This window comes from Heloderma suspectum, chromosome 1 (genome assembly GCF_057233095.1).
Source record: "Heloderma suspectum isolate Gila_16-S chromosome 1, 16-S_ref, whole genome shotgun sequence".
NCBI classification, from domain to species: Eukaryota; Metazoa; Chordata; class Lepidosauria; order Squamata; family Helodermatidae; genus Heloderma; species Heloderma suspectum.
This window is the reverse complement of record NC_139458.1, coordinates 13,083,145-13,155,233: the sequence shown is the minus strand read 5'-3', so window position 1 is coordinate 13,155,233 and position 72,089 is coordinate 13,083,145. Positions and strand designations below refer to the sequence as shown.

The following is a 72,089-nucleotide window of genomic DNA, read 5'->3' as shown; positions in this document are numbered from 1 at the left end:
TAATATAGTAAAAACTATATTGTCGTCCAGCTTTCTTTCCCCCTTTTATATGTGCATTTATCTGAAGAATGGTTTTGCAGTTCTCCAAACCTATCTCCCCCACCCTCAACAAAGATGCTCCAGAAATCAATTCAATTGTAGCATGTCTCAGCCTAAAAAGTGATGTATTGGAATAGAGACTGGCTTGCTGCAGAAATCCACCTCACTTGTAAAATATTATGTAGAGAGGTGCCACTCCGAACCTCAGCGTACTTCAGCATACTTACTTGGAGTAAAATTCCACTTTCTAAATATCCATCTGACCTGCTGATATCAATGTAACCTGACTCTAAATTGTAAAAAGTAAATTGATACCAATGTGATATCAGTTTGTAACTCATTTCATAGAATCATAGAATAGTAAGGTTGGAATGGGCCTACAAGACCATCGAGTCCAACCCCCTGTTCAATGCAGGAAATTTCTCCTTCTTGGGTTTAGGATAGGGATTTATGAAAGGGGCTCACATTTTAAAACTTCCTTCCCATTTAGTGCGAAATTCAAGCCACTAAAATTAAGGAAGCCTTACAATTCGAAGTCTTGTTGTGCAGTGGATTGAGAAGGTGAGATTAGTGGGGCAACAGTCCAAAGTAAATGTGTCTTAAGGATAGCCTGAGATCCTAAGCATATTGTCCTACATAATCCTCAAACCATTATGGTGAAGCAAAACCCCCAGCGTTTTCAGGGGAGGACATTCCACAAACTCCTTCAGGTTTGCATGTTTTCCTGGAAATTCAGGTGCATTGAACTAACTTTTAAAAAATTTAAACATTAAGCATGCCCTTATAGCATAATGGATCCCGAAAATTAATTTTTGCCTTAGTCCCTCCTTTTGCCTGTGTTTGCTGACCTTATATTCTTATCTTCTGTGTATATAAATCTGCCAATTTGAGGTTAACATTGCATGCATCTGATAAAGTGAACAGTGTCCACTTTATCAGTGTCCAGTGTCTCATGAACAGTGTTCATGAAAGCTAATGCCAGAATAAACTAGTTAGTCTCAAGACTCTTGAGTTGTTTTTATTCTTATTTTAATTCCTGTTAAAGACAATTGCCAAACCAAAAACGGACTGAACCCAGTGAATATTATGGGTGTTGGGGACGGGTTTATAATTCATCCTGCCCATTTGGAACTGGAGAGGGTCATTGGAACAGGACTTCAAACTGCGCTACTTCGCTTTGAGACATGGGAGCCGGGCGGAAGGAGCTGAGGGAAATAAAAATAAAACCGGTGCTTGCAAAGGGGGAAAGAACAGGTGCAGCTCGACCCTCCTCTTAAGTGTCCTTAGGACCGCAGCCTTACTTCCAGGTAACCGTGTTTAGGATTGCAGCCGTGCAGCTCCATCCTAAGGATGCCTACTCTGAAATGGGTCCCACAGAAACCAGGGACGTGCGCCCGTTATGGCAGCCTGAAGAAACCGTAGCTAGAATGGAGCACTTTGAGCTCGCCAGATGCCTTGCCAGCCGGATCGATCTTCGCGTTTATACGCAACGCCAGTGTGTGTGTGTGGGGGGGTGCGTGTAAAGATGTGGGGTGTTCCTGTATATACACAGAGGCACGACTGCCCCATCGGAGCCTCCCCCCGCCCACGACACACTTCCCCGTCTCCGATCTGAGCTACCGACCTGTTCTTGGCGGCGGCGGCCCTGTCCCTTTGCCGCCGGTTTTTGAACCAGTTGCCCACTTGCGTGGGGGTGAGTCCCGTGGCCTGGGCCAGCTCGCGCTTTTTGCTGGGGTTGGGGTAAGGGTCCTGCAGGTACCACTCGCGGAGCAGGTGCCGCGTGCGCTCCTTGAAGCAGTGCGTCTTCTGCTCGCCGTCCCAGATGGTGCGGGGCAGCGGGAACTTCTTGCGCACGCGGTACTTGTCGACGGGGCCCAGGGGCCGGCCGCGCAGCTTCTCGGCCTCCTGGTAGTGCGCCTCGAGCCAGAGCGCCTGCAGCTTGGCGTGCGACTCCTTGGGGAACTTGTGGCTCTCCAGGATGTGGTAGAGCTCGCGGTAGTTGCCGCCGTGGAAGGCCACGATGGCGCGCGCGCGGAGCACCGACTCGTTGCGGTTGAGCGCCTCGCAAGCCGCCGGTGCCACCGGCAGCGACCACAGGAAGCGCCCCAGGCGCTCCACGTCGCCGCTCTCCTCCAGGGTCTCGCACACCCCGGCCACTTGCTGGGGGCTGAAGTTGAGGATGGGCAGCTGAAACATGGAGGCGGACGCGCGGGGCCAGGGCTGGCGGGCGGCCGGGCTGACTGGCTGAGGTGCCTCTTCGCTCGGTCTCGGGGTCGCCGCCGCCTCTCCCCTTAAGGTCGAGCTGTGGCGGGGCGCCTCTTCCCCGCGTCTCCGGCGAGCGCCCAGGAGCCTCGTCCCCCTAATGTCAGGCTACTCCGCTGAGGAGACTCCTTCCTTCCCTCCTGGACTCAGACACAGCGCGCGCGCTCCCTCCCTCTTTAGCCCTCGAGCTGAGGAGCAAAGCGCCTCTCTCTCTCCTCCTCCCCCCTCGCCCCCGCGCTTCAGGCGCTCGCTTGGGTACCCTTTCGCAGCAGCTGGAGCAGCCGCAGCCGCCGCCGCGCGCGCGCTGCGCTGAGGCGCTGGGAGAAAGAATGCGCCGCGCTCCGGCCGTTGCCTCAAGTTGGGGAGAGGGAGGGGGAATGTGTGTGAATGGAGGAGGGGAGGGGAGGGGAGGGGAGGGGAGGGGGGAGAGGAGGGGAAAGCCCCCCTCACTTCCACCCACTCACCCACCGTGTGTAGTCACAGCCCACCCTTCCAGCTTCTGATTTGCAGCGATTGGCCTCGCCAGATTGGCTGCCCCTCGGTTTCCATGGAAGGGCGCCTGCCCATCACTGTCAAGCCTGTGCCAATCAAAGCGCAAAGCCAGCCAGCCAGCGCAGCAGCCTCCGAGCGCGCTTGGCGAAGGAGGGTTTGTTTGTTTCTCCCTGACCTGCCCTCTCTTTTATTCAGCACCTTCCAGCGTTCGACAGCGCCCAGGCAGCGAGTGGCCCTTTGCAAGAAGGGAAGGCGGAGGCGAGACATAGTTGGGAGTCTTCGCCCTCTATTTGTGCTGTCCTCAGCGAGAGGGCGCAACAAGCAGCCGGAGATGGAGGCTGGGTGGTTTTTCTCGGGGGGGGGGGGGATGCCACGCCTCTCCTTCCGCCCCCCCCCTTTCTCGGACCATTCACCAAATATACTCCGGAATAAAATCAACTCATTCAGCACTTGAGAAAAACTAGGCCGGAAAAGTAACGCTCGGATAGGAATGGGAGGCACCATGTTTTTTCCCGAAAGGCCTATATGAGAAAATCTGTCATTTTAGTCCGTTTCACGCATCCTGGTGAGAGGTTTCCATTGGGGCCAGGTTCGAAAGAGGCGGCTGACTTCCTCCAAGTACATGTACCCAATCAGACGATTTGTCCATCTAGCCCAGTCGTGCTTATCCTGACTGGCAGCGGCTCTCCGGGGACCCAGGCGAAGAAAGATACTTCCCGTCACCAGCTACCTGATCCTTTTAAGTGGAGGTGCCAGGGGTTGAACCTGGAGGTTCTGCGCGCAAAAGCGGTCGCTCTGCCAATGAGCTGCGGCCCTCCCCAGCTTAGACAGCCCATCTACTTCAGTTACAAACTCGCATCCAGCCAGCTAACCTCTTCATCCAGCGTCCCACGGAAGAGCCGCTGCCCCGTGGAAGAATAAAATAAGTTCTTGCCGTGAAATCTTAAGATTTCTTTCCGGCCTAGAATCCTATTCATGCTCACTTGGGGCCAGTGTGGGCTGGTAGCTCCGATTTGGGTGGGGCTGTGAATTCACTCTAGGTTTAGTCAGAACCAGCCAGAGCTCTAAAGGAGGTATCCAAGGTTCTGAACCCTGCCCCTAAAATAGGTTCAGCACCTTAGCTCCTTTAGAGTTCTGGCTGATTCTGACTAAAACCCAGAGTGGATTAATAGCCCCACCGAAATCGAAGCTACCAGCCTCCACTGTTTGGGGAATAACCACAATTGAACCCCACGGGACTTGCTTCTGAGTAAACGTGCACGGGACTGGGCTTTGGAAGTGGGTCTGGGAGGTGATCGTTGAACTCTTGGAGGATTAGGCCAAGAGATGTTGAGGCTGCACTCAAGAACAGAAATCACACACACACACCCATCTAGTCTTGAGTAGTCTTAATCCAATAAAGAGGTCGTATTGTACATGAGTCGCGGAAGGCATCCCTGCAAGTCGATTCCAAAACTGCATGTTTACTCGGAGGTAAGTCCCACGGTTCAATGGGTGGTATTTGAGTGTGCATAAGGTAGAGTTTGCCCAGGCCACTGAAGTCAGCTTCTTTCAGCCTCTCTTAACCTGGCGCCCTCCAGACTATGGCCAAGTGCCATGCTAGTTGGGGATGATAGGAGTTTATAGATCAACCCATCTGGAAGGCACCAGGTTGAGGAAGGCTGTTATCACAACCAAATCTTCAGCATCATCCCACTTTTCATCCCAAACTACTGGCAGAATACGAGGAAACGACCGGTCCACTTCACACCCAGGGCCCGGCGAACGTCACTTCACCAATCGCCTCCTCCTTCACTCCCTCCTCCTTCATTTGCTTCTTTAATCCTCCCCCCTTCATTTTAAACCTCATTGTTTTCGCTTGAGCAGCCTTGAATAAACACCCAGGAAAGCCGTGGAAGAAGTGAGAAGTCATTTGTAGGTCAAGACAAGCAACTTAAAGGAATCTTTTACATTATTGATCAGGCCCCTATCATAATGTTTGACTCTCCCTTCCAATATATTCCGTCATTCTTCCTCTTTCTCTCCCCCCACCCGCTAAAAAATTACAACATCCTATGTGGTGCCTTGGAAATTATGCAAAACTTATTTTTCGTCCTCTACGAATTTATTCTTAAAATATTATTATTATTATTATTATTATTGCTTTGAGCAAACAGAATTAAAAAGTTATCTGGAAGGATGGAATCTACAATTTTATGGGGAGAGAGGAGGGAAAGGGAAAGAGCCCCAAGACCTGAGGTTTTTTCTATATGGTCGATTTTCTCCCCCGCCCCATTCCCTTCAGATTATTAGCAGCAGTTGCTGGAAAAGAGAGAGGGAGAGAGAAGATATTTGGAATTAAATTATAAGGTAATGGAAGACCTTTAAAAAAACAATTCAGTTTTTCTCAGCGTTGTCTTGCTTATTATCTCTCCCCCATCTTCCCGCAGAGGTAAAAAGAAATGCCATCCTAATCTGAGATTTTGGACTTCTTCTACTTGAAATAAAACTGAAGATCTTTTTGCCACACGCCGTATGAAGAGAAATAAGCCATATTTCAGTTTATCCAACACTCTTTCTCTGGAAAGGGAAAGAGAGAGAGAGAGGAAGGGAGAGGGAGAGAGACTTCCACTGCCTTTTCTTTAGTATCGCGCACACTGTGACTTTTTCTCGAAAAGATTTCGTAAATCAGACGGCGGATACATAGCGCAGATGGTTTGGAGGTGTCGGGTCAGATTAAGGCTCGCCTTGCTACGCGTCTAAGTTCATTCTGACGGAAAACCCTGATATTATTTTCACAGATCTACACAGTTCACTTGAAAAAAAAAAATCCCCGGAGCCATTTTCATCATTTATGCGAGGCTTACAGCTAGAGGGATAGAAAGCCTTTCAATATTGCTCATTTTCATAAAAACCGACAGGAGAGCAGGCGAGAAAGACAAGAAATCAAAGGCGGACCGGGTCGCAACGGGAAGGACTCCATTCCTTAAAATAGGATCAAGAGGCTCGTCCTCTTGAAGGCAGAACCTTGAATGTTATACAACTCTCCTCCGTGATCCAGTTAAGCCAGGCATATTTGGAATTATTTATTTACAGCGCAACCCTGTGCATGTTTACTCAGAAGTAAGTCCCGCTGTGTTCAAGAGGGCTTACTCTCAGGTAAGTGTCCATAGGGCCGTTGCAGCCTCATCACATTTACAGTCGCTTTTGCAGAACTCCAAGAGTTGGTTAATGACATCCAACCAATAACCCAATTCAGAATAGACAACAAATTTAAATCAATCAGATTCACAGCCCATTGTCGCCTCCAACAGGCTTAAAATACAAATATTTCCGGCCTATGGACAGGGATGTTTAGAACCCAACTCCATTAACAGCCGAGGGTATTTACTTTCAATTCCATTGGCTTGGAAAGGGTTAAATATTGGCGATTTTCACTAGGGGCAAAAAAAAGCAACAGCTGATGCCCTGAGAATATTAATGAAAACTAAAACTAAAAATATTGATTTTGAAACTGATTTCCTGACTAGAGGTTCCACCCACTGTGAAGGCTATAAGCTTATTACTCGACTCTACTTAGGAGTTGATTTCCATGACGGAGCTACTCTGGAGTAGTGGGGTGCGGGATTCCTCTTGATTCAGGTGGTGAAGTTTTTAAAGGTGAGATCCTAAATAATCCCAGCCCGAAAGGCACCTGCTTAGAATACCTAACTCCAGTGGAATTTAGAGCATTACTGGAATTTCAGGCTGCAATTTTATCCACTCTTACTAGCGAGTAAGAGCCAGTGAACTCAGTAGGGCTTTCTACGTAGTATACCTAGAACCCTGCTGGACATCCCATAGGAAACAATAAGGATCTTGAAAGTAAATGTGTTTAGGAATAAGACTAAAATGGACTTTTCCATGTGTGTGTGTTTTTTTTTTAAACACCATATGGGTACAATCCAGCACGAGTTAAGGACTTTAACAGTGTGATCCTATACCCAGTTACCTGGATAATTGAATTCAACGGGGCTCACTTCTGAGTATAGGTTTGTAGACGCCCTATCGATTTTTACGTGAGAATTAACCACATGGTTGCATGTCTCCTGTCAAAATAAACGAGTCTTTTAAAAATGCTTATCCTGAGCCGGAATGAAGCACTTTTGAGCGTCATTTATTTCAATGGGAGAAAGTTACGTCTACAATTAACTCTGCCATCGAAATCCATGAGATTTAAAAGTGATTTTAACCATGATGGATCGTTGTGGTCATGGTTTTCCTCGATGGGTCTGTTAAAACAGTCACAGATGTAATTAATTGACTAAAGACTTTTCAATGCCTGCCTGAATGTTAGTTCATTGTAAATTCGCCTGTTCCTTTAGCAAACAAGCACCTAATCCCTTTTCCACACAACGCTAACGCATGAAGCAGACGTTCGCCTCAGCAAAATGTGGGAACAGCCTGTTTTAGATGACTTTAAAAGGGGATTAGGCAATCCGTAGAGGAGAAGAATCCGGATTAGCCATTAGAGCGAAAAGAAACCTCCTGGTTTAGAGGCAGTATATCAGTGAATGCCACAACAATGAGGGAGAGCTACTGCCTTCAGACTACCTGCTGATGGACTTCCCGAAGGCATCCGGTTTGCTACTTTTTGGGAAATCAGAAGCTGAACTAGAAGGTCCCTTGGGTTTGATCCAAAAAGAGAAGGGGAGCACATGGTTTTTATGTCCCTTTGGATCTAAGAAGGCCTGGTGTGCTATGGTCCATGGGGTCACGAAGAGTCGGACACCACTGAACGACTGAACAACAACAAAAATGTTTCATTGGCTGGAATCCTGAGTATCTAGGATGCTCAGGATTTAAAGTCAAAGCAGGTTCTTAATCACCTGGCAGGACAAGGGGACTTGGAAGTCATTTATTTAAACCCAGTAGAGTGTCCTTCACACCTTCTAGGCTGCACCTCTGCTTCCAGTGATTTGCTGGACAGTGCCAGGATGCATTCCTTAATTTGATGGACAAATCACTATTAGGAAAGGTATTTGGGTGTTGTGGTTGAGAGCAGAAAATATACCCTAAAGCAGCCTCCCTCAACCTGATGCCCCATGTCACAACCCCCAGCATGTCCCAGTCAGCACATCTGGAGCACATCAACAATCCAACACATCTGGATGGTGCTGTTGGGGAAGGCTAAAGGCTCCCAGAGTCAACACAACACATTCTGTTCCCTGAGAACCTCTGATCTATACATACAGGGAGAAAAGGGCAATACAACATTCTACCCTGCAAAGGGGTATGTGTGTGTGTGTTCAGTCATTTTTTACTATTGCCTTTACATCAATTTCTGTATTTAGAGGTTCATAAAAATTCCCAGAGGGGTAGTTGTGATAGTCTGTCACAAAAAAAACAATGAAGTCTTGTGTGTAAAACCCCACATTGGATAGAATAGACATTCCACTTGGCTCAATTCCACTTCTAAATCATTATTGTCATGCATTAAAAATGTCCACATGTGTGCAAAAACAAAACATAAACAAACACCAGCACAAGGAAGGCTCAGATGTGCTTAGGAGTCACCCACTCTTTACCTCTTGTGTAAAAATGACCCCTCCCAGGATTAAAGGTATTTTTCCAGTCACATATGAAAAACAAAAAGGATGCTGCCTTGATTTGTGCTCTATGAATAATGCAGGCCAGCAACTTGTTTTAAAGTGGGCAATATGCCACTATTTCACCTGCTATTTAGTTTAATCAGTTCAAACCGAGCCCCAAAGTTAAGCCAAAATACTTGAACTGAATCCAGTATAGACTCATTAATGTAAGTACTGGACAAGCAGTCTTGATATTCGAATACATTGGCTTAAATATATTGCAATCCTATACATGTCTACTCAGATGTATGCCACAATGAGTTCAATGGGACTTACTCCCAGGTAAGTGAGTATAGGACTGCAGCCTTAATTGGGTTGTCAATCATAGTGATGGCACTTGAAAGGGCTGGCCCTGCCAGGTGCCTTTACATGGAGAAGACCTGAGTCTGCCTCCATTCCCAGACCTGAAGATTATTACAGTGACTGAAGCAGAACATTCTTAACCCCTGCATTCTGTCACATATGTGTTGCATTGTGCCTCAGGGCCAGCAGAAAACATTTTGCTGCCTGAAGCAAAGGATAAGATGGTGCCCCCTCCCATTCCATGTACAGAGGCTGGAAGACTGGCAGTTGAATCTTACTTTGACATTGCTGACAGGTCTGCATTTTCCACCAGTAGCTTAGGGGGTGTAGGACAGCCCAGATGGCACACATAGCTGTAGTCTCCAACATCTTGCTGCTGCTCCTCACCCCTAACCATCTGCTTCCTGAAGGGGGCAACTCACTCTGCTTTATGGTAGGACTGGCCCTGTTCTGCCTTCCCTTGCAAGTCTTCCACTTCCAGTCTGAGGACTGAGGGAAGGAGGAAGTTCTCTACCTCTGCCTTCTATTAAAATGTGGCTTCCTTTGCTGTCTGCTGAAAAAGCTGGTTAGGGCTAGATTTTGTCACATGTTTCAACAATTAGATGTTAAAAACATATCCAGACTTCTTCTCCCTCTTCCTCTTCAGAATTAAGAGTGTATTGGACTATGTACTGTATGTATCAAATTCCACCTTTCTATCTGTAAGGAAATCTCTCTCTCTCTCTCACTCACACACAGAGAGAAAGAGAGAAGAGAGAAGAGATCAAGTATCAAGGAGTCAAATACCAAGACATAAAGCACAATGCATAACAATACCTGTTTAACTGTAATAAGAATGTAAGAACTATGCTGGATCAGACCACAGCCCATTTAGTCAAACATTCTGTTCACACAGGAGCCAACCAGACACTGATGTATGTAGGCATATTGCTTCTGATACCATAGGCAGCATATAGCCATCAGGACTAGTAGCCATTGATAGCCTTATCCTCCATGAATTTGTCCAATCCCTTTTTAAAGCCCTCCAAATTGGTGGCCGTCACTACATCTTGTGGTAGTAAATTTCATAGTTTATGCACTGTGTGAAGAAGTACTTCCTTTTATCTGTCCTGAAACTTCTACCAATCAGCATCATGGGATGACCCTGGGCATATGTATAACTTCAGGGACTGTGTGAAAGTTTGCAAGGGGGCTCTCTGAGTCTTTGGGGTTGATTTGCAAAGTGCAAGTTACCCTGTGGGTCTGGAGAAAGAGTTTGCTGCATTTCTGATTTCTGATTTCTGAAAGCTGACTGTTTTCTGAGCACAGAAATGCATTTCACAGTAAGCCATGCACCCTTATGCAGACAAATCCGGCAGTCCAAGTACACTGTTGCCCTATGACTTATAGGACTCTCTTCCTTGAAAAGGAGGGAAGACTCTCCACAACAGCATCTCATTATAGTGAGTCAAGGAGAAAACAATCATCATGGGGGTGAAAGTGGCACTTTGTCATTCGTAAAACATTTAATACTTGAAAGTCCTACTGTTTACCTTGTATATTCATACAGTAGGCTCATGAGAACAAATCCCGCAGGGAGAAAAATCCTTTCTGAAGTCAATGGAACAGTTGTCTAAGTACAAATGACATTGATTTATCTAGACAAATGAACCCATTTGTGTGACAGTGGGTATAAATGGTAAAAGAAAAAGAATGCCAGGTCTTTTAAGGAGTGACACCATGGACAATATTAATTAGTTTCACCACCACACTTTTGTTTTCTGTACAAATTTTCATCTCTTTCATATCCCACCAAAACCACACAGCAAGATTCATTTTTGCAACCCTAACTGTGCAACATGAAAACTCAACTCGGACAATCTACAGAACATAGATACATTTATTTAATGTAGATGGTTGGTTAGTTGGCTGAATAGAATTTTCTGCCTATGTTGAGGAAAGTCCCACTCTTGGGATACTTTATAGAATGATCATAGAATCATAGAATAGTAGGGTTGGAAGGGGCCTACAAGGCCATCGAGTCCAACCCCCTGCTCAATGCAGGAATCCAAATGGTCTATTTGAAGGTGATGATGGTCTATTTGAAGGTGAGATGGATTAATAGTTTCCCTCCAAATTCATATCCAGTACTCACAACAATGACCTGCAACAGGATGAGATGGTAAAGGCGGTACAATGGTCTGCACTACTTTCATATTGAACAGGGGGATACTGTTTTTTTTAAAAGCTTCCCCATGTAAAAACAACAACTCCCTACCAGAAGAAAATTAGTATAGCAAGGAGAAAGATTGTAGCCCAGGCCTTTATCTGTTGTAATAGTTTTCTATTTGCAGGGAGCTTTATTTTGGTTTTAAATGCAGGTGAGCATTCAAAAATGTTATCCCCACCGCCATGTGCAATATGAAGTGGTACAATCCATTCTACCAACTCTGGATTCTATCACTTCGTTTTTGTATGTAAATGGAACCATCATCCTAAAGTACTATACAGATTATTGGACTGGCTTTCCATTGAGGACAAGAGACCATACTTGTATGCAGAGAGTGAATTGGTGGCTTATGGTTAGATTCCAAAATCCATATTAACGTATTTATTAACCCAAGCAAAAGATCACAAAAGATGTGCAAGCTTTCAAGATCTCCAGATCTCTTCATCAGGCAAGATGTTACAAAAAGTGGGAGGGGGGAATGGGGAGGAAAAGAATCCTGACTTGAAGTCACATTGTCTGCATGTACAGAGTCCCAAGATGAAGTGGGAAGGGGAGGGGTCTGCAGGCATTCATATTAGGCTCTGCAGGTCAAGTGATGGTTACAAGCTTGGATCTGGAACTGCTCCTAGGGGCGCTGGAAACCAGAAAAGGGAAAATGTTGGATTCCCCAGTTTGGAAATATAAAATTCAGCTGTTACTCAGATGTGTTTCCATCCTAGACAAAGCCCACAGTCCACTTTTACCAGTGGATCTCAGAGAGAAACTAGGCAGTCTTTATATTAACCAAGCTGGGGATAATTTTAGATGCTGTACTAGGTTAAAAAAGTTCATTTGAAGCCAAATTTGGTAGCTTTACCTAGTAACTGGGGGGGATGAACCCTCAGAGAATTAACTCTGCTTCAGGTGGGGTAAAATCTTTTTCCTCCAGTATAGGATCCCACTGTAGAATGGCTAAATTCAGTATTCTCCAAGTCACAAAAAATCAAAGGTAGCTGTGTTGACTGTAAGAAATACTAAAAAACCCTATGAGTGTAATACCTTTATTAAGTCGACCAAAAGACTACAAAAAATGTGCAACCCTTTGAGATCTCCTCTGGACTCCATGTTGTCTTATAGTTGTTTTCTCATTATATTCTGCAGTTTGTATATCTCACGTGTTGCAATGTTTTTGGTTTATCCAAAACATTGTTTGCACATGAAGATCGTTTCAACTGTTTTATGTATTTAAGTATGTATGTATTTACAACATTTGTATTCTGTTCCACATCTACACAGATTCTGGAGTGGTGAATAACAAGAGATAAAATGAACAAAAAAATAATAAAACATGATATTAACATTATTCTTTAAAAAACAGAGTGCCAATAAAACTTAGGTTGATTAACCAAGGAAAGCCTCTTGGAAAAGAGCTGTTTTCAGGAGGCACAGAAAACAACCCAGTGTTGGCTCCTGCCTGACCTCCAGAGGCAGGGAGTTTTGGCAGGGAGTTTTATAGAAAGGGAGCCACCACACTGAAGGCTGTTATCCTGGTGGACTCCAGTCAGGCCATAGGTCCATGTGGAACCACCAGAAGTATGCCCTCTGATGACCTCAGTGATCAGGCAGGTTGGTAAGGGAGAAGGTGTTCTCTCAGGTATCCTGGTTCCAAGTTGTTTAGGGCTTTGTACACTGGTTTTGTGTGCATAGTTCATTAATATCTGTCTTTGACCAATAAGAATTATACATATTTTAATATGCTGCTCTCTGTCATTCATTTATTTACTGGTCTTGTAAACCTTTAAAGTTAATGGTCTGTGCTCTTTTTAGATTCACAATATTTTCTCTGTTTATAAAACTGTATTTATATTCCATATTTTGGACTGACAAGCCTCCAAAGTGGCTCACATAACTAAACAACACAAAACACTTAAAATACAATGTTAGTGCTGAGAACACTGCAATAGGTATATATGGTTATCAGGAATGAGAAACATCAGAAAGACAAGGAGTTCTATAGAACTGGATAGGATTCCCTCCTAATTTCTGAGCCATAGCAGAAAGTACCAGGGACTATTCTCATCCTGTTCTGTTTTCCCCAGGCTTCTTGTGCACACCCATTCTTCTTATGTGAAAACTGCATTTGTTATATTCATTTTTGAAAAACAATTTCATTTCTGTGTGTAAACCTTGATATTCAGACTTTGCCTCTTTGTTTTGCCTTTTTTCAGGTTGTGAGTAGAATTACTGTTTCGTTAAAAAACAGAAACAAAAACCCATGACTTCAGTATTTGACCTATTGGAGTGCCTATTGTTTCCCTGTCAATCATTGTTTCAATAAAGTAAGAGTGAATTATTTATTGGTACGCACTTATAGCAAGAGCGTTTATATTGGAGATTACACTGCTCATCCAAATGTAAGAAGGAATTTTATTTTATTCTGTTACTATTTAGTTATGGGTCTTGATAATTAGTATTTAATCAGTATTTGACAACTCAAAGCAATTTATGATGGGGAAATCAATTGGTTCTCTTTGTTAACAACATTTATGACATTTACATCATCATAAGTAGTTCCAATAATGAATTTTATGTATATTATTTGTAATCCATATCTGTATGTCAGTTATCAGTATCTCCTTTTGGGAATTGTTCTTTTCAAAGACATACTATTAATGTTCCCTTGTCAGTGTAACCATCAACTTATCTTTTTGGATAACTACTGTACGTGTTTTTATCTGTATAACTATTTGCACAAAGCCAGCTTTTGACAATATTTCAGGTGGAAACTTATTATGGTCATAGAGAGATGAATGAAGTATCATAGAATCATAGAATAGTAGGGTTGGAAGGGGCCTGCAAGGCCATCGAGTCCAATCCCCTGCTCAATGCAGGAATCCAAGTCAGAGCATCCCTGACAGATAGCTGTGCAGCCTCGTCTTGAATGCCTCCAGTGTGGGAGAGCACGCTACCTCCCTAAGTCACTGGTTCCATTGTCATATTGCTCTAACAGTCAGGAGGTTTTTCCTGATGTTCAGCTGGAATCTAGCTTCCTGTCACTTGGGCCAATTATTACGTGTCCTGTACTCTGGGATGATTGAGAAGGGATTCTGGCCTTCCTCTCTGTGACCACCTTTCAAGTACTTGAAGAGCGCCATCCTATCTCCCCTCTTCTCTTCTCAAGGCTAAATATGCCCAGTTCTTTCAGTCTCTCTTCACGGGGCTTTGTTTCCAGTCCCCTGATCATCTTTGTTGCCCTCCTCTGAACTCACTCCAGTTTGCCTGCATCCTTCTTAAAAGGTGGTGCCCAGAACTGGACACAGTACTCCAGATGAGGCCTAACCAGTGCTGAGTAGAGGGGAACTAGTACTTCCCGGGATTTGGAAGCTATGCTTCTGTTAATGCAGCCCAAAAGAGCATTGGCCTTTTTTGCAGCCACATCACATTGTTGGCTCATATTCAGCTTGGGATCGACAACAATTCCAGGATCCTTCTAGCTTGTAGTGTTGTTGAGCCACGTATCCCCCATCTTGTAACTGTGCATTTGGTTTCTTTTTCCTAGGTGCAGAACTTGGCATTTATCCCTGTTAAATGTCATTCTGTTGTTTTCTGCCCAGCGCTCCAGTCTATCAAGATCACTTTGAATTCTGTTTCTGTCTTCCAAAGTATTAGCAATCCCACCCAATTTTGTGTCATCTGAAAATTTGATCGGCATTCCCTGTGCCTCCTCCTCCAAGTCATTAATAAAAATGTGGAAGAGCACTGGGCCCAGGACTGAGCCCTGCGGTACCCCGCTCTTTACCTCTCCCCAGTTTGAGAAGGTCCCATTGATAAGCACTCTTTGAGTCTGATTCTGTAGCCAACTGTGGATCCACCGGATCGTTGTTTCATCTAGCCCACTTTAGCTAGTTTGCTCATCAGGATATCATGGGGCACTTTGTCGAAAGCTTTGCTGAAGTCGAGGTATATTATGTCTACAGTATTCCCACAGTCCACAAGGGAGGTTACTTGATCAAAAAATGAGATCAGATTCATCTGGCAGGACTTGTTCTTGACAAATCCATGTTGGCTTTGAGTAATCACTGCATTGTTCTCAAGGTGCTTACAGACTGATTGCTTTATAATCTGCTCCAGAATTTTCCCAGGGATGGATGTCAGACTGACTGGTTCCCAGGTTCCTCCTTCTTACCCTTTTTGAAGATAGGGACAACATTAGCCTTCCTCCAGTCATCTGGCACTTCACCCATTCTCAAAGACAGTGGTTCTGAGAGCTTCTGCACGTTCCTTTATTACTCTAGGGTGCAGTTCATCTGGCCCTGGAGATTTGAACTCATTCAAAGTAATGAGGTGTTCCTTGACCATATGCCTATCGATCTCAAGCTGCAATCCTGCCCCTTCAGCCTGTACTTCGCCTTTGCCAGGGGGGTCATTGACCCTCTTCTGGGAGAAGACTGAGCCAAAGTAGGAATTGAGCACTTCTGCCCTTTCTTTGTCATCTGTTATCATTTTGCCATCCTTATTTAATAGCTGAATCACCATTTTTTTCCTCTGTCTTTTACTATGCACATAGCTGAAGAAAGCTTTTTTGTTGCTTTTAGCATCCCTCGCTTTCCTAAAATCTAGGGCATGCTTCCTTTAGAATCAAGAACTCAAGTATAACATGGTCGCTTTCCCCCAGAGTTCCTGTAACTGCTACTTGATCCACTAAGTCATCTCTGTTGGTTAGGATCAAGTCAAGGATAGCCAATCTTCTAGTTCCTTCGTCTACTTTCTGTAGGAGGAAGTTATCTGCCACACAAGTCAGGAATTTCCTGGAGGGGCCATGTTTTGCAGAATTTGTCTCTCAACAAATATCGGGGAAATTGAAGTCCCCCATTACTACATCATGCTTCCTTGAAACATTGGCTATTTGCTTTTCAAAAGTTTCATCCTCGTCTTCTCCTGGATTGGGTGGCCAGTAGTAGACTCTGACCACCATGTTCCTTTTATTCTTTGCTCCATTTATTTTAACCCAGATGCTCTCAATGGGGCTACAAAGCTCATCCTCCTGTATTTCTGTGCTAAGATATGTATTTTAACATATAGTGTTAAAGCAACCCCACCTCCCTTTCTGTTCCTCCTGTTCTTTTTGAACAAGTTATATCCTTAGGCCTACAACAAGAGTAGTAGTAGTAGTGGGAGACTCCCTGCTGCGTGGGATGGAAACCCAAGTATGTCGTGAAGACCAGTGGACTTGCCAGATATGTTGTCTCCCGGGAGGACGTATTAGAGACATGACTGAAAGGTTGCCTGCACTCATAAAGCCCACTGACAGGTATCCCTTTCTTCTCATCCATGTGGGAACAAATGATGCCACCAAGCAGAGCTACAAAGAAATCACATCAGACTTTGAAGCTTTGGGAAGGAAACTCAAGAACTTCGGGGCCCAGATAGTTTTCTCATCCATCCTTCCAGTAGTTAGAAGAGGGATAGAAAGGGAAAGAAAAATAGTCCGGGTGAATGACTGGCTACGAAGGTGGTCCCAGCATGAGAGATTTGGATTCTGGGACCACAGGCTATACTTCCTGGAAGATGGACTGTTGGCAAGGGCCAGGTTGCATCTCACAAAGGCTGGGAAGAATGTGTTTGGCCACAGCATGAAGAACTTCATCAGGAGGGCTTTAAACTGAATGCTACGGGGAAGGGAGACATAAAGTTGGGGGTAACAATGGACGAAGGCTCATGCACCGCAACGGAGAGAACAACTCTAATAGCGCCCAATAATAGTCTTCAGAAACATGTAGGAAGAGAGCTATCAGGAGCGCCCTAGCTGCCTCTTACAGTCCCCTCTAATAGCTACCTCAAGACACAGACGAAAAGGATTTTTTCTAAGGCTTTATTCCTTTTATAACTTAATGACTCTTTCTGATGCTAATCACCAGCGACTAAGCAAGGAACTGTACTGGGGTAGTTAGCAGAGTAGCCTAAGCTCCAGGTAAGGCAGTTGGTCCCTGTTTGAAGGAGAAGGGTGGGAAGACTCTGAACTTATGGGCTATGGAGAGGTCCTCCCTCTTACCCTTGGGTCCTCGGGACGCGACCATTGTTTTAGCGCCAGCGAGGAGAGCGCCTCCTCTCAGTGCTCTCCATCTGGCGCCGCTCCCTGCATCTGCGCCGAGCATCCAGAAAACCCCCCTCCCCCAGTCTCTCACTGCCAGGGTCACTATCTCTCTCAGAAATGCAGGCACGAGGAATCTCTCCCTGCAGCGAGCCTGTGAGAGATGAGCGAGCTCCTCTCCCACGGGTTGTTGCTCTTCCTCAGAATCAGAACTGCTTTGGGGCTCTATGGGCTCAGTTTCCACCCTGACAAAAACCAGACTATGAAGCACATGGTCTTCGATGTCTATATACTAATGCCCAGGGTATGGGAAATAAACAGAACGAACTTGAACTCTTAATACAAGAGGGAAATTGTGACTTGATAGGTGTAACTGAGACTTGGTGGGATGACTCATGACTGGAATACAGCAATTGAAGGATAGTTTTGCACAGGGAGTTTTGCAGTGCAATCCTATACATGTTTCTCTGAAGTAAGTCCCACTGTGTTCAGTTGCAAGGGTCCAGACTGCAGTATTAGTTTGGATATCCACGGTATTGATCGTTCATTTATGATGCATTCATGGACTCAATGAGAGAAAGACATTAAAGAGCATTTTAAATTCTCCAGCAGGCAGGGTGGAGAAGTTGTGACAGAATACTGCCACCAGGATATTGCATTCTATCCCCCATCCCCCCTGGCTTTCTGTCCCCCATCCCCCCTTGCTTTCTGTCCCCCCCCCCCGACAGTCAGTCACCATACCATGGCCATTGAGCATGCTCAATCCCCTTTGGGCCACAAGTTGCCCACCCCGATTTAGTTCTTTGCCTAGCCTGGAAGTTGGCCTTATCCAGACTGCTTGGCATACATGCTAACCTGGTTTTTAAGGAGTTTAAAGGAAGCTCTGGGAAAAGGATCTATTCTTCTCTATAAGAGTAAAAGCCAGGATTCCCACATATTCAGGAAAGAAGACTAATTAAATAAGTGGGTGGTGGCAGTCTGCCTCTGAGGAATATAGACAAAGAATGTCTGGCAGCCTGTGCTACCTCACAGGGTTGGAGATGCAGACATACTGTTTGTTACAGAACTCCATTCCAGTCTCCCTCCCCATGATTTTAGAGCTATTCCTTTAATTTTAGGGTTGTGTTCTACCCAAAAAACTGCAGGAAATTTTGCAGAGAACATTTAACCCAAGGTCCAGGGTGGGGGATTATTGCCTCCCTCCTCCCCCCACCCCCTGCCAGTTGCAGATATTATGTAGGCCCGGGAGGGTTGCCATGACATTTCATATGGTGTTTGCTTGGGGATATGCTGCACACATTCTCCAGTAGATGGAGCATCTTCATTGCTTTTCTACAAGTATATTAAGGGGAAAATAGGAGGGAGGGACAGAGGGAGGTGAGATGGTTCATTCAAAAAACAAATAGGCTCTGTTTTTTGTGATTTTCAAATACCTGCTTGTTTGTCAGTGTCTCCGGGACTATTTTTATGATCATATCTGGTGTGGCATGTTTAATTTCCCAATTTTGATAACATATGCTGAGGTGGTCATGTCAAGAACAATGCCAAGATCAGAAATCTTTATGTATAGGATTGGGGAAAAATACTCCCTGGGTAGTGCTGCACATAAATCTGTACAGAATTATCTATGTGACATTGGTCTTTGCACAACTACCTTACTAGGTGGCCACTGGTGGGACATGATAAATTTCTTGAACAATAATTGTGGGTGTTTTTTTTCTCATTTGTTAGAATCAGTCCTCATGTCTTCCCTCAAGTTGTGCTTTTGTTGAATTCATATTGAATTTTCCAGCAACCAAACCACAATATTTAGTACGTATGAAAGCAAGATACTTCCCACAGGTTCATGGCAATTTTATTGGGTGCATAGGTCTAAGCTATGGAGTAGCCAAACAGGGGTTGAATTCATCTACAGGGCTGGGTTTTAGGTAGACCTCTACTATGAGGGTGGGTGCAAAGTGTCACTTAGTGGCGGTAAAAGGGGTTTTGTGAATCTACCACTGTGGTCCCAATGTGGTGCCCATGGGCACCAACGTGCCCACAAATACTTCACTTGGCACTCACCAGGCTCACTTTCATTCCTGATTATTTCTTAAGTTTTTTTTTAATTTTTTAAAAAATGTTTTTAACTGGGCGGCTGGCATACTGCAAAGTGAAGTGCTGCCCTCCAGCACCATCTTTATTTGGGTTCCTAAGAGTGGTTTTGTGTTTTGGAGCTCAGACCCCACCTCTGCCTTGTACTTAACTACTTGGATAAGTTACTTTTCTTTTAGTTTCACCAGTTTGCTTTCTGGAAAATGAGTGCTTTGTGACCATGGCAGCCATTTTATGAATGGGCAATCCCCCCCATGACAGCCATTTTGTGAGAGCACCGACAACACACTTTCAAAATTCCAAATATGCCCACTAACCCAAAAAGGTTGGGAACCCCTGATCTACCATGGGTGAGTGTCATGGAAAGCTTAGATGACACACCAGTCAGGAAGCTAGACAAGAATGTTATTATCTCTCTTTTAAAAGAACCCTACCCAGATACAACTAAGTCCAGCATGCACACAAGCCCCAGCCCCAACATACCCAGGCATTCAGGTTCCTACACATATATAGCTCTTGTGAGTTCAGGCGAGTGTCTGAACAGGGGTGCAATGACTAAACCATATGATGCTCTCCATGCAGTGATGGGCTTCCTCGAGAACTGATAGACTTGTGGGGGAATGCTTTGTCTTCAGGAACTCAAGTTGTGTTTTTAGGGGTACTCGTAACCTCTAGAGTTTCTGCTTGATGTTTATTTGCATGCTTCCCCCAAACCTATTTAAAATAATGGAAATTTCTACGTTTTTGCAGTGGTTAATTTCTTAAAAGTGAAGTGCTATAACTAAAGATTATTTTGAAGTTAAGCTCTCATTCTTGGAAGCTTGCTGGTAATTTCAGCTGTTTATGGGTGGCCAGCAATGGGGGAGTGAGTGAAAAGGGCACTCGGAATATTCTCAGAGGCACTGTATTATTGTTGTAGTTATTTACTGTGGAGAGGAGGTTCTGAGACTGATCCTTGGCTTAAATTAACTGCTGTGGAAGCAGATGGTTTATGTAAAACAGTCATATGTCTGTTGCAGTTATGAGTTTCATTTTTCCCCCTCGAGAGCTCCCGTGCCTTTAATAGCTGTGTGACAGCCAGAAATTCAACAGGTGCTCAGCATGGCGATATAGTGATGGAGAGGGTTTCATCTACTGCCATTCATTCAAGCATTTGAGCTCCAGCAGGAAAAAGGTAGCCCCCCTAGCTGCAAACAAGAGAGGAATGCATTCCTGTTTCTGAAATAAATGGTAATTCTAATTGAAGACATGTAGTTAGTCTATTAGAACAAAACTTACAGGTTCAGTAAAATAAAACAGATACTTGGAACCAACCAGGGGTCACAAATATGCAAGCCTAGTGGTTAAAGCATTGGACTGAGAGATCCAGAATCATTGTTTTAGTCCATGAAGTTCACTGGGTGACTTTGGGCCAGTGACCGACTTTGAGTCTAACCTACTTCACGGGTTGCGAGGATAAAATGGAGAGGAGGAGTATCATGTAAACCATCTTGGGTTCCTTGCAAGAGGAAAAGAGGCAGGATATAAATATAGTAACAATATTGTTGTTCAGTCGTTCAGTCGTGTCCGACTCTCCGTGACCCCATGGACCACAGCACGCCAGGCCTTCCTGTCCTGCGCTCTCTCCCGGAGCGTGCTCAAGTCCGTATTCATTGCATCGGTGATGCTATCTAGCCATCTCATCCTCTGCCGTCCCCTTCCCCTTTTGCCTTCAGTCTTTCCCAGCATCAGGGTCTTTTCCAGCGAGTTTTCTCTTCGCATTAGGTGGCCAAAATATTTGAGCTTCAGCTTCAGTATCTGTCCTTCCAATGAGCACTCAGGGTTGATTTCCTTTAGGATGGACTGATTGGACCTCCTTGCAGTCCAGGGGACTCGCAAGAGTCTTCTCCAGCACCACAGTTCGAAAGCATCGATTCTTCGGCGCTCAGCCTTCCTTATAGTCCAGCTCTCACAGCCATACATTACTACTGGGAAAACCATAGCTTTGATTAGACGGACCTTTGTGGGCAAGGTGATGTCTCTGCTTCTTACTATGCTGTCTAGGTGTGCCATAGCTTTCCTCCCAAGGAGCAAGCGTCTTTTAATTTCATGGCTACAAGTAACAATATAAATATATACAAATAAGCTTTCCAGCTGTCAGAACTGCTCCTCTTCCTCCTCCATCTTGAGGTCGAAGTTAATTTCCTGCGCAAGTCCAAAGCTCGTTTATTGCACTGTGAAATTGGCTAGCCCTAATAATTACTTATTAATACGCAACCACATTATCTTCAAACCACCTTTCCCCTAGCCTCCTCCATTTCTCCTGTTGTGCTTTATGCCTGGCTGGCTGTACAATAACAGCGCAAGCTAAACAAGTTTGCTCCGAAGTCTCAGTGAGTTCAATGGGATTTATTCCTCGCTTAATGCGAAGTAGCTTTACTTCAAGTTCTGCGGAAACATTAATAGGACTGCACTGCACGGTTATATTTCACACAGCTGCCCCGCCCCAACCGCCCCCCTTAAAGGCAATTAACGTCGCTTCCCTCCTTCCCTCAAAGCCGTTAGGAAAAAGGCGGGAAAAAGGCCGCTGAGCGACTGAGGCAGACAAAGAAAAGTGGGGAAGGGAAGCTTGAACGGGGCTGGGATTTCAGTACTGAGGCAAGCGAGCGCCGCCTCAGAGTTCGCAAAACCACCTCCCGTCGATCTTTCCCGCTCTTTTTTCTGCGTCTGTTTGTAGAAGGCGGCAGCAGAGAAGAGGCGCTACGCCACCGCCATTTTCATTATTTTTAAAATGGAGATGTCCTAAACAGTCTGGTGTGGACGTAACTCTGTTCCCTCTGTCAGTCTTTTATATACTTATTTGTGCCATTAAAATCCCCCTAAGAGTTTGGGAGAAGGGGGAATGAGTATCAACACTGCCATATACCAGTGACTAAAATAAGAGGTCCAGTGATTTAGGGTGCAATCCTATGCATGTTTAGACAGGAAAAAAGCCCTACAACTCCCAACATTCCCCAGCGAGGCACAATGCTAAGGGTTGGTAAGTGAAGCTTTCGCTGTTCTTTTCATGGCATGAAGCTAAACCTGCTAAGCCCTGCAAATCAAGCTGCTTGTTAAAGGAGCAGCTACAGCAGTGCCACTTGAAAAGGTGGCAACCCTAGCAGCAAGATGCTGAAATCCTCTTTCCTTGTGAGGACAGGCTACTGCACTTGGAAGTTTTTAGATGAGAAAACAGATGGCTAAGTGGGTAGTTGAGAGACAGTAGATTCTATCTATCAGACAGTGGGTTATAATTTATAAATTCTCCACAGGGGTGGTGTAGAAAAAGTGGGTAGATAGTTGTGTGTGCCTTTTATCTTCTCCCTCTGGTAATACTAGACTACTGGGGTCACCTGATGAAGTTGATGGGCAGTAGATTCAGGACAGACAAAAGAAAGTACCGCACACAACACACATTTTAAGGAATTCAATGCCGCAAGATGTGACTGGTTGAGATGGCTCTGTTTCCTGGAGGTCTGTCGATAGCTTCATGTTCACACACACACACAGGCAGTTTGCCATTAAATACCAGTTGCTGGGGAACAACAGGAGAGTGCCATTGCCCTCATGTCCTGCTTGTGGCTCTTCCCAGAGGCATTTGGTCACTCTGGGATGGAGCCCTGGTTTGATCCAGTAGGACTCTTTTGCTCTTTTACAGGCTAAGTCCTCAATTTTATAGTGGTGGACTGTGATTACTCCATTGGCAAAAATAAGGGGGGACTGTGTAGTACCAAGGGGCAAACTGCACATTACATGGAATACTCATGATTGGTCTCCTGACAGTTGGTGGGTTTTTTAAAATTGTATGTACATTCAGCTGGGGGCCTATTTGATTGCAAAAGTGGTGCTAGGAAAGGGGGAGCTTAACCCATTTGCTACACAGACTGTTTCATCACTCTAAGGGCACAATCCTTAGAGGGATGGCTGGCTGGGGAATGCTGGGAGCTGTAGGATTTTTTTTCTGTCATGCATAGGATTGCACCTTAAACTGCTTTTCCATCTGGGGGTGGGATATGGGGAGCTCCTTTCCATTGCCAGTAGTGTGATCAAATCCTGCCGCCGCCGCCGCTGCTGCTGCCGCTGCTTTGATTTAAAAACCAAAATGATCAGAAGATCAATCACAGTTCTGTTGTGGTTTGGCTCTGAATACTAGTATAAAGTTTAGAACAGTAACATAGTATGGCCATAGTCTGTCTGTTGCTGCCACTGCTATTTTCCTTTAAGGTTGTGGGGAGGATATTGAGGGAAATGTACTCTACATATGACAGAGGCATTTTTCTACAAATATTCCAGGATTCCAATCGGAAAACATCCTTGGGCTGCAGCCTGTGAAGTGATGAATGCCATTTTCCTCGTAGTTTGAGCTTAGGCTTTGTTGGTGGGGATAAATGGGCAAGGTTAAAGAGGAGTGGAGCTTCAAGAGCACACTCCCATCAGCAGCAAAATAATCCCTCCACCCCCACTTTCCCCCCTTAGGTACTCAGTAGTGAGGAAAATGCACTTTGCAGATGTGCAGGGATACTCTCTTCTCATATTTCAAGCCAGGTCCTGGCATTAAAAAAAAAGGGTAGCTTCTGGGACTGAGCCCAGGTTGAGATTAATCGCTACACTGGCCTAAAATCCTGCATTTAAAACGGGGCTTTCTGCTTCTGCTTTAAATGCGGGATCATGACTCCCTTTTGCACACACTTTCACTCCCTTTTTTCACACTCCCTTTTTCACACCCTGCCCCCTCCTTTCCCCCTTATCTGAGGGCTTCTTCACAAGGAGCTTTTATCCTGCTATTGAGATGTCTCTGTCACAGAAGTTTGCAGGGTGTCTCCCATCATTTCCCCCAGCCTATCCTGTCTTTTCCCCAAACGCAAAAAATGTGGTATTTTTTCCAGCCCATGGAACAGGTTGTTGGGGGTGCAGTCAGGATGACAAAGGCATTGAGAATGGGCTGCGGGGCGTGTCGCACTCCGGAGATCCTGAGTGAGGTTGCACAGAAGGAGAACTGTGCAACTGTTCTGACAGGCGCGAGGGCTTGTGCTCTCTCCCTTCCTTGCAAGGAGGGGAGGGTGCACGGTTTGAGGGCGACTCCTGCCTCTGCTCAAGTCTTGCTGAGGAAGGAAAGATCTGTGCCCGACCCTCCCCCCCCACCGGTGATTTTCCCCTTTGCTTCAAGGCAATCCCCCTGCCAAACTTCCCAAATCCTGGCCGCAGCGCAGCACGCCACCCACTCGGCAACAGCAGCACCAGATGGTGCCAAAGAAATGCTCTCAAACCATGTGTCTGCCATGTAAATGCTTGAGCACATTTCTCAATTGGAGGGAGAAGAAGGTAAAAAGCCTCCCTGCAACAAAGGGAGACAGATTTGATCCCCCACCCCACCAAGTTCAGAATCAACATCCTCTGTTGATTCAGAGCACCCCATTAAGTTCAATGGGGCTTACTCCCAAGTAAGTGTGCTGAGGGTTGCAGACTTACAGTGTGTCAGTCCCCATCCACCAGTAACATGTAAGGGGAGGGAAAGGGGCAAGAACCAGGGAGGAATTACTGCTACACCCTGAGTAGCATCACCACCCCTGTGAGAAGGAAAGAAACAAAAAATAACCTGACGGGGGACAGCCCTCTAAAGAGAACCACCCAGTCCTGCAATGATACAGGATGGGGAAAGAACCGGCATTGATGTGGACTTCTCTGCCCATGTGATGGAGCCCACAGTCTTCCATTATCTTTCATTGATCTTGCTCCTCTTCTTGCTGCTTTTCCTCTTTTCATGGAGGGAACTCAAGCAGAACGCAAAGGGGTAATTTGATAGCTCATTATCTGCGATTTATTTAAAAATGGAACAAAGGGCATTTAGTACAGGAGATGCCTTGGAGGTTAACGGCATCATGTAAAGGGCCTGCAGACTTCTGTGAAGGAGCAATCTCAATCGCAGGATAAAGGGCTCCATCATACAGGCAGAGAATTCCACATCAACGCGGGTTCTTTCCTCATCCAGTATCACTGCAGGACTGGGTTGTTCCCTTTAGATGGCTGTCCCCATCATGTTATTTTTCATTTCTTTCCTTCTCAGGGGGATGGTGATGCTGCTCGGGGGCATCGCCACCTTTCTGCAAAAAAGCATTACATGTGCTCGGGGTGCAGCGAGAGCTCCTCCCTGGTTCCTGCCCCTTTCCCTCCCCTTGCACATTACTGGTGGATAGGGACTGACATGCAGACAGTCCCCCCCCATCTCCCTGGGGGCCCCGCCTCCCCATTCAGTGTTTTTGCTAATCTCTGCAGTTTTCTCAGCTGTTTACTCATTGGGAATGCACAGCAGGGGGGCGTCCCAGCAGATCGGGAGGTCAGCATGCTGCTCTGCCGACCTGCCGCTCTACTGACCTGCTGCCTTGTTCAGAACACTGCAGGCTGAAAATAGCAAGGACCCAAAGTGGTGCAGGCACGGGAAAGTGAAAAAAGGCCCCAAAGCTCTGTGTGAAGAAAGCCTCAGGGCGCCTTTACATCTTCAGTTTATTGCACATTCATGATTTGACCACTCACTGAATTGTGCAGGTCCATTACATGACATCGTAATCGTCTACTCATTATCCCACAATTTCCACCCACCTATCCTGTGTTTTCCTCAAACAGAAAAAATGTGGTATTTTCCCAAATATGCACAAATGGAACGCCATCGCCTCCCTGTGTAGTTTTCCCCTAGCATGTGAATGAATCGCTGTGCATTGGCGGCTGTGGGCAGTTGTTTTGGGGTTGTGGTCATGATGGCGAAGGTGGTGATGATGGGCTGTGGGGCGTGTCACATTCCCATATCTGTGCCATTTTGGGTCCTCACCATTTTTGGCCTGCAGCGTTCTGAACAAGGTGGCAGAGTGGCAGGTCAGCAGAGCAGCAGGTCAGCAGAGCAGCAGAGCGGACTTTCTTATGACCTGGACCCCTTGAGTAGCTCCTTAAGGAGCTCTTGCCTCCATAAGAGTCCCAACTTCCTTATTTTAAACTTTCCCTTCTCAATAATGTGGGGTTTAGGCTGTAGGCAAGGGGTGATTGACACTCTAGACACAGGATTTAACAACAGCAGTTTATTGGTAAATTAAAGCAAGCACATTACAATAGAGTTGAGTGATACAAAAGGCCTTAAGAGAGTTGCAAAACACAAGTTCCTTTACCCTAGCTGTACTTAGACTTCTGGCTGCTTCTCCCTGCTCCCTCTTCAGACTCTGGTCTGCCCTTACAGCTCTCTCACTCTCTTTATATACCCTCCTCCCTCAAAACTGCAAGTACTGTTTCAAACTTGAAGAAATGGAACTTAACCGGGAAATGAAACTACTCAGGGATACCTCCTCCCAGCAACAACAAGACAGGCCTCTAAACCTGACCCTTTTTCCCTTTGCCTCTGTAGGCCTCAAACCTTCGCACTTGTTCAGACACATTAGCACTTATTAATTGTAAACAGCCGTGAAAAGTATCCAGCTATCATTATCAGTGGAAACATCTGAGTAACACAACATTCTGCTAATGTAGCCGCAGGTTCTCCCCCTTTGCATGAAAGTTTCACTTACAGACTATGTACCACCTACCCCTGTACTAGCACTGTGCTTGTGCAATGGCTTTTTAATGGGAAGTGTGTGTGTGTGTGTGTGTGGGGGGGGGGGGGGTTACACTTAATTTTAGATTTCATTTTGTGTCACTGGGTTATTAAGTATATCACATTGTGAGTTTATGCTTTTTTTCTCTTTTTTAAAAATTTCTTTAGGTTACAAAATGAATGATATTATCTTTAACAATCTGGACAAGCTACTGCTACAGCTTGGTATGTTGCAATGGTTCAACACTGAAAACATGCAGTAAAGTAGACCCCCTTCCCCAATACTCCGTTATCGAACGTTTCTGATTATCTGAATTCATTGTATGTCCCTCATATATTCCTGTGTGAGGGAGGAATTGCATATTACATGGAAATGCTATCGCCAGTTGTATGGATGCACTAACACTTCCCCCTATTATGGCCAAGAACCAGAGAAGTCCTCTTGCACGTGGACCTGTTTTACTGGATCAAAGCGGTTATACACTCAAGGCCAAACTACAGGTCACATGCAAATACATGTACCAAAACTGTAATAGCAAATTATTTGTATTCTAAGCACTTTTGAGAAGGTGGAATATATAGCAAAGAGTGGCAGGGGTTGTTTAACTCTTCCCTCACATGCCATTTCCCCCCTGTAGCTCCCCCTGCCAGCTGTGGGTTTTTTTCCTTAAACTTCTTTAAATGAATGTTTACAAGGTAAATATGCATCTGGAAACCGGCAGTATGAAAAACAGCTTGGGGATGTGGAGTTATGGAGGTGGAGCAGAGCAGTGTGTGTGTGGGGTGGTTTACATTGTCTAATGTAGACGAGCCATAAATGAACTGCTTGAATACAGCTAAATGTGGAATTAAATCAGTACTGAAGTGACTGTTCTGAAATGCCAGTTTGTTTTCACATTTAATATCTGACTTTTCAATAATACTAAAACAAAAGTATATATATTTCTGCTTCAGTTTTTCAGCTGGAGCAAGCATCTTATGCTAAGGAGCATGAGAAACAACAGATACAGTGTGAGTAACCTTTATTAATATACATTAAGGACACAGTACTATAGTTAAGAGCACATCGTTGCCATTTTGCAGCCTGGATCTCCTGGGTGTAACCCATTCTGACTTGGCTCAGTTTTCCACACTACTTCATCCCTTTGCTCCATTGTACATCCTTCCTGTGACCACATGATCTTAAGCCTGCATCACCTTAGTTGTACTGATCCCCTTCCACCACTGATTTCCTTGCTCCCCTCCTCTCTGGACCATTTCACACCTTACAGAGCACAAAGCCAGATTGCTGCTACTTGTCAGAAAGCCTCAGTCAGTCCCAACTCTTTGATGAATGTAGCCAGCCATACAGTACACATTTCCAATGCCTGTGTGTCACATTAAAAGCCAGATTACATTTTGCAGAAAGTCACATGTAGCCTTTCTCCTATGTTGTTGTTGTTGTTGTTATGTAGTAGCAGCATCTAAAGCAGCCATGGGAGAAGTCTTGGGTGGAGGATGAGGAGGGGAAAGGTGCTGCTTAATCATTTCACCTTGGACTGTTTTTCTTCAAAATTGTCCCCCAACGTGCTTTATCTTCCACAGGGGAAAAGGTACAGGTCCCCATATCTTTTTCTCCTAAGGAAGAAAATTAGTTTTGGGGAGAGGAGATTCCGAATGAAAAAAATGGTCCAAGAGTAAAGGGTTAAACTGCCCGCTTCCCCTGCTGAATCTTTGCTGAAGATTGTAGACTCCTAAGAACATAAGAAGAGCCATGCTGAATCAGACCAAAGTCCTATCCAGTCCAACATTCTGTTCACATAGTGGCCAACTAGCTGCCTGTAGGAAACCCACAGGCAGGACATGAGTGCAATAGCACCCTCCAGGTTCTGTTCCCCAGCAAGTGATATACAAAGGCATACTGTCTCTGATTCTAGGGGTTATATATCCACCATGCCTAGTAGCCACTGATGGCCTTATCTTTCATGAACTTGTATAGTTCCCTTTTAAAACCATCCAAGTTGGTGGCCGTCACTACATCTTGTGGTAATGAATTCCATATTTTAACTATGCAGTTATCCTGCAGCTGCTTTTTATTATTTTAAAATAGGGGGCAAAGTTACATGCTGCTGATATTATGCGTATTTTGGGCTGCATTCACCTAAAGAATGTAATGTGTGAAGAGCCTTCAATACCTGAGAGCATTTCTACATGAGGCTGTTAATCGGCTGTTAATCCGCTGCATCTACTTTCGGTTTTGTTGCAGAATTGAGATGCAAGCACTACACAGGGAGAATTTCCTTTCCTGCTTTTCTTCTCCATAATGTCTAGGTGGCACTGTGGTATAGCAGAATAGTGCAAATACGAAAGAGGAAAACACACTTTCTTTCACTTTCACAATTAAATACCACATTTTCCCTGCTCTAAAAATCTCACCGAAAGTGCTTGTTAGAAGCAAAGCTGGAGGGTCCCAATGTCATCTAAAAAACCCATAAACAACTGTGAGTAGGGAATGACAAGTGCAAAATAAATGGTTCATGTAGAAAAGCCCTGAGGGTGGTGAGGAAAACCAGTTGTATCTTTTCACATATTGGCAAACATTTGTGTGCCTCCTTTTCTGGTAGGGAGAAAGATAAAATGCTAGCCAGCCTGCAGTTAGGAAGCCAGGTAGCCTGCTAGCCTGCTCCTCCTTCTCCTCTCTTGGGGTGCTTCCTAGTGCTAACAATCAAGAAGGCGTTGTGCAGCAATTCCTTCCTTTTTTCCTTAATGGATTTTCTGCAGTAAGGAAACAGACAGAAGAAACAGTGAAAAAACATGGGAGGGCTACAAGTAGAAGACAACAATGATATTCTGGGAATGAAGCAGGGCAATGGCTCCATAAAAGCCTCATCTGGAAGCACTTTTGGTAACTATGAAAAAGAAGAGACGAAAAAGCATGCTCTCCCAAACCTAAACAGATACGTGGGCATGTCCAGTGCAGCTGCCTGCAGGAAGCTTTCCTATTATCTGCAGCGGTTCATAAAGAAAACTTGTATTGACCTCACTGTCTAGAAGTTGCACACTTGAAACTGTCTGGTAATTGCATTTCACAAACAGTGGTCCTACTCTCTCTGACCAAAGGAATGTCTAACCAAAGGAATACGCTCTTGTTGGTTTTAATAATCTCTTCTAATTCTGGTATTGTTTAAATTGAGTTTGTTTTTTTGGTATGATGTTTAGGTAAACTGCCGGGGGAGGGGGGCTTTTTAGGGCTGAAAGGCTGTGTAGAAATGTATTTCTAAATAATAAATGTCCTGTTGCCTTACTGAAAAGAATGGAGAACCCTAGAAGCAGGGGAGCTTCGTGTGCACAGTAGAACTCTGGTATACATAAGAAGGTGCTGGATCAGCACTCTAGTTTGATCCATGGACTTCATAGATCCAATTCTATAATAATGTGTTATAGAGGGCTATTCCCATTTTAAATTCTTTAATATATGAAATAAAAAATTATTTTCAGTATATACTGCAAATATTGTGGGGAAAAAGGGTGAAATCTGTCAGCTACAAGAAGATATTAACAAAAATGATGAAGTGATTATTAGCCTGCGCAAGCAAACCAATAGCAGTAAGGAGAATTGTAATGCGTAAGTATATTATTATTATTATTATTATTACATTTCTATACCGCCCCATAGCCAAAGCTCTCTGGGCGGTTTACAGAAATTATATCATAGAAACTGTGTCTATGTGTCTATGTGGGCCACGGTGGCTTAGTGGTTAAGACGCTAAACTGCAGACTGGAAGGTCGGCAGGACAGCAGTTTGAGACCCGAGTGCTGAGTGACGGAGTGAGCTCCCGTCTTCAGTCCCAGCTTCTGCCAACCTATTTATTTTATTTATTTATTATTAAATTTATTAATGGCCCATCTGGCTGGTCACCCAGCCACTCTGGTCGATGTACAACATACAATAAAAACAGTTTAAAACAATAAAATTCTACAATAAAAACATTTTCTAAAATACCCTAACCCACCCCAAATGCCTGCCTGAACAACAACGTTTTTAATGCATGACGGAAGCTCATTAAAGAGGGGGCATGACAGAGTTCCCTAGGGAGGGAGTTCCACAGAGTGGGGGCCACCACAGAAAAGGCTCTCTCCCTCGTCCCCACCAGTCTAGCTGTTCTGGCTGATGGGACAGAGAGAAGGCCATCCAAGGCTGATCTTGTTAAGCGGCCTGACTGGTGCTGCTGGAGGCGCTCCTTAAGATAGGCTGGGCCGGAAACATATAGGGTTTTAAAGGTCAAAACCAACACCTTGAATTTGGCCCGGAAAACAACTGGTAACCAGTGCAACTCCTTCAGCACTGGAGTGATGTGATCTCGCCGGCGGCTGCCTTTAATCAGGCGAGCCGCTGCGTTCTGTACCAGCTGCAGTTTCCGAACCGTCTTCAAGGGTAACCCCACGTAGAGCGCATTACAGTAGTCTAAACGAGAGGAGACCAGGGCATGTACTACCGATGGGAGCAGATGGTCGGGAAGGAAGGGGCGCAGCCGCCATATCAGATGGAGTTGATACAGCGCTGTCCGGCTCACAGCTGACACCTGAGCCTCCATGGACAGCTGGGAGTCCAAAATGACCCCCATGCTGCAGACCTGGTCTTTCAAGGGTAGCCATACCCCATTCAACACCAGGTCAACATCCCCCAGCCTCCTCTCGTCTCCCACCAAAAGTACCTCGGTCTTGTCAGGGTTCAGCTTCAGCCTATTCCTCCCCATCCAGCCACTCACCGTCTCCAGACATTTGGACAGGGATTCTACAGCCAACCTTGGTGAAGATTTAAACGAGAGGTAGAGCTGCGTGTCATCCGCATATTGATGACACTGCACCCCAAACCTCCTGATGATAGCCCCCAGCGGCTTCACATAGATGTTAAATAGCATCGGGGAGAGGATGGAACCCTGTGGCACCCCACAAGTAAGTGGCCACGGGTCCGAAACCTCCTCTCCCAGTGCTACCCTCTGGTACCTGCCGGAGAGGAAGGACCGGAACCACCGCAATACGGTGTCCCCAATGCCCAACCCCTCCAGGCGGTCCAGGAGGATACCGTGGTCAATGGTATCAAAAGCCGCTGAGTGGTCGAGGAGAACAAGGAAGGAGCATTCACCCCTATCCAGAGCCCTCCTCATATCATCTACCAAGGTGACCAAGGCCGTTTCTGTCCCATGCCCAGGCCTGAAGCCCGACTGAAATGGGTCTAGATAATCAGTTTCTTCCAAGTGTGCCTTCAACTGCACCGCCACCACCCGCTCAATCACCTTGCCCAAAAATGGCAGATTTGAGACTGGGAGAAAGTTGTTCAAAGCTTGAGGATCCAAGGAGGGCATCTTTAAGAGCGGTCTTATCACTGCCTCCTTGAGGGCTGATGGCATCACTCCCTCCTCAAGGGAGGCGTTCACCACCGCCTTGATCCCCTCACCCAGTCTCTTTCTGCAGCTCATAATGAGCCAAGATGGGCAAGGATCAAGTAAGCAGGTGGTCGGCCGTACCGATGAAAGCACCTTGTCCACTTCATCAGGAGGAAGAAGCTGGAACCGATCCCACAAAACCGGTTTGCCACAGGCCGCCTCTCGCTCACTAACTGTATCCACAGCGTGCAAAGTAACACACCTAATCTGATCAATTTTATCTGCAAAGTGCCTTGCCAAGGCTTCACAGGAGGCCTTAGAATGCTCCAGTGGTTCCGGAGCCACAGGACCGACCAGGCTTCGGACCACTTGGAACAGCCTCCTGGGACAGCACTCTGCAGACGCGATGGAGGCAGCATAATATTCCTTTTTTGTTGCCTTCACCGCCACGTGATAGGCTGAAGATACAACTCTAGCCCGTGTCTGATCGTCTTTGGAGCGAGACTTCCGCCACCGGCGCTCTAGCCATCTCACCTCCTGTTTCAGAGCTCATAACCGCGGATTGAACCATGGTGCAGTCCGAGCCCTGTACAGGGGGAGAGGGCGTTTCGGAGCCACCTGATCTAATGCCCCAGTGATTGCGGCATTCCAGCCACCCACTAGGGTCTCGACCGAGTGGCCGTTGGCATGCCCCAGAGAATCCCCAAGCGCGTTCAGGAATCCATTTGGATCCATAAGACGCCTGGGGCGGACCATTTTAATGGGTCCTCCACCCCTGCGGAGGGGTTGTGGAACCGAGAAGTCCAACATCACCAGATAGTGATCTGACAATGACAAGGGGGTGGTGGATATACCCCCGACTTCCAGATCACTCCCCACTTCTCCAGAAACAAACACAAGGTCTAGTGCATGACCGGCTACATGGGTGGGCCCAGTTAGAATATGGTGCAGCTCCCAGGAGGCCATGGTCTCCATGAAGTCCTGAGGTGCTCCTGTGAGGATGGCCTCCGAATGTACGTTGAAGTCCCCCAACACCAGTAAGTTAGTGTTGGTTAGTTAGGAACCAGTAACTTTCAAACCTAGCAGTTTGAAAGCAAGAAATTGCAAGTAGATAAATAGGTACTGCCTCAGCGGGAAAGGTAACAGTGTTCCGTGCACCTCGGTGTTCACTCATGCCGGCCACATGACCACGGAAGCGTCTTCGGACAGCGCTGGCTCTTCGGCTTAGAAACGGGGATGAGCACCGCACCCTAGAGTCGGACACGACTGGTTGGGGACACCTTTACCTTTTTTATAATGCTGGGGTTTTGTTTTTGCATCCAAACAATAATTTACTGCTACAAGAAAAGGTATCAAGTTATTTATTTATTTATAATTTATGGTAATTATCCTTATTTTGTTGGTTTTGTTACTTCTGATCATATTTAAAATGTACTGTTTTAACAAATAGATATTTACAGTGTTAAAATTGTTACCTTAGCTGGAAACCAACATATGTGATTCTTAATAAACATGAAGAATATTTGCAGAAAGAACTTCAGAAACACCAGGAAACTACAGAAAAAGACAAGTATGGAAGTACATTTGATAATTATATTTCTATTAATAGTAACTTCACAAAATATTGCTAATCATAATTATTCCATCCATTACTTATAAAAATATGAAAACTATGTTTTGAGAAGATATAAATATATACTTTCATTGAGAATTATAGTTGGGATGCAACAACATTTCAGTGGCATCTGCTAACCATAACAAGCCACATCGTATCAGTGAAAAGTAATAGAAAAAATACAAGTGGCCTCAAATATTCCCAGTTAATGAAATACAGCACGTTGTGTCAATATTCTTCTAAATTTCCCCCAGGTTGAACAGAGTCTATGTCTTAAGAAGGGATTGTGCTTTGAAAAGACAAATTAAATAGTATCTAAAGGTAATTTCCTTGTTTTAAAAGGAAAATGTATCAGGATTATATGAATCAATATCAAGAGACTTTCAGCCAGCATCAAGCAAAGTATTCAAAAACTGTAATTGCTCAGGAATATTACCGGGAAAAAAAGGAATTTGAAGAAATCCAAAACCGAATTCTGAAACAATCTGAATTATTTAAACAGAAAGAAGCTGAAGTGATGGATCTTCAAGGTGAAAGCATGGTTTGCAGTAATGTCAGTTAGCTTAATTTGAATACAATTCATAGAATTAGAAAACTTCTAGATATCTAAAGGCTCATTCAACTGATTGCACTGAGTCAAGATGTCATTAGTTTATGGGTATGCCTGGATTGCCAGTTTTTCCTACAATCCATCTAATAACAGTGAAAGGTACTGCTATAGTGTACATCTCACCCTCTGATCTATCACATTTACCCCTGATTAGTAATTCACATTCTTCTTTTTTCAAATCCCCTAAAATAATATGCAGTGTCCTCCCCAAAACAATGCCCCCCACAACTGCAATTATACAAATTCAATATTCTTGAGGGTGTGGGAGCCAAAAGAGCACACATGTATAGGTCACATATATCAAGATAATACCAGAACAAGGGGCAAATTGAAACTGAATGTGACAATGAGCTCTGGGGCAGACACACCATAAGAGATTATCCTGTTTCATCCTTATGGTAGTGTGTCTCATGCAGCCAGAAGTGAGGTGTCATTAGGACACAGAATAAATAAAAGAAAATGCATGAACAACGTTCAAGCAAATAAGCTGTGCTGAATGTTTATAGGGAAAGATAAAAAGCCACCAAGTCACAAGGCAATCTGCTCCTGGGTCCTGGAAGATGAGAGGCCAGTTTAGTAATTAGTGTAAATGCAAGATAGAATTTTTTTAGAATATGGGATTTTAGCATGTATTCTGTTCTTTGATTTTATCTGGAAATGTGTTGTATGGCATTGTAAAATTATATCACAGCTCAAGTACCAAGTAAAAATAGTAGAAATTGAATTGAACACACAAATACTAAGGCATTTGATTAAAGTTTATCATACAAATAGTGACTAATTTGGTGAGGAGGGAATGTGCAGGTATCCTTGGTAATTTAGCCCATCTGATAGCAGCATTGCAACTGACAAGACGTCTGCAGGGGGCAATGGAGTTGCTTTAAGGCCCTTGTCTTTCCTCCACCTCACCTCTAGTCATCATTGATGGGGATAGTGAAGGCTTTTTGTTGATGCATGCCCTCTAAAAGTTGGGAGGCCACCAGAAAGCCAGTGCAACCAAAGAAAGAAAATACTGTATTGCAGCTGGGCAAGAATTACTGGCCAGGAAGCAGTAACAGAGCTGCAGTATCAGTATTGGTCTACCATCTTCTGATCACTGAAATATTGGTGTGTTAGTATCTAATCTCTTCTTTAGAGCTACTGTGAGTTTCTTAAAGGACTCATATGGCCTGAATAGCCATGCCCAAATAGTGCTCTTATTCAAATAATAGTTCCTTAGGGCGCAGCCCTATGCATGTTTAGACAGAAAAAAGTCCTAGAACTCCCAGCATGCCCCAGCCATATAACAAATATTATTTTAATCTTCCTATGCATATAAAAAGCACTTTACTAATGTGACATTGGGTTTAAATAGACCACAAAGCCACAATTCTAAAAAAAGTATTTGACAATGACTCCAATATAATGTAAAATAATCAAATGTATTGTTGATTTTACAGGTATTGGGGTCTATAATTACTTAAAATACTATTTCCTATGCGGTCTTACCAACCCCTGATACCATTTCCTTCAACTAAAAGCCTCTTGGTGGTATGAACAACAAAAACAAAATACTGAATGGTTAATACCTCTTTATGTTAACGTCTGTATCAACATAAAGTAACTACTGAGTTTTCCAGGTGTTGGAATAATTTTTTTCTGTATAGCATTAGCACCATTTGTTGTTATTGTTGTTGTTGTTATTCCTCAATAATTTGGATGTAAAGTGTTCCATTTTACCTTCCATTCATTTAATTGGAATCTAACTGACCCCACTGTATTTAAGTAAACTCCTCAAATTAAAAATAATAATGGGAGGGGGTTGGCTAAAATGCAGAACAATTGACCTGCTCGTTATTGGAGAATATGTCGTGTAGCGTGGGGGGGGGGGTGATGTTTTTGTTTTTGTTTTAATCTCTTTGGGATCAGTTTTTAACCCAAATCCAAAAGTGAGACTAATTCATTTAACACTTTCCCCCCCAGAACCTGGTCCATTTCAGTCACTTTCATCCTGGGCATCACAGATGTATCCATATATTCAACCTACCAGTTGCATCTTTAGGAGGAACTGTGAGAGCAAAGGTTTTTGTTGTATTTCGTGGCTCTAATGTTAGATGTTACTTCAGCTGAAGCAAACAGATAGCTACTTACATTGTCTTTCAGCTTTTGAAGAAGCATATTGAACTATAATTGAGATAGACAATGGACAAGGCAGAGGACAAAACAAATATATTTTGGGGCATGTAGCTATTATAATCAACACAAGTCATGAGTGAGTAAGAAATATTAGTTTAACGTTGGCATAGAACTGCTCTATTTAGCTCAGTAAAAGAGTATATTACGTAGGGTGGCCAGCTGTCTTCTTTTACAGAGGACAGTCCTCTATTGAAGGGCTGCAAGAGGACTGTCCTCTCTTTTGAAGGCATCCTCTATTTGAAGGGCTGCCCAGTCCAAGTCCAGTTTAAAAAGAAGGAACCATCAGAAGGAAGGGCCTTGAAGTTGCTCATCAACAGCACCAAGTCAGCAGACTGACCAAGGCACAGAAGTTCAACTGGTCACAGTATTCCACAGTATGCTGATATGTACTGTATTTCTATTTAAATTATAAGAATTACTTCTAAATGTGCATATTTACATATAAATTAGCACATGCAAATTTTATGCAAATCAGTGTCCTCTTTTGTCCTCTTTTTTGGTGATGCATGTTGTCATTTTTGACAATTCACAAATAGCCACCCTAATTACAAGTAAACATTTGTTTTATAGTAACACTAAAAGTACGGTTTATTACAGATTTGTTTTATATCATAGTTCACCCAGAATCCTTGAGACAGGGTGAAATAGGGTGGAATATTCCACTTAGGGTAGAGGAATAAGTATAATGTAGATTATACACGATGTAGTACACAAAGGCCTTGTTAATGCTATTTGTTATTCAAAAAGCACTTAATTCTTACAGTGTCATCATTAACAGTGTTTTAGCTTTACAGAAGCAGAGCTGAGGCTTATCTTGCCAAAAGCTGTGTAATAAATCCAAAGATTTGGACCATATCCATATCCAATGCTGTAGTCACTGGACCACACTGAAAGCCAAATCCTCAGCTCAGTTAAGTTGAAATACTAAGACTTGAGTTGCCTGGGTGCTGATTTTGTAGAAACAGCATGCTTGTTGTATGGTCCTTTCCTATCTCCACATCCAGACTGAACAAGCTTATGATGAGTCCTCAAGCACTAAGTACAGTTTAGCATGTCACTGTTAATCTTTCACATGTGGGTTCCAGCATGGCATGAACATTTCTGCTTGGATTAATAGGAAATGATTCAGAAAACATGTTCACCACAAGCATAGTTGAATCTGGGTGGAGAATAAAACCACCCAAGTTAAGCAGCATGACTGTGTGAATTTACTCATTGATTTCAGTGGCTTAAATCCAAGTGAGTACTTCATAGAATCATAGAATAGTGGGGTTGGAAGGGGCCTACAAGGCCATCGAGTCCAACCCCCAACTTCATAGTTGGGGGTTGGACTCGATAACTTCATAGTTATAGACTGAACTGTGATTCCGCTTAGCCTTTTACTTGACTGTTGTGCATGTTTTATTGATTCCTTAATATAAGAAAGTGCTTCTTTGAGACAGAACACAAAAGAAACTCTTATGCATGCAGTGGTCCTCAGGCAACAATCACTTGAACTAGACAAAACAGCAGAAGAGCTAGAAAAGAAAATGAATTATTTCAAACAGGTAAAAGCCTGTTATTAAATTCCATGTTACGTTATAGTCTGTGCTAAAATGGCATTGTGTCATATGGATAAAGGAATACTGCATTGTTTGCAGCATAAATCAAGGTGAATTCTGTAGTATTCTTGCTATTGTTGGCTAGAATATACAATTATTTTATATTAAGAAAACAAAATGGGATTTCCCCATGAATTGATGAAGCACTGAGGACACACACATCAGACTGCATACTGTCCATGGCCTCTCATTTCACTCAGATCCAGCAATCCCTCCCCCTTCTGCTGTCCGCCAGTCCACCTCCCAACAGAGACCCTAGAGATGGGGGTGTGGAAAGAGAGAGTTTCTCAGTGCCTCCATCTCCCACCACCCACTTAAAAGAAACAGACTCCCATCTTTATCCCACTTAAAAGACTTAAATTTGCTCACCTTAGGGAGCAATCGTATCTAGATAGGCGGCCACCTCCAAACTCGGAGGTGACCGCCTATCCAAAGCAGGGCAGGCGAAGCATGGAGGGGATTGTTTCCTCTGTGCTTCTCCTGCCCTTCTTTTTCTAGCTGCGGGAGGACAGAGTGGGGAAGGAGGCTGCTGTATGACACATAGGATGTGTCGTACAAGCAGTTATGCTCTCCCCGCCCCGGAACCCCCCCAGCCACGCCCCTTTCCGGCTACTCTGCACTCCTTGCAAGTGTGGAGGATGGGGCTGTTCTGCGCTGCCTCTGAAGCAGCGTGGAAGTGGAGGGAGGTCGGTTCTCCGGGAACCGCCCTCTGAGTGCGGGCTCCAAGGTCGGTTCCCGGAGAACAACATATCGTATGGCCATCTAGCCACTGTGTAGTGGCCATAGGATTGCTCCCTTAAAGATCTGACAGGATTTTGAGATCTGCCAGGTGACAGTAGCAGACTCATAAAAAAGGCAGGAGGGAGTGAAAACCCAATGAAATAGCTATAGACTGAGTAACTGAATGGTGATAACATAATATGAAGTGTTTTCTATTTCTGCTATTGCCAGGCAAACTTTAAAGTACATTTTCTTGAAAACAGTAATATTACAGATTCTTGTTCCTCTGTTTATTTAGTATGTAATTGATACAATTATAGGACTGACACTAACATCTCAGATATAGGAGAAAGCTTCAAGTGGCGGTATTTCATAACTAAGACAGAACTATACACATAGCATTTATATGGCAATGTTTGAGTGATCAAATAAATTCCTGCAATAACCCTCTAAGGTAGGTCATTATTATTGTCCCATATTGCAGATTTGGGGCAGTGGCTCAGACACTGTAGCTTGCCTAAGGCTACTCTTAGTTCATGGCTGAGCTAAGATGTAAACTGTTTCACAGTTCAGTTTTCTGACTTCTGTACAAAACTAATTCTTGGAAGGACTAAGCACACTGGTTTTGCAGCACTTTATGATCCTTATGACATTAAAGGAGGCTTTGCTGGCTAGTCACATGTATTTATATCACTAAAAAGCAAAAGATTTCAAAGAAAGTCTGCATTGTAATGTATAAAGCTCTGCAAAACCTACATTGCAGTTACATAAAACACAATCACACATCCCTCATTTCAGTCACGCACACACACCTATAGTATGTCAGTGTTCCTACAACAACTATGCAGCACCCCTGCCTCACTCTTGAAACCCCTACAGATTCTGCATCTTTTTCTCACTGTGGCTGGCACAACTGGGGCTGCTTCTGCACAGTCTGGTCATCTGTTGCTCATCTATTGCAAATCACCTACTGATCTTCTAGTATATCCCAATATACTTATACCTGCCCCTGGCTTATATCACTTGCTTTATTGAAGAACTGAAAATACTTCTAGGGAAGCTTAATGATTTGGTTAATGATCTGGTTTCCTCAAACTGGGTGGAGGACCAGTTAGCATAGTCCACTTCCAAAGGCTAATTGGTGTGGATGGTTCCCAGATGGTCCTACGGAGAGTATTCAACAGATTCTGCTAGCTTCTCTGTCTAAGCTTTGCTGGATTCTTGGAATAGAGAACTCATTCAGGCAGTTGAAACAGTAATTCCTAGACACCCTATTTCCCTCTTGCTAGAGCTCAGGTATCTCTGGATTACTGCGGAGCTACAGGTAATGAGGCAGCAAGGACAAAGGTTAAAATGAAAATGGAAAGAAAACTCTTGACAAATCCAACCAAACATGGCCTATAGTCCATTTGAAGGCCTATTGCATGGTGATGATGGTGGCTAAGAGATCCTGCCCTTTTTGGTCAGGTTTTCAATGGTCTCAACACTTATTAAATGTATTTTGTGTAGCTGATATTAGTTCTAATGTTGTTTAGTTTTAAGAAACATAATGGGTTGGATCCTGAGTTGCCCTTACTTGAAGGATGGGCTCCTTCTATTTGCAGAAGGGACTACAGTCCAGTGGAGGCTCCTGCTGGAAGAAGGGGAAGAAAGTAATTTTTGCTGATTCCCTCTTTCCACTGCAGCCTCCCCGCATCCCTCTACTCTAAGGGGTCCCAACCCTCTGGATCAAATTTTCAGGGTGCTGTAAGGGCAAGGACGAAGTAGTGAAAATTATCTCTTCTACCCTTCTACCATTAAGAGCGTCCCATTTATAGAAATTCTGGATCCAAACCATTGTGATTAATTTCAATAGTTTTTATTCTTGGTGTAAGGCACTTTGTGGGTCTGTTAAGGTGGAAATGTGCCATTTAAATTCATAAGGACAAGCAGGCACTGACAGACAGACAGACCATGGGACTACCTTGGTTGGTGGAGGCAGGCCATGAAAAGATGAGGCTGCTTGCCCTGGTTGGAAGTAACTTTCCAAGCTTAAAAGGACCATCAAAGCAGCTCTTTGTACATAGATTTCTCAATGAAACCTATAGGGTACAGTCTAGTGCACAGCCAAAAATGCATATTTGAGTAACAGTTATTGTATTTCTTTATATTATTTTTCTTTTAGCAATTTGAAAAGGTTACAGAAGATCAGAATAATCCTGAAGATCAAAACCATCATGAAGTGACAGAAGGGGGAATTGCAAAAAATATAGAAACAAGGAAGACATTTGATGAAAGGTAGCATTTAAAAGAAATTCTATCACACATGGCCGACAAGTGTTGTGAACCAGATGCTAGAATCCCATATGATATTTTGGGCATACTTACATGACCAGTGTATGTTAGTTTTATACCCATTTAACAGCAAGGGCTTTCCCCAAAGAATCCAGGGAGCTGTAGCTTGGTAAGGGTGCTACAAAGGCTCTTGCATTGATCCTTTGCCCCCACTCACAAAACTAGAGTTCCCAGGAAAGACAGAATGGCAATTAAACCACATTATACAGTCAGGGCCAGAAATATTGGAACAAGGATAACTGTTTTGGCAGCTGGCCTCTGTACACCACCACATGGAAGTTGAAAGGAAACACACCCAGATGGGAGCGAAGTCAGGACTTATAGCTGTAATTCAAGGGGCTTGACAAAAGTGGGGCACTACCCATTCAGGAAGTACAGCCAGTGCCATACACACACACCCATTGTTGGTGGCTCATAAGTAATGGAACAAACCAACATCATTTCAAACTTAAGGGCTGCCTTTAATACCTGCATGAAAATCCTTTGCAGTCAGTGACTGCCTGAAGTGAAGTCTGGGACCCATGGACATGACCAAATGCTGCGTTTCCTCCCTCGAGATGCTTTGCCAGGCCTTCACTGCAGCTGCCTTCAGCTGCTGCTTGTTTGTGGGTCTTTCTGCCTTTAGTCTTGTCTTCAGTAAGTGAAAAGCATGCTCTATTGGGTAGAGATCAGGTGACTGACTTGGCCATTGAAGAACATCCCACTTCTTTGCCTTGAGAAACTCTTGGGTAGCTTTTGCTGTATGTTTGGGGTCATTATCCATCTGCAATATGAAGTGGCATCCTATCAGTTTGGCAGCATTCAGCTGAATCTGAGCAGAAAGTATAGCCCTATACACTTCAGAATTCATCCTGCTGCTTTTATCAGAAGTCAGGTCATCAATAAACACCAGTGACCAGCTTCCATTGGCAGCCATACAAGCCCATGCCATAACACTGCCTCCACCATGTTTGACAGATGATGTGGTATGCTTTGGATCATGAGCGGTTCCTTTCCTTCTCCATACTTTTCTCTTCCCATCATTCTGGTACAAGTTAATCTTGGTTTCATCAGTCCAAATAATCTTATTCCAGAACCGGGCAGGCTTTTTTAGGTGTTTGCTGGCAAAGGCTAATCTGGCCTTTCAGTTCTTGAACGTTACCAGTGGTTTGCACCTTGTTGTGAAGCCTCTGTGTTTACATTCATAAAGCCGTCTCTTGACTGTAGAAGTTGACAATGACATGCCTACCTCTGCAAGAGCATTCTTGACCTGGCTAGATGTTGTGAAAGGGTTCCTATTCACCATGAGCAGCATTCTGTGGTCATCCACTGTAGTTGTCTTCCGTGGTCTTCCAGGCCTTTTGCTGTTGCTGAGCTTGCCAGTTAATTCCTTCTTTTTCAGGATGTTCCAAACTGTTGTACTGGCCACTCCCACTGTTTTTGCTGTCTCTCTGATGGGTTTATGTTGTTTCCTCAGCCTAATGATGGCCTCCTTCACTCGCATGGACACCTCTTTGGACCTCATGTTGGGAGTTCCAGTGAACAGCTACCAAATGCAAATGTAACACTCAGAACCACCTGCAGGCTTTTTATCTGCTTGATTGGTCATGGGGCACCCAGGAAAGAGGCCACACCTGGCCATGCAGCTGCTTGTCAGCCATTCGTTCCATTACTTATGAACCACTAACGATGGGTGTGTGTGTATGCCACTGGCTGTCCTTCCTGAATGGGTAGTGCCCCACTTTTGTCAAACCCCTTGAATTACAGCTGAAAGTCCTGACTTCGTTCCCATCTGGGTGTGTTTCCTTTCAACTTCCATGTGGTGGTGTACAGAGGCCAGCTGCCAAAACAGTTATCCTTGTTCCAGTATTTCTGGCCCTGACTGTATCTGTGTTTGGTAGCAGAGGGAAGAGGTTACTCCACTTCTAAGCTGCCATTGTAGCTATATTTTTCAACTCCGACAGCAATGCATATTTTACTGCTTTTACACATCTTCACAAAGGAAGAAAGGTTTATTTCTAAAGCAATATATTCTAAGGTACTTTGCTGAAGTCCAAAGATGAAATTCTGACTTCACTGAAGTCTGTGACAAATCTCCCATTGAATGCAACAGGGACAGGTTTACACTATGTTATTTCATTTCATTTATTATATTTCTGTACTGCCCCATAGCCAAAGCTCTCTAGGTACAAAAATTAAAAACCATTAAAACACATTATACATGGTACAAAAAGAAAAGCATTTACATAAAACCATATAAACAGATAACAGAGGCAACATATATCTAAAAACAATTTGTTAAACTATCAGCCATAGACGATCCAAGGCCTAATTTAAAACTAATTGTATGCTGCCAAATGCCTGAGAAAAGAGGGCAGTTTTAACCTGGCACTGAAAAGATGACAGTGTTGGCACCAGGCACCAAACTGATTGTTTGGTGGTTTCCCGGCTTTTGTGCAGTCCCCCCCCCTCCCCCATTCTAAAAGGTTGAAATGCCTCTTCCAAGGCTTAGTTACTGGTAGTAAGAGCTTTAAGCTAAAATATGTTGGTATTTTGGACCTGCTCCTTTTGCCTTTGGCCCTCCCCACCACTGGAACACGACCCCTGAGAGCTTCTCTGAAATGGAATTTGCCCCTCAAGTTGAAAGAGGTTCAATGCCCCTGCTCTATATACACAGAGAGTATACTTTTGAATACCAAGTACTGGGGAGAAGGTCATCTCATCTTCATGCCCTACTTGTGATCTAGAAGGTCATCTCATCTTCACGCCCTACTTGTGATCTAGAAGGTCATCTCATCTTCACGCCCTACTCGTGATCTTAAATAGGCTAGCTGCTAATGGAAACCTAATACTGAACTAGGTGTAGTTGTTGCAAAGTCGGTAGGAAAACATGCATACAGCAGATTTTTTACATACAATAATCTTAGCAATTATACAGTACAAGAGTTTCCAAACTCCTAATTCTTAGGAAATCCCTTCCATGTTGATTTGTTTGCCAGGAAACAGCTGCACATCTGACATGGAAACTCTCTTTCTCGCAGGGAATTCTGGGATGCACTCTTAGTTCACGGCAGATCTCAGCACTGGGTTTCATATATCTTTGTTATGCAATTAAAGCAGGACCTCCTGTATACTAAACATATATATACTTCATTTTGGGAGAAACATGTTTTCTGGGTAGCTGTAAATATTTTATTAAAAGTTTTAGGAAGGTAGAGGGTTGTGTTAAAAGATTTATGGGTCGATAACTCTGTTAAAATCTGCCATTAATTTCTGTTCCACCATTTCTGTCAAGCCCACTGCCAGATGAGGCTTCAACATGGTATTATTCAGAGAGGACATTATATAATGAGAATATTATCTAGCTTAGGCAGAGATGGCACACCTTATCAAGCTCTTGCCTTTTACCTCAATAAACCCTAGTCCCTGGCATTTCCATCTCTCTTTTCTTTTTGCAAATTCACTTATCTTGTGTATTGCTTGCTTTCACCATCGCCTTTCTTTCAGCTTGTTCAAAAAGAGTAATCATTTGTTAAATGAGAAACATCAGACGTATAAGCTATTGCATCTCCCTAACATATCTCAGAAATTAGTCCGAAGTGTACCAACTCTGAAGCCATTGTTTCAGCGCACAGAATGTACAGGTACTGATAATATTTTGAGTTATTATTTTTTCTTTTTTTGGATGAGAGGAAATGTCATTCTGTTACCACATGTTCTCTATCACATGTGTATGTAAACTTGCATTTGTATGTGCATGTGGGTTCATCCCCCAAGCAAGGGATAGCACTAGGAGTGGATCACGAGAAACAGGCAACATGCCAGGTGAACCCTATGAGAATCACAGTTTCATGCAACAGAGGGGCTGGTTATGTTGGGTCCTGTGATCACACTGAAGTACTAGACTCAATGGTAGTTATAGGGTGCAGGCAAATAAGACAAAGGAGGCAATGACTTTGGGCACACCTGGGCTGGGGTGAAACAAAAGATTCAGTAGCTTGGTTCCTGGAGTAGTTAATTAGATATTACAAAGTCTAATACTGAGGGACAATCTAGTGGAGGTTCTTAGAACAAAGGGTACAACAGAGGGTCTGAAGGCCTCTGATTGGTTGTAAGAGCGTGGTGAGTTATACAAAGGTGGGTAAAGTGGAAGATGAGGACACTTCAGGACTGGATCATATTTCTTGCCAAGGCTTTAGACTGGCCAATTTGTAGGTTACCTCATGGGCAGACTGGCTATTATTTATTTACTTACTTACTTACTTACTTACTTACAATATTTATATACTGCTCCACATCAAAGATGTTGGAGCGGTGAACAACAAGATAAAAGAATAAAACCCCATAATTAAAACTGTTAAAACATTTTAAAATAACAGATTCTGAACTTAATAAATTGCGGCTGGTCACTCAGGAAAGGTCTCTTGAAATAATAATGTCTTCAGGAGGTGCCGAAAGCAACACAACATTGGTGTTTGCCTGACCTCAAAAGGCAGGGAGTTCCACAGGAAGGGAACCATCATGCTTAAGGCTGTTTTCCTGGTGGACTCCAACCGGGCCATAGGTCCATGTGGAACCACCAGGAGCTAGCCCTCCAATGACCTTAGTGACTGGGCAGGTTGGTAAAGAAGAAGGTGCTTTCTCGGGTATCCTGGTCCCAAGACGTTTAGGACTTTGTACATTAGTACTAATACCTTAAACCTAGCCCAGTAGGTTTAAGGCAGCTAGTGCAGTTCCCTTAGCACAGGAGTTACATGCTGAAAAGGGCAGTTCCTGACAACAGCTGAGTTGCTGCATTCTGCACTAGCTCCTGCTTCCGGACCAGCCTCAAGGGCAGCCCCACATAGAGTGCATTGCAGTAATCCAGTCCTGAGGTTACTAATGTTTGTACTAGGGCTGTGTACCGCCTCGTTACCAAGTCCAAATAACAAGGCGAAGCAAGCTGTTTTGCAGCAAAAGCCTCATGACATGAGGTGGTTCAGAGCAGTACTGGGGTGCCCCAGGGCAAAGCGCACACCCCACGAAGCGCCTCCCCCGCCTCGTATATTTGGAGCTCTACTGAATGCCTCAGCAGTCCATACAGGCTGTCTCCAAAATCTATCAACTTCTCAAGGCTCAAGTGGAGGAGGAGGAGGAGGAGGAGGGAGGGAGGTAAGCAGATGCGGGGAGGCAGGAAGGTGAGCGCAGGAGGAGGAGGAGGAGGAGGAGGGAGTGTGCTTTGGCAAACAGGAACCCTCAGCCAGAACCGACACTAGCAGTCTCCAATCAGAGAGAGTGTTGGAGGAAGAGGGTATATACTTCGGCGAAAGGCTGCATTCAGTCATTGCGCTAGCTGTGTCTTTGGGAGAGAGGGCTGGTGTGGGTAGATGATCGTTTGTGTGTGTGTGTGCATGCATTCCTAGGAGTTGTTCCTTCAATTTATTCAATTTTGATCGCCATTAGGCTTTCCTCAGAATTTAAATTAAAAGGAAACAGCTTGGTTGCACTGGGAGCGTTCCCTTCTCTCATTCCTTGATCGTCCATCCCCATTGGGACAGTGTTTTTTGCAGCACCTCTTCCAGCCACTTTCTCCTATATCTTTGTACCTCCAACTTGTTTGTTATTTGTATTTTATTAGATTCTATCTCTGCTTTCCATATTTTTTCAAACCAACATAGCATTACCTTGCAAATTTCTGCCATGCTCCCCCTCCCCCACCATTCATGTGTTTGTTTGTTTGTTTGTTTGTTTATCTCGATTTTGGACTCTGGAAAAGGCTGCGTTTGTTGTGTAACATTGAGCCTTACTTCTGTTTTCTCCATTCTATTTTCTTGTCATTTTTGTCAGTCAACGTATCTCTGTTAGATTTTTATAAACCCACTCTTATTTAGAATTTTAAAAACAAACATTGACTACTGGGCATGCCCCCCCCCTTTAAGTCATATTCAAGCATTCAGTTTTTTCTTTCATTCTAAATCCTTAAAAGAAAGACATATTATAGCAGCCTATGTGTGTAGTGTTTGTCCCTCCACCCCAGTGCTGAAGTGAATCATCTGTGTCTTCCTTGTGTTGATCCTCCCAAAACAGAAATTAAAGAAGGATATTTTTAAAATTAGGGTTTGATTTGGTTGTTATGTAATTGCCTGTGCTATCGCCCAGTATTTCTTGAAGTTATCCTGCCTTCTATAAAAGAACATGAAATATAAAACAATAACTTAAAGACACCCGTCATTTGCTTAGGTAGTTCTACTTTTCTTTAGCTCTTGCGTGTCTGTGTCCGTGTCTGTGTGCGTCCTAAGTTGTAGTTCAACCAACGCTATACATCCAAATTTAGAATCATAGAATAGTAGGGTTGGAAGGGGCTTACAGGACCATCGAGTCCAACCCCCTGCTCAATGCAGGAATCCAAGTCAGAGCATCCCTGACAAATGGCTATCCAGCCTCATCTTGAATGCCTCCAGTGTGGGAGAGCCCACTACAACCCCAGGCAATTGGTACCATTGTCGTATTGCTCTAACAGTCAGGAAGTTTCTCCTGATGTTCAGTCGGAATCTGGCTTCCTGTCACTTGAGCCCATTATTCCATGTCTTGCATTCTGGGATGATCGAGAAGAGATCCTGGCCTTCTTCTCTGTGACAACCTTTTGAGTACTTGAACAGTGCTATCCTATCTCGCCTCAGTCTTCTCTTCTCAAGGCTAAACATGCCCAGTTCCTTCAGTCTGTCCTCATAGGGCTTTGTTTCCAAAACCCTGATCATCTTTGCTGCCCTCCTCTGAACCCTCTCCAGCTTGTCTGCATCCTTCTTAAAGTGCAGTGCCCAGAGCTGGACACAGTACTCCAGATGAAGCCTAACCAGTGCTGAGTAGAGGGGAACTAGTACTTCCGGGCTTTGGAAGCTATGCTTCTATTAATGCAGCCCAAAAGAGCATTGGCCTTTTTTGCAGCCACATCACATTGTTGGCTCATATTCAGCTTGTGATCGACAACAATTCCAAGATCCTTCTCGTTTGTAGTGTTGTTGAGCCACGTATCCCCCATCTTGTAACCATGCATTTGGTTTCTTTTTCCTAGGTGCAGAATGTGGCATTTATCCCTATTAAATTTCATTCTGTTATTTTCTGCCCAGTGCTCCAGACTATCAGGGTTGCTTTGAATTTTGTTTCTGTCTTCCAAAGTATTAGCTATCCCGCCCAATTTTGTGTCATCTGAAAATTTGATCGGCATTCCCTGCACCTCCTCCTCCAAGTCGTTAATACAAATGTTGAAGAGCACTGGGCCTAGGACTGAGCCCTGCAGTACCCCGCTCGTTACCTCTCCCCAGTTGGAGAAGATCCCATTGATAAGCACTCTTTGAGTCTGATTCTGTAGCCAACTGTGGATCCACCAGATCGTTGTTTCATCTAGCCCACTTTGAGCTAGTTTGCTCATCAGGATATCATGGGGCACTTTGTCAAAAGCTTTCCTGATGTCGAGGTATATTATGTCCACAGCATTCCCACGGTCCACAAGGGAGGATACTTAATCAAAAAATGAGATCAGATTCGTCTGGCAGGATTTGTTCTTGACAAATCCATGTTGGCTTTGAGTAATCACTGCATTGTTTTCAAGGTGCTTACAGGTGGATTGCTTTATCATCTGCTCCAGAATTTTCCCAGGGATGGATGTCAGACTGACTGGTCTGTAGTTCCCAGGTTCCTCCTTTTTACCCTTTTTGAAGATAGGGACAACATTTCAAGGCAGTGTCGAAAAAGCACGAGGCACATAGTATTTATATTAATTACCTTCTTATTCCAATAACAGTCCACTGTGTGGCAAAATAATTCAGCGGAATATGAGGCATCTTCGGGGTGTTGGCAGGGGCAGAGGTGGGGAGAAATTACAACTCTTTGCTTTGGGAGTTTTCCTGGAAAAAATAAAATTTCACCTGCACCTTGCACATAAGCCAGTGGGCCAAAGTGCCTGGAATTTGGAAAGGGGGATGCCCTTGAGGGGGCCTGAGAATGGCCCAGGTTTCACACACATCTGTGAAAACAGGGAGAAGTTACAGCAATTTGCTTTGGGAGTTTTCCTGGAAAAAATCAAATTTCACCAATGCCTAGCACACAAGCCAGTGGGTAAAACTGCCTGGGCTTTTGGGGTGCAATGCCCTGGAATGGGGCTGGGAGAGGCCAAGGTGTCATGTGTATGTGTGGAAACAGGGAGAAGTTACAGCTCTTTGCTTTGAGAGTTTCTGTGGAAAACATTAGATTTCAACTCCGCCCAGCAGAAAAACCGCTGGGCTAAACTGTCTGAAATTTTGCAGGTGGCCTCCTCTCCAGGGGCGAGGAGAGGTCCCCAAATCATGCCTGTATCATAAAACTAAAAAAGTTATGACCATTTGTGTTTTCCCATGCAAGTCAATGGGAAAACACCCAAAACGCGAGATCCGAATGTCCGATTTCTCGCTTCGGATTCGGATTTGAGTCGGATCGGAAGGGGTCCGGTTGCTTTGGATGATCCGAAGTGGCATCCGAAGTGGATCGGGGGGTCCGTGCACAGCCCTAGTTTGTACCACCGTGGCCAAATTATCTCTGTCCAAGGGCCTGTTTCCACGAGCGATTTACTCTGAACTGGCTGCGTGTGGAGGTCATTGAGGATACATGACTTCTTGGCCATCCAGCAGCCACACCGGAGCTTATTGCAGAAAAACTGGATTTCCTGCAACTGCTTATAGTCTGATTCTTTTTCTTAATTTGGCTTGTCTGCTCTTCTTTTGTGGCATACACCAACTCTCTGCATTTACTCCAATATGTTAGCCCTGCCTGGAGGTGTGCCTTTCACCGTGATCCCAGTCAAGGGGTTTTCCCCCAAAGTTTTCCCTGCCTGTGTTTCCCTGATGTTTCCGCCATTTCCCAGCTGGCGACCAGAGTTCTTTTTTTAAAAAGTAAAGAATTAAACCAAAACAGTGCTTTAATGTGACATCGTGAACCCAAAGTAAGCACTCCACATTCACCAGCAGCAGCTGCCTGTGGACTGTGAACTGTACATTTAAAGTAATTACTCCATCAGGGGTTAAAGCTTACACTACTAAAAGTGCCATGGGGTGGTGTGTACATCTATAATTTCCCATCCAGATTGCAGTTCCAGAGATAGTTACTGCAGCATCCTCAGTTGCACATTTAGAAAGTATCACTATCACGTGAAAAAGCCCCAGTTTCCAGCGCACTTCTATTCCTCCTCACTATCTCATTATAACATTATTGCTTATTTCTCCAGGAATACACATACCCCCTATGTCAGTATCTTGCTTTCACTGTATAACTCTGTCTCAAAATAACACTACCATGCATTTGTGCTATTGCACAATAGCACATTTATTCAGCGGTGCCTGCTAATGCGGAAACCTGGTTTTTAGAGAGAAAGGGGAAAAAATGGACAGAATCAGGCATAGGTAGGGGAAGTCTACTCCCATTAAGGTCAATGAGGCTTGTTCCCAAATTCACTGAGATTGCCATTAAGCCAAAAACACTAAGTAGACCCAGGGTACATCATGCATTCATTGGGTGAAAAGCATAGTAACTCCCGTAATGGCTGTTAAGCACTATTTCCAAAGCTGCGTGTCTCTGCTGTTTGGTTCAAGGCTTTTCGGAAGTAATTAATGCCAGCTTCAGTCCTTTGCATCATTGCCTAACCGGAGCTTCAGGGGGCAGGAGAAAGGGGAGTCGAGCCTGGAGGGTGGAGCCTCTCTTATTGGTTGAGCAGCCCCTGCCAGTCTGCTCAACTCAACGTTCACTTCCAGTCCCCCCACCCGACTTGGAAGTATGTTTCTGTCAGTGACTTATAATGGTGTGATGCATTCCTTCATGGAGCCCTGCAGGGAGCCAAGCCAGTATTCCTCCATTTGCTTCACCCTTCCGTTGTAGAAACACGGCCTGGTGAATCAGCCAAAGTGGGTAAAAGGCACTCTGAGCCACAGCAGCCACTTGGGCCTCCAGCGACAATGATGGATCTAGGAATAGCCCCAGGCTATGAACCTGATCTTTCAGACGGAGTGCAACCCCATCCAGAACAGGCAATGAGCCTCTCTCCAGGACTTGGGAACCACTCACTCACAGGGCTTCCATCTTGCCAGGATTCAGCTTCAGTTTATTGGCCTGCATCCAGCCCATTACTGAGTTTAGGCACTGGTCCAGGACTTGCACAGCCTCTCCTGATTCAGATGTCACAGGGAGATAGAGCTGTGTGTCATCAACATACTGATGGCATTTAGCTCCAAATCCCCTAATGACCACTCCCAACAGCATCGTGTAGATGTTAAACAACACTGGGGACAAGATGATACCCTGTGGCACCCCATAGCTCAATTGCCAAGGGGCCAAGGAATAGTCACCCAATGTTACTCTCTGAAATCAGCCCCACAGGTAGGACCGGAACCATGGTAACACAGTGCTTCCAATACCCATCCCACAGAGTCAATTCAGGAGGATAACATGGTCAATGGTATCAAAAACTGATGAGAAGTCGAGCAGAATTAACAGGGTTGTACTTCCCCTGTCCCTCTCTCGATAAAGGTCATCCATCAGGGTGACCAAGGCTGATTCAGTCCCATAACGAGATTGAAACCCAGACTAGAATGGGTCGGAATAATCAGTATCCTCCAAGAGTGGCTGCAGTTGCTCTGCCACAACCCTCTCAAGTACCTTCCCTAAGAAAGGGTTATTTGCAACTGGGTGGTAGTTGTCTAATACCATTGGGTCCAGAGTGGCCTTCTTTAGGAATGGCCACACTACTGCCTCCTTAAGGACAGCAGGGACCACCCCTTCCCGCAGGGAAGCATTTACCACTCCCTGAACCCACCCAGTCATACCTCCTCGGCCAGCTTTTATTAGCCAAGAGGGGCAGGGATCAAGAGGGCACGTGGTTGGTCACATTGCTGCAAGCACCTTGTCCACATCATCAGGCCGCAGGAACTGGGACTGATCCCACAAAATCGGGCAGATGGTGGCATCAGACACCTCAACTGGAACTGTGAAAACAACAGCATCAAGTTCGCTGCAGAGATAAGTGCTTTTATCCTCAAAGTGCGATGCAAAAAGGTCACAGCGGGTCTTTGATGGGGCCAGGGCCACATTTGCTGGGGAGGGTGTTAGCAACCCCTGGACCACCCAGAAGAGTTCCACTGGACCACTACTTGAGGACACAATGGAGGCAGCAAAATAAGCCTTTGCTGCCTGCACCGCCATGCAATAGGCTTGATTATGTGCTCTAGAGCTTGCTTGGTCATCTTCGCTTCGAGTCTTATGCCATTTGCATTCTAGCCGACGTCTAGCCTGTTTCATTGACCACAGCTCCACAGTATACCAAGGAGCGGAGCAGGCTCTACAGCGCTGGAGAAGGCACTCAGGTGCAATCAAGTCGATGGCCCTCTGCATCTCACTGTTCCACAGTGAGGCTAGGGCCTTGGCTGCATCACCAGCTCTCTCCACTGGAAAATCCCCAAGAGCATTCAGAAATCTATTGCATTCCATCAGTCTCCTGGGGCGGACCATCCGAATGGGTCTCCCACCCCTGCAGGAGGGAAGTAACACCATGAGTTCAGATCTCACCAGGAAATGGTCTGACCATGACAGTGGGGTTACTTGGACCATCCCAATCTTAAGATCATCCAACCCACATTTTGGACCAAAACCCAAATCAAGGGTATGCCCTGCTTCATGTCTCGGGCTGATGACAAATTGAGACAGCCCCATGGTTGTCATAGAGGCCATGAAGTCCTGAGCTGGAACTCCAGAGACATCCTCAGCATGGAAGTTGAAGTCACCCAGAACCACCATTCTGGGTTCCTCCAACACCACACTTGAGACTGCCTCTGCCAGCTCAGTTAGGGAGGATGCTGGGCAGCAGGGTGGGTGGTACACCAGCAGCATCCCCAATCTGTTTCTATGGACCAACAGCAGGTGCAAGCCCTCAAGGCCTGCTCCAAGGTGGAGTGGTTTCCTGGTGATGGAGATGGAGGTTCTATGTACCACAGTGACTCCCCCACCCCCAGCTCTCCAACAGTGACTCTGCCCCCCTTCCCCAGGCCTCCAACCTATGTTGGTGCTGCACCGAATACCCAAGTGGGCAGAACTGAGTAAGGTCAACCCCACCCAGCTCACCCACCCAAGTCTCAATAATACACGTCTGGTCAGCCTTCTCATCCATGACTAAATCGTGAATGAGTGTGGTCTTATTGCAGACCAACCTGGATTAAATAGCAGCACCGCAAGGCAGGAGGGCTCAGTGAATGAGCTACCAGTCACATGACAGCTAGAGGAAGGGGGTAGAAGGGGAACAGTGTATAAACATCTGTGGCCCACTCTACTTTGATATCCCAACCCCCTCCTCCTGACATATCTCCTTCTGCCCCAAGTAATTGGGATAGTGGTGCTTCCTCCATGGGTCCCTGTGTCAGAGTTTCCCAAGCACATCCTTACCACACCAGAGCTATGTGTGGTGACCAGGAATGTGACATGTTCCAAAATGTGGAACCCTCCCGCTTCAAGATATTTGACTCTGTTCCTCTCTCTTGACTTTGAAAAAGCACCTGCAGTCTTTTCTGTACTTCAGGGTTTTTTTTAGATCATTTTCGTTTTAGAATTTTCCCACTTCTCTTATTATTGTCTGTTTTTATCTATTTATTTATTAAATTTATTAATCGCCCATCTGGCTAGTCACCCAGCCACTCTGGGCGATGTACAGAATATATAATAAAACAGTTTAAAACAATAAAATTCCACAGTGAAAACATCATTTTTCTAAAAATACCCTAACCCACCCCAAATGCCTGCCTGAACAACCACATTTTTAATGCGCGGCGGAAGCTCATTAAAGAGGGGGCATGGCGGAGTTCCCTAGGGAGGGAGTTCCAAAGAGTGGGGGCCACCACAGAGAAGGCCCTCTCCCTCTCCTGTTTGCCCTTTTAAGATGTTTTCAATATGATTTTATTGTAGGTTGCCTCTTAAAGATCCATGTCTTCACCCAAGCCTTCCCTGAATGATTGGGCTCCTCAGTTAGTCTGCTTATTAATTATTGTGCTTTTAGCTTTGGTTAAATATTTTAAACATTTTCGCTGATGATGTTTTGTATTTATTATGATGTATTTTCATCTGTTTCTGTAAACCACTTAGAGATATATTTTGACATGGTAAGCAGTATATAAATTGATCAAATAAATACATAATAAACGTGATAGATTCATGTTCAGAGAATTCCTGCATATTACTTTACCCAGGTTCTTCTCAGCAATCATCAGTATGTCTTAAGAGACAGATAGGTTTGTCCTGAATGTAAGGGAAATAGTCTTACACCACTATTAAATAATATAGGTGTGGAAGAGAAAGAAGATCCTGCGGTACATTCAGCAGTGACCAGTGCGTACTTCAGCCAGGTGGAAAATGAAAATCAGGTATGAAAACAGAAAGTAGATGAAACCACTGGTAAGACATGAAAGGATTAATGTGAGGAATTCTTGTGTCTATTTTTTAAAAGAACCATGACCATGAAAACTAGACACCTGAAACGTAGCATGCATAGTAAGGGTGTGCATCTAAGGGTTATTTGGCTTTTGCAATGCATTACTTTAAATTCATTTAAATGTGTTTGTGCATTTGAATCATGCAGTACCATCTTCAGTCACTAGGTGGCAGATCTCCCTAACCAGCGATAACTTTGCAGTCAATATGGTTTGAAACCAGTGGGTTAGGTCAATGGGCAAAAAAAAATATATACTTGACCCTTCCCTACTCCTCTGGGGCAGCTCCACCCCCAAGGAGAATGGAATGGGCAGGCTATAGGGGAGCAGCATAGCAGGGGCCATACTTAGGGGTGCCAGGATGCATGGCTTCACTCAGACAGGGCAAGTGCAATGTGTCCAACTTTGACAGCTGTGTAACTTTTCACTGTATCGAACTAAGGGCTATTCCAACCCATGCGAAACTGGGTACGTGCACAAGTTTTATGTATAAAACAAGCAATAGCAATATGAGTCTAGATATCTAAAATTTTATTTTGATTATTTTTGTAATTCTGTATTTAACACATTTATATGTCACCATTCAAAGTCTCACGGTGGTTTACAACAACAATTAAAGCCATATTAAGGCTGCAATCCTAGGGTCCCTGGGACAGCAGCTCCAACCTTGGAGGGGGAAGATCTGATCTGGGATCCCCCTTGCCCCCACAGGAAGATCCCACAGCTCTTAATCTCCTTGATGTCAGAGCCGTATCCAACATTCTCCCAAAGTTCCAATGGGAAATGTTTAGACTCACTTAGGAGCTGGTCTAAATGTTGGTTTAAAAGGGATAGGTTAAGAAAATGGGAGGACAACTGCAGCAAATGCCACTTATCAAAGCACAATAAGATTGCTCTGACCAATGAATACAAATACAAAAAATACAAAACCAGAACACCATATTTTTAGAAGAATCAATACAAAGCCTCAGCAACAGTTTACCACAGCCCCCTCTGCCCATACAAAACCTCATTCAAACTCAGTCACCAAAAGCCTTGAAGAGAGGCTTTTTCACGCTCTCTGAAATGCTGTCATGGAAAAGCAGCTCTGAACCTGAAGACAACTCAGGGCCATAGCTCAGTGGTAGAGAGCTCATGCTTTGCATGCAAAAAGGTCATGGGTTCATTCAGTGTCAAATACTGAATTAGATCAACCAATGATTTGACTCACTGACCTGGTTCGCATGATCACGGCAGCTGAAACAAACCATTGTGGCTTGTTGCAGTCTCAGCACATGCCAGGTGCATGCCAGATGCATTTCCCTAATTACCCATACCAGTGTGGCTTGCCATGTCATCCAAGCCCAGGCAGCATGGCTTGTTTGGGGTGGGCAGCAATCCTCAAATATTCTATGGGCTGTTGTTGAGTTATTTGAGGGTTGCTGCTCACCTGAAACAAGCCACGCTGTCTGGGTTCAGACAACATAGCAAGCCGTGCCAGTGGGGGTAATTAGGGAAATCTGGCTGTTATGCGCCCGGCACGCATGGTAACTTGCTTCAGCCATTACGCTCGTGCGAATTGGGCCAGTGTAAAGCAGCTTCTTAAATCCTTTGAGGAGATTGTTCTACAGCCTTAGAGCAATTGCAGTAAAGACCCAAATCTTCACCAACCCCACAGATCAAAAACAGTGGTGGAGCTTGTATGGGGAAAGGTGGCCTCAGGTTGTCAAGAGCTTTACATGTAAAAAAAACCCTGCATATTCAGTTAGGCCCCAAAACTACCTGGTAACCAGTGCAGATGCTGCAAAATAGGCTGAATATTCTCTTGCATCCCAATTCCCAACATCCAATATGAGGTGGACTTCAGCCTGTTGCAATAGCTAAAGCTTCTAAGCTGTCTTCAAGTGCAGCCCTATGTAAAGCTCATTATAGTAATTTATTCTAGGGGTTACAAAAGCATGGATTAGCTTGTCAGAATGCTCCTCTAGAGAGGGGCACAGCCTACATATATTATTTATTTAAAGCAATTTTATGTTTCTCTTTAGCCAAAAAGGCTTCTAGAGTGGCTTTAAAAGATCAGTCACAATATACAGCAACAATCTTCTCCTTCTATAATGTATTCCTTATGAGCAATATATAATTTTTGTTTTATTTCAGTTAATGCAACACAATGAAATACAAACTCACAGATCCAGTGAGAGGTATTCCATAACCAGAAACAGGTTTCTGCCACCACCATTACAGCATGTACAGGGAGTGCAGGGAAATCCCGCACACCCATCCAGCCAGGATTGCACATATGGGTCCAGCCCTGATTCAGAGATTCAGTGTAGTGTATATGCTCATGAATGTACACACTCACCATACTCCCCCCCCCCATCTCATCATCCCCAACAAATGATCAGAGCTAAGAGCTCATAGATTTTATGGAGGAAGAGTTCCATTCTATATTTCTATATCAGGTAGGGATGTCAGAGAAATCCACAACAGATTCAAATGAGTTCAGATTTCTATAAATATGACCTGCAGATTCCACCAGCTTTTCCACTGGCGAACTGGCTTTTTTCGAGTCATGGACCAGTTTTTTTACTTTTGGAGGGGATTTGTGCAAGTGCACACTTTTGCTAATGCTCATTTGTGCTAATGAGCGCTTGAAAACAGGAATGAAATTTTCGCACATAAAATCTGATTTCATCAATGAGTGGATAACAGAACAAAAGATACTTGACAATCTATGAAACACAGATGGAATGGATTTAACAAAATCTGTACATCCCTAATATAGGGCATTTTTCCTTTGATATATGTAAATAGATATATCTTAGAATTCTGAGATGTCAGTAAACAATCTAAGTCCCACTGATTTTCATAGAATCATAGAATAGTAAGGTTGGAAGGGGCCTATAAGACCATTCAACCCCCTGCTCAATGCAGGAATCCAAGTCAAAGTATCTCATTTTAATGAGAAAGAGATAAGCAAGTGCTTAATTATACCACTGAAATCAAGATGTATACTTTGTCTTTCCCTTTTAAGAGTACATTAACTCATGCTATAATAAGGTGTCCTAATATATTCCATATAATAGGCTTTCAAAAATCCACTCAGATATATGTCCAAGAAAAGAGTAAATGATACACTCACATTTTCTATTCTCTATTTAACATATAGCCAAAACAAATTAAAAAATGACCACTGTTTAAGCAAATGAGCATTTTATAACAAAGTATATTCATTTCTTCCCTACAACAATTTTCCTCCAGTTTGTTCTTTATAAAAAGGGAGACAAAAAGGGCAAACTGGTGAGAATCCATTGGCAGCAAAAAATGTCTGAAAATTATGACCTGTAAATAGAGGTCAAGAGAACTGCATTTGTACAGCCTAAGGAAAAGTCAACATGTCTGAAGTTATCATTTTATATTTTCCTTCATTTGAAATATGTCCTTTGTTTCAGAATTGTAATGACACCGCAGGAATCAACATTGCAAAAATGGCCCAGGTTTCATCTAAAACAAGCTTGCAAAAACAAAACAAACCATTCAGGTAACTTTTTAAACAAATCCCATTTTCATGAACGGAAATATAGACGATGACTCTTGGATGAAGATAATGATGCTGATACAAACTAGTCCTCCTGTTTATTGTCTTAGGTTGCAAGGTTATCAAAAGCAAACAAGCAGCAAGCAGTGGTTTGAAATGGAGGCTACAGAAATAGGTAAAATGTTACTGAAACATTAGCATAGAAAATACTATTAAATATACATTTGGTGGTATACACTTAACCTCTCCCACTGATGGAATGATTTCCATCAGTGGAACAGATGTGTGTGTGTGTGTGATTCCTCAGCTCCTTCCTGCATGCCTTCAAAATCTGCCCTGGAGGGTCAGAGGACCCTCCGGAGCAGTTTTTGGGGAAACGTGAGAGGTTGTAGGGGGTAAGAGAGGAGCAGGAGTCCTATTATGCAAGTAGATTTCGCTCTTACTAAATACTTACATAGCTGGGAAGAAGAAAAAGAATACAAATTTTTTCCTGATATTAGCTTATTTTGTAAATTACAAACTGCACAAAATAGTGTTATTAATTTTAAAAGAATGAAAAGGTACAATAGTATGTGCTATTGTGCCCAAAATCTTTTCCATCAGGATGGATCACAATAATCACTCTGTTGGTCTAATGTTGATTTTGTGGTGGTGTACTACTCTCACATACAGCATGTGGGGTCAGCTCATTACATAGGAACATAAGAAGGGTCATGCTGGATCAGTTCAAATGCCTACCCAGTCCAGCATTTTGTTCACACAGTGGTCAGCCAGCTGCATGTGAGAAGCTCACAAATAGGACATGAATGCAATAGCACCTTCCTGCTCATGTTCTCCAGCAACTGGTATACACAGGCATTTTCCTCCAAAACCTTGTATTAGTGGAACACCAGTATTATCGGATAGTAGTCAAACTTTCAAATATCCTATTCACATGTAATTAAAAAAAATACAAACCATTTTCTACAACAGAAAAAAAGGCTGACTATACAGGAAGGAAAGAAGAAGAAAAGTCAAATGATTCTGCATATATATCTCAAGTCAGTCCAACTTTCTTTTAGTTTTATCTAATTATTTTCTTTATATTAATGCCCTGTTAGCAAGATCATGTAGCTAATTCTTGACTATTCTTTCTGAGATGAAAGGTTGTGGATTAAAATGTTTTCTTGACAACCATGGTATTAAATCGAAGAAAATGCAAACAGCCAATCCAGAAATTAGTTAAACGAGAGTACTTTTCTTTGGGTAATTTATATCCTGATCTGAAGGCTCATTGCATGAGTAAATGTGGGTTGATGATGGGTTTTCCCAATCGCTGTACCAGCTCAAGTTCAATATCACAAAACACAATAGTGATATATCAGGGACTTGTGTACCTAGAAACCTTTGTGTGTGTGTGTGTGTGTGTGTGTAGATTGCTCCTATGTCAGAACCTCAGGGCAGGAGTTGGATCTTGTTTTGAACTAAGGAGACTCAGGCTGCTTTGCTGCAATCCTCAGTGCTTTGAGTAATCCCAGAAAGACTCCGTGAGCGAGTTGTGCTTTCCCACTGCAACAGACATACTGAATCTTGTCCTTTTGTGAGACATTGGAGAGTGTTGTCATAGGGAAGGGGCTATAACACAATGGTAGAGCACATGCTTGCATGCAGATGGTCCCCATTTCAGTCTCTGGTAGGGATGGGAAACCCTTCTGCCTGAAATCCCAGAGACTGGGTGCCAGTCATTGTAGATTAGAGTGAGCTGAATGGACCAATAGTCTGACTCTATATAAGGCACATCATAATCTTCACATGTATGTATCTGTATATGTACATTTATTTATTTATTTTTCATTTCTATACCATCCAATAGCCGAAGCTACATATAGAAATGGCTGGATTCTTCTGTTCTTATTCCCATTATATGTATGTGTTTATTTTAGAATTTTATATCCCATACCTTCAGCATCATTGATCCCAGAATAGCAATCTCATAAATGATGAAGATAAAAATCACTTACCTTTATGAAAAGCCCAAAATACATTCAGTTAGTGTTGCCATTGGTGTAAAAGCATGTAGACATAGCCTCATATTTAACATTCCCTTTAACAGGATGGGCAGGCAGAAAGTTATATTAAGTCAACTGGACATCATTCTATAGCAAGAGAAGAAGGTGCTGAAAACTTCCCAAGAATTCCAGAGTCTAATATACTTCCAAAGACACCTGATTCTAGTGGGGTGAAAACTCCATTTGAATTGTAAGGATTTTTAGTTCAAATATTATTAATAAACTTTGCCCTTCCCCAGGGGTCTCATGATGCCAAGATTTGGTTACTTTCAGGTTTAACACTAAATATTTTCTTTCCATTGCTATTTAATTTCTCCCTTTCTTTCATTACACCAGACTTTACTCAGAAAGTGAAGGATCAGTGTCCAAGTCACCTGCTTTTTCTTTTCTTACTGATTTTACTACAAAATTACCTGGATTTAATTTCTTTGATTCTTCTGCATTTGGAGCTGAAATGTCACTGGACGAGGTAATATTAAATTGTCAGTATGCAGAGTTATGTAAAAGAATATATGATGAGGCTGACCAACTTATTCAGCAGTGAAGCATAATGTAGTTGCTAGAGTCTGAGACTAGAACTGGAGAGTTGTTTGTTGTTGTTCAGTCGTTCAGTCGTGTCCGACTCTTCGTGACCCCATGGACCATAGCACGCCAGGCCTTCCTGTCCTGGAGAGACATGGGTTCAAATCCCCACTCGGTCACAAGCCCTACTGGGTGAGGATAAAAGATGGGGGGGGGGACATTCTCATTGCCCTGAGATCTTTGGAAGAAGGGCAGAATAAAAATGTAATTAAATTATTATTAAAACACAGCATGAACAGAAAAGCTAATTAGCACTTACAATCAACCTAATAGGTATATTATTCATGTGAACATATTACAGTAGTGATGCTGTTCTGAAATGCAAAGTGGCATAATCGTGGCAGAGGTGGAATTGGAGTGGCAGCAACCAGGTGGGGACTGTAAAAACAGCCAAGGGAGCCTCATACAGCCCAACGATGCTCCAGGGACTAGTATAGATATATAGGGGATAGTCAAAGTTGATTCATGGGGAGTGAGCTGCAACAGAAGCACCTCAACCTTTTTGGATGTCCAGCCACCTGGAATGTGTCTGAAATTAGTGGTCTGTCCCTAATTAGTGGTCTGTCCCAAACATCAGGAGACTGGGGAGAGAAAGTTTGCCTTTGCAGTCCTGAGAGAGCTAAGGAGCAAGCACTTCCTGTTTGCTGTAGCATCACCATAAATAGCTGGTCAATGTATAAACGGCTTATTACCAAGTCTGTAGAATTTCTAATGAAGAAGTCTGGGTGTTTCCAGACAAGGTTTTTTATCCTGCAATCGCCTTGCCTCATTCACAGAATTTTACAAGGGTTCCAGATAAGGTTGTCTTCAATTTGCAAATCTGTGTTTTCCCACTGCTTTTGCTGTTCTTTTTCTCATCAGAAAAATATCAGTTAAGAAGAAGACAGAATAATTGCACAATGTTTTTGATTGGTAGTCCTAGGAGCTCTCTGTCAAGAAACACCCTCCATCTCTGAGATCAGTTAGGACCAAACTAGATGTGACATGCAATTGTGTGCTTCTTTCCCCTGATGGATTTTTTTTTAATGAAAAGTAGTCTTGGAGGCTCCAATCAGGAATACAAGAGGGCCTAAACACTTTCCCTTTCTCTTTTTATAACATATACCAAATTCAGGCTGTAATCCTACATCAATTTACCTGGAAGTAATCCCCACCCAACATAATGGAATGTAGTTCTGAGTAAACATACATAAGATTGCACTGCATATCTTAAAGCAGATTTAAAAACTAACAAATCACTAGGTCCAGACAAATACCGGGTTTGCATGATCATGGAGGGAAAATAAGCCATGGCTTGTTCTAGTGTTTCAAAGTGATTTGTAAAACACTCAGCCAGCCACCCTTGCTGGGTTCAAACATCACAACACCCCACGCCTGGCAGGGGTAATTATGCTAATTAGGCAGCTCGTGACTGGCACATGAGGGGAGAGAAAATAAGCCACAGTGGCTTATTTCCCCCCTCCATGATCATGTCAACCCACCCAGTACCACCTGAGAGTTCTTAAAGAACTCAGATGTAAAATTGCTGCCCTTCTTACAGAAATATACATCTTGTCCCTAAGATCAGCCTCTGCACCTTAGGACTGGAAGGTAGCCAATGTAACACCCATTTTTAAATAGGGATCCAGGGGAGATCCAGGAAGTTACAGTCCAGTTAAAAGAACATCTGTTCTGGTAAATTGGTGCAAAGTATTATTTAAGATGAAATTATCAAGCTTATAGAAGGACAAGTCTTGCTAAAGAACAATCAAAAGTAAGTTCTTCCTCACTTATCTTTTATAATTCTTTGAGTGCAAACGGGCATGTGGATAGGCATGATCTAGTAGACACTGGGTTGGATCTATGGAATGGAGCTGGTGGAAGCAAAACTCCCCACTAATCTGTGGAATTTATTTCCACAAGGGTGGTGATAGCCACCAACCTAGGCAGCTTTGAAAGAAGATTAGACAAATTCATGGAGGATAAGGCTATCAATGGCTGGTAGTCATGATGGTTTTTTACTACCTTCAGGTTCAGAGACAGCATGCCCCTGAATACCACTTGCTGGGAAGCAACCATGCAGGGATGGGGGCTTTGAAACCAATATGCAAATTGAAACGCAGCCTTTGAAATTCATACTTCTCTGAATTTTGCAGTGGAGTTCTCCAGTCAATGTGTAAACAAATGTGTATATTAGGAGAAAGTACTCACAGAAATACATATATTGGTGAAAATACTGTTCAAAATGCATTATCTTAAGAAAAATGATTGCAAAAATGTGTCTATTAGGCAAAATTACATACAAAGTATTGGGAGAAATGTGCACAAAAATGCATACAAATTTTCATGCAAACTTTAAAAATTCTCAAAGTTTGGGATGAGCCAAACTTAAGACTGGAAAAATGAGAATCTGAGAGAAACTGAAATTGAAAGATTTGACCATCCCTACAACAGTGGGAGATGGCTATTGCTCTCATGTCCTGCTTCTGGACTTTGCACAGGTACATGTTTGGCCACTTTGAGAAACAGGAAGTTGGACTAGATAGGCCTTTGGTCTGATCTAGCATGGGTCTTCTTATGTCCTTATGTAGCTATGCCTTTTATTTTATTTCTGGATAATTTGATTTAATTAGGGAGTAATACTGTGGATTTGTTTGTCAGTAGACAGAGGGCTCTGAGATCAGAGCTCTGTCTATCCAGCAAGAGCCAGACAGGGTGGAAGGAGGACAGAAGTAATTTCACCTCCCATTCCTCTTTAAAAATAAAAATTTCAGCTAAATGGGCCTCTGAGCCCATCTAGCTGACCTATCTTGTTGTGGGCGGGGACAGTGATGGAGGGGCCATAGGATCCAGCAGATACTGGCTTCTCCCTTCCTCACCCACCCTCCTACTCCCTTTTTGACCTCCTCTCCAGTGCTTTCCACAGTTGCTCCAAAGCGGGCTGGGAATGACCCAATGACGATTTCACCCACCAAGGTCATAGGAGTATCCATGGCCTTGGGAGGGGAATCCAATATATGCTATGGTCCCTGGATTGCCCTCTGTCCATGCCTTACTGCTAGAAGAAAGGGCACCTTGAAAGAATATGTATGGAGTTAGACAACAAGGCTGGCAGAAATGGCAAGTTCTTGCATTTGGTATCCAATTTTGAAATTTCAACTTCACCACCTCAGCAGATCCAATCTACTAGTGTGCTTTTCTATCTTGCAGCGTTTTCTGAACATAGGTAATTAAATCATGGTGCTTTTAAAATCCACCATTTTTAAAATTATTACTTCATTTTCTGATTGATTTACTGTGATGATGATTATATTTCAGTCAGGTGATAGCAGTTCTGCCGGAAATTTAAATCCTATTTCCCCATGCAAAGATATTGGTAAGCTTTTAAAATGAGATAAATTGTTTAGCCAATAGCTTATTTTAATTCATATATTGATGATAACATGTATACCGGTAGCCGCTCTATGGCTTCATTCCATTAACAAAAATGTTTAAAGTGGGTCCCATCTATCTCCACATTGGGTTTTGGAGTTCTTGGGCTTAGTGGTCCTTGTCCACCAATTCCATCTGCTCTTGTGGTTTGTCAAGTTTCAGCAGTTCTACCCAACCCACACACCTACTTCATTCCCTCTTCATCCCCTCCTTCAGCAGTGGTTTGAACATTTAAAATGGCAAGTTCTTCTTCGTGGTCTCTGTGCATCACACATATGAACTCTGTGCCTTCTATAGCTGAGGAATTTTCAGTGGTAACTCTCCCCCACCATCCCAGTGTGCATGTCCCTGGCAGGTTCTTGCCTATTCCCTCACTTCCTTGAGACCAACCGTTGTACCCTTGGAAGTGCGAGAAACTCTCAGTATCAACTTTGAAATCGATATTGACACCAAAGTGAGGAGACACCTCTCTAACACTGCAACTGTCTCAACCGATGACCAATGGTCAAGATCGATCACCTTGATACAGGCAGCCATCTCCATGGCATGCTGAGTCTCCACACTCAATGTTTTCCAGCTACTTGGTGTGGAGAGAATATGCCCCTAGATTCTATGAGCAGACCAAGTATTGGTCCCAACTACCATTTTCCAAATGAGATAGACAGTCCAATTGGGATATGCCTCACAGGATTATCATGTTTGGGAGAATCCGCTCAGGGAAAAAACACAACAGCAAATATTACTACACCAGTCCAGATTATTCTTCGGTCGACCCTCATCAGGCACTGATCTGCACCATTGGCCACCATCTTGAGGCCTCCTGACACTTATCATTTTTTAACACCACTGCCTGTATGTCTGCCAAGGCCTTTGTCAGTGCCTGTACAGCCATCACAGTTAGTGTTTCCACTGTCAGCCACGTTGCCTTCACCATGTGCTTTGTATCTATCACCTCCAGTGGACTCTGTTCAGAAGGCAAAGAATACTGCATGCCATATGGGGTTGGATTACCCACCCACTCAGTTCCAACAATGCTGGTTGCCTCATCTGTCCTCATATCCTTACCAACAGCAGTCTGAAGTTGGGCAGGCCCAACTTCCACACTGAAGAAACAATATTTGGTACCCAAGTTTCATGGCCCCCACAGGAGAGATGATGGAGGTAACAAACATCACCTTTCACTCCCCCCTTCTATCTTCATCCCTCTGCTCTTCGTCCCATTTTTATACCTCACCTGTCTTCTTTTCTGCCAGCCTGGACCAGCATAACATTGGACTGTTGGGTGCTCTCCATCATCTAGAAGGGTTACAGGATCGATGCCCTTCCTCTTCTCAGTATTGTCAGGCCAACAGCCCCTTCACCAGCGTTCCAGGCTGAAGTAGAAGCATTCTTGGCAAAAGGGGCAGTAGTACATGTACCATCTGCTTGGCTTCATGATGGCTTCTACTCCCAATACTATCCCATCAGTAGTACATGCCCTGGTCTCCTTTCGTTTAGACTACTGTAATGCGCTCTATGTGCGGTTACCCTTGAAGACGGTTTGGAAGCTGCAGGTGGTACAGAACGCAGCGGCTCATCTGATTAAAGGCAGCCGCCAGCGAGATCACATCACTCCAGTGCTGAAGGAGTTGCACTGGTTACCAGTTGTTTTCTGGGCCAAATTCAAGGTGTTGGTTTTGACCTATAAAACCCTATGCGGTTCCGACCCAGCCTATCTCAAGGAGCACCTCCAGCAACACCAGACAGGCCTCTTAACAAGATCAGCCTCAGATGGCCTTCTCTCTATCCCATCAGCCAGGACAGCTAAACTGGTGCGGATGAGGGACAGGGCCTTCCCTGTGGTGGCCCCCACTCTGTGGAACTCCCTCCCTAGGGAACTCCGCCATGTCCCCTCTTTAATGAGCTTCCGCCACGCATTAAAAATGTGATTGTTCAGGCAGGCATTTGGGGTGGGTTAGGGTATTTTTAGAAATATAATGTTTTTTATGTAGAATTTTATTGTTTTAAACTGTTCTATTATTGTACATCGCCCAGAGTGGCTGGGTGACCAGCCAGATGGGCAGACAAACAAACAAACAAACAAACAAACAAACAAATAAATGGTGCCAAAGAAGGATAGAGGGCTTCATCCAGTCCTGGATGTCAGTGAATTCCTTCACCATACCAAAGAAAGTCTGTATGGTGTCACTACCTTCAATCCTTCCTCTGCTTTGCAAGGGAGACTGGTTTGCATTGGTCAGTCTGAAAGACACATACTTTCACATTGCTATCAAGAGGACTTACCATCGCTTCCTCCACTTCATCGGTAATGCCACTTACCAGTTTTTTGTGTTAACCTTCAGGCTCGCCATGGCATCGAGGGTCTTCATAAAGAGCATGGCAGTGGTGACTGTCTTCTTGAGTTCCAAGGGATAGAGGTCTACCCTGACACAGATGATTGATTGCTGGTAGCTTCTACCAGGCAGGAGCTTCTTTGGTCAATCAATGTATCTAGTGGTCTCCTTGACACTCTTGGCCTCTACATAAATACAGAGAAGTCAAATTCTGTGTCAATCCAAAAGCTTCAGTTCATTGAGGCACTGCTCAACTTGGAGGTCAGTTGGGCATTCCTTCTGTGGGACCGAGCACAGTCCTTAATTACTCTGGCGGAGGAACTGATCGACAGGGATGATACTATGGTGCTGAATGTCTAGCACCTCCTGGGATTGATGGTCATGGTGACATCAGTTGTGCAGTATGCTTGTCTTCACATGAAGACACTGCAAAATTGTTTTCTCCAAGCTTTCAGTCCCATGGAGGATGCATAACATACTCACCTTCGGATTCCCAGTCTGGTGAAAGACTTGCTGGGCTGGTGAACCAACAGCACCAACTAACTAAGTGGCATGCTGTTCCTGCAGTCTTCATCCTGTGACCTGACCACTGATGCATCCCTCTTGGGTTGGGATGCCCACTGTGTGCTATTGACAATACAAGGACAGTGTCAGACTACAGAAGCCATGAGGCATATCAACCTGCTGGAGTTGTTGGCTGTCGACAAGGTGTTCAGAGTGTTCGAGCTGGACTTAACTGGCTGACTTGTTCAGGTGGTTTTGAATAATACTATTGTTACTTACCTGAACAAGCAGGAAGGAATGTGATCTTGTCCTCTTGTTGATCTAACCTCTCAGATTATCCATTGGTGTGTCCCCCATCGGATTTGATGGGTGGCGATCATGTGGCTGGTATGGACAGTATTTTTGCAGACCAGCTCAGTCAGACATTCCTGGCCTCACATGAGTGGGAGCTGGACAGAGGGGTGCTGGCGGATCTGTTCCTACATTTAGGCATACATACAGTGGACTCATTCGCACAAAACAAGAATGCGGTTTGCACCATATTCTGCAGCAGAGCGGGATGAGATTCGAAGTCCACTGGGGACGGTTTTGTCTTCACCTGGGAAGGAGCCCTGTTCTATCTGGATGTATGGGCCAGAGCTGACTGTTCCTTCAGACATGCTGTCCTACCTACAATGTTGCAATAGACACTGACCTGCTTCTGGTACTTGCTACTCACCCTTATATGTGTTGCACAGAGACCATGAAAAAGGAGAGGTTGCTTACCTGTAACTGTGGTCCTTTGAGTGGTCATCTGTGCATTCAGACAACCAGCCCACTGTCCCTACTTTGGTGTCAATATTGATTCTGAGGTTGATACTGAGGGTTTCTCTCAGTTCTGAGGCTACAATGGTCAGTCTCAAGAAACTGAGGGAATAGGTGGGAATCTGCCAGGGACATGCATACCAGGAGTGTGGGGGAGGGTTCCTGCCAAAAATTCCTTAGCCATAGAGGTTTCCAGAACAGGACTCCATATGTGTGAATGCACAGATGACCACTCAAAGAACCACAGTTACAGGCAAGCAACCTTTTTCTTAGAACACTGCCATTCATGAAAAGTAAAATATATCCTTTAAGCATAAAAGAGCAGTCGGACAATCTCAGGAACATTTATATCTAACTCAAATAATGCTGTCCCCCCCCCCAATAATTAGAAATAATGCTCAGACACTATTAACTATATTCTGTATAAAGCTAAATGTTAATTCAAGATATTATTCCCTTCAAGGAGATTTATTTGGGAAAATGGACAGTGAGGATTCATTTGCATTTTCCTTTCCATCATGCTCTTCTGCTCAAGCTTTTCAAGATGAGAAAGATGACTTCAGATTTCCCTTTGCTTTTGGATCATCCCAGCCTGCCTCTCTAAAAGGCTTCCAAGCTTCCTCACAAAGCAGAAAGCCATTTTCACTTTTTTGAATATGTTCCTTACCTTAACTGGCTTTAGAGTTCTACTGCTGTTTAATTTTAGCAAATATTAAGCTTTGCACCTAGAGGAAAAGAAGACAACAAAAGAAAACGAACATAAATATTTTTGATTTTATATCTCTTTTTATCAGTTTTAAATGAATTAATTTTAAAAGTTTTTTAAGTCATTGATTCAATTTATTAAAACTTTTAATAAACTTTTACTTTTGAGGACATATGTAGTCCCTTTTCACATGACATGGTGGCTTATCATGGGTTAATTAACCCACGATTAGCCACAGTGCGTGCAGGGCATAAGCGGACACCATTTTGAATATACAACCTCCAATCGGGGTATGTGGCATGGTGTGCGAACCCAGACGTCATGGTTTAATTGAGGGTTAAACAACCCACAGTTAACCCAACTACTAATCAAGGAATAAGTGTGGGTTGCTTAACCCTCAATTAACTCCCAATGACTGGGTTCACATGACACACCACAACCCCAAATCATCCCAGTCAGAGATTACATATTCAAAACAACAGCTGCATGCTCCTCGCATGCATTGTGGGTTATCGTGGGTAATTAACCCATGATAACCTGCAGTGTTGTGCAAACCAGGCCATAGTGTCAGCTTCAAAAGTTTGATTTGAAAATAGCCTCTTCAACAGCTGTTATTAATTAAGAACTGAACTGTCAGTTTATCTAACTTCACCTAAAATGCGTGAGCAGTTCTGACAAAACTATTATATTTCATTATGGTAATAGAAGGCTTGTAATTGTTGTAATTTGTTTTCACCATTTTTGGATAATTTCCTGTAAAACACAAATTTAAATAAACATTTCATATTAAACTCTTCTCATTTCTTCATGGGGCCAAAAAGAGTTTCTGCGAACACTGACAAAATTGGCTCCTTTTTCAAGAAATTAATCATTTGTTTTTAAACAAATGCGAGCCTTGGCAGTCTGGGCCCTTGGAGTATTGGGCCTGAGGCTCCTTCAGAAGTGGTGATAGGGAGCGCATGGGGTCAGTACCCTTGTGCTCTACCTGAATAATGCTCTCGTCAGCACACTCGTAGGAAGTAGTTGTTGCCCGCATGCGGGAGGTTCTCTTGCAGGTACCGGAGGGAAGGAAATCCCATTTCCCCTCTAAGCCCAGGGCTTCCTTGCCTTCCTATCAAAGAAGTATATGTAATATGCGGTGCAATCCTAAGTGCGATTACTAAGAAGGCCCATTGAGTTCAATGGTGCATACTCTGCAGTAAGATTGCCTGCAATCTTAGCCTCAGTCACTGAAAAGGCTAAGGCAGCACAGGATGGGAGCCCAGTGCAGATAATGTAAATGTCAAAAGTTAGACACTTTCTTGGAGGAGAAGACTACTAGTCAGTGGCTACTAGTCCTGATGACTATATGCTATCTCTCATATCAGAGGGACCGTGGTGGCTTAGTGGTTAAGACGCTGAACTGCAGACTGGAAGGTTGGCAGGACAGCAGTTCGAGACCCGAGTGCCGCGTGACGGAGTGAGCTCCCGTCTTCAGTCCCAGCTCCTGCCAACCTAGCAGTTCGAAAGCAAGAAATTGCAAGTAGATAAATAGGTGCCTCTTTGGTGGGAAAAGTAACAGCGTTCCATGCACCTCCGTGTTCAGTCATGCTGGCCACATGACCACGGAAGCGTCTTCAGACAGCGCTGGCTCTTCGGCTTAGAAATGGTCTTGACTTGATCCTAACCAACAGAGATGACTTAGTGGATAAAGTAGCAGTTACAGGAACTCTGGGGGAAAGCGACCATGTTGTACTTGAGTTCTTGGTTCTAAGGGAAGCAAAAGCTGAGTGTAGTCAAACGCGTACCCTGGATTTTAGGAAAGCTGATTTTAATAAACTCAGAACAATGATCAGTAAGGTCACATGGCAAGCGATGCTAACAAGAAAAGGAGTCCAAGATGGGTGGGAGCTTTTGAAAAAGGAAATTCTCAAGGCACAATCACAAACAATTCCAACAAGATGAAAAGGTGGAAGACAACAGAAGAAGCCAATGTGGCTTCACAAAAAGCTTAGGGATGACCTGACAACAAAAAAGGACACATATAGGAAGTGGAAAGAAGGCCAAGTAACAAAGGAAGAGTACAGGCAGATAGCACATAATTGCAGGGATGGCATCAGGAAGGCTAAAGCTGAGAATGAGCTGAGGTTAGCAAGGGATGCTAAAAACAACAAAAAGGCTTTCTTCAGCTACGTGCATAGTAAAAGGCAGAGGAAAGAAATGGTGGTTCAGCTATTAAATAAGGATGGAAAAACGATAACAGGTGACAAAGAAAAGGCAGAGGTGCTCAATTCCTACTTTCAGTCTTCTCCCAAAAGAGGGTCTATGACCCCCCTGGCAAAGGCGAAGTACAGGCTGAAGGGGCAGGATTGCAGCTTGAGATCGATAGGCATATGGTCAAGGAACACCTAATGACTTTGAATGAGTTCAAATCTCCAGGGCCAGATGAACTGCATCCTAGAGTAATAAAGGAACTGGCAGAAGAACTCTCAGAACCGCTGTCTATACTCTTTGAGAAATCATGGAGGACGGGAGAAGTGCCAGATGACTGGAGGAGGACTAACGTTGTCCCTATCTTCCAAAAGGGTAAAAAGGAGGAACCTGGGAACTACAGACCAGTCAGTCTGACATCAATCCCTGGGAAAATTCTGGAGCAGATGATAAAGGAATCCATCTGGAAGCACCTTGACAACAATGCCGTGATTACTCGAAGCCAACATGGATTTGTCAAAAACAAGGCCTGCCAGACAAATCTGATCTCATTTTTTGATCAAGTAACCTCCCTTGTAGAGCGTGGGAATGCTGTAGACACCATATACCTCGACTTCAGCAAAGCTTTCGACAAAGTGCCCCATGATATCCTGATGAGCAAACTAGCTAGCTCAAAGTGGGCTAGATGAAACAATGATCCGGTGGATCCACTGTTGGCTACAGAATCGGACTCAAAGGGTGCTTAACAATGGGACCTTCTCAAACTGGAGAGAGGTAACGAGTGGGGTACCGCAGGGCTCAGTCCTGGGCCCAGTGCTCTTCAACATTTTTATTAATGACTTGGAGGAGGAGGTGCAGGGAATGCTGATCAAATTTGCAGATGACACAAAATTGGGCGGGATAGCTAATACTTTGGAAGACAGAAACAAAATTCAAAGTGATCTTGATAGACTGGAGCGCTGGGCAGAAAACAACAGAATGGCATTTAACAGGGATAAATGCCAAGTTCTGCACCTAGGAAAAAGAAACCAAATGCACAGTTAAAAGATGGGGGATACATGGCTCAACCACACTACAAGCAAGAAGGATCTTGGAATTGTTGTCGATCACAAGCTGAATATGAGCCAACAATGTGATGTGGCTGCAAAAAAGGCCAATGCTCTTTTAGGCTGCATTAATAGAAGCACAGCTTCCAAAGCCTGGGAAGTACTAGTTCCCCTCTACTCAGCACTGGTTAGGCCTCATCTGGAGTACTGTGTCCAGTTCTGGGCACCACACTTTAAGAAGGATGCAGACAAACTGGAGAAGGTTCAGAGGAGGGCAACAAAGATGATCAGGGGACTGGAAACAAAGCCCTATGAAGAGAGACTGAAAGAACTGGGCATGTTTAGCCTTGAGAAGAGAAGACTGAGGGGAGATATGATAGCACTCTTCAAGTTCTTGAAAGGTTGTC

General features: G+C 44.0%; 2 protein-coding genes across 2 annotated transcripts in view; one reads left to right on the top strand and one right to left on the bottom strand.

Annotated features, from left to right (window-relative positions):
• SIX6 (SIX homeobox 6) overlaps positions 1 to 2,252 on the bottom strand; it is a 13,495-nt gene extending 11,243 nt beyond the window's left edge. Inside the window, exon 1 of the mRNA XM_084826529.1 lies at positions 1,664 to 2,252. Within this exon, the coding sequence (XP_084682655.1) occupies positions 1,664 to 2,235 (572 nt within the window). The 5' untranslated portion in view covers positions 2,236 to 2,252. The remainder of the gene's footprint in view (positions 1 to 1,663) is intronic.
• Positions 2,253 to 26,719: 24,467 nt separating this feature from the next.
• C1H14orf39 (chromosome 1 C14orf39 homolog) lies at positions 26,720 to 69,234 on the top strand. Its single transcript, XM_084836320.1, has 17 exons — positions 26,720 to 26,894; positions 27,624 to 27,680; positions 30,147 to 30,273; positions 33,516 to 33,605; positions 33,993 to 34,180; positions 36,223 to 36,265; positions 37,862 to 37,982; positions 40,921 to 41,033; positions 44,577 to 44,713; positions 54,396 to 54,475; positions 57,973 to 58,061; positions 58,169 to 58,233; positions 59,031 to 59,098; positions 60,151 to 60,296; positions 60,443 to 60,575; positions 63,986 to 64,043; positions 68,204 to 69,234. The coding sequence occupies exons 1-17, from the start codon at positions 26,804 to 26,806 to the stop codon at positions 68,392 to 68,394; spliced, it is 1,797 nt and encodes a 598-aa protein (XP_084692446.1). The 5' UTR covers positions 26,720 to 26,803; the 3' UTR covers positions 68,395 to 69,234.
• Positions 69,235 to 72,089: the final 2,855 nt, after the last annotated feature.

Coding starts and splice junctions, on each gene's coding strand:
- C1H14orf39 (XM_084836320.1), top strand. CDS start 26,804: ATGCTTTTTTTCTCTTTTTTAAAAATTTCTTTAGGTTACAAAATGAAT. Junction 54,476..57,972: donor AGGTGGAAAATGAAAATCAG/GTATGAAAACAG, acceptor CCTTTGTTTCAG/AATTGTAATGACACCGCAGG. Junction 60,297..60,442: donor GTGAAAACTCCATTTGAATT/GTAAGGATTTTT, acceptor TCATTACACCAG/ACTTTACTCAGAAAGTGAAG.